The sequence below is a fragment of the Dendrobates tinctorius genome, unplaced genomic scaffold, assembly GCF_039654945.1.
Source record: "Dendrobates tinctorius isolate UK_male_01 unplaced genomic scaffold, ASM3965494v1 ptg000350l, whole genome shotgun sequence".
Classification (NCBI taxonomy): domain Eukaryota; kingdom Metazoa; phylum Chordata; class Amphibia; order Anura; family Dendrobatidae; genus Dendrobates; species Dendrobates tinctorius.
This window is the reverse complement of record NW_027362016.1, coordinates 2,291,193-2,358,530: the sequence shown is the minus strand read 5'-3', so window position 1 is coordinate 2,358,530 and position 67,338 is coordinate 2,291,193. Positions and strand designations below refer to the sequence as shown.

Sequence of the window (67,338 nt, the reverse complement as noted above, 5' to 3'; positions counted from 1 at the left end):
ACCCTAATAGGGACAGAGAACACAAAGAGGTGAAATAGTCCCTCCTCATTCACTGTCCAAAGGATTTTTCTAGTGCCAAAAGAACAACAGACATATGCACAAAAAATCTGTTTGATGTTCCTAGAGTTCTTTTTTGAGAGGACAAATTCAGATTCACTCCAAAGACTCTCAGGAAATTTTTCAAAACCACATTACTAAGTTTTGTTTGACCTCATCTAATCAATAAATGAAGAAAAAAGTTTCTTGAAATTAAAAGTTGATGTCAGAGGTGGGATTTGAACCACTTGTAAACGGTGAAGAAAAAGCATTTTGCCGAAACCCGGGATTGAACCAGGGACCTTTAGATATTCAGTCTAACGCTCTCCCAACTGAGCTATTTAGGCCATATCTATACATTTTCTGGGGGTTTGACACCCTGCAAATGTCAAGTGTCACACCTGGAGGGATATATTATAATTTTTCATTTGACTGTTTTTTGAAGCATGATTTCTATTTGAAACGCCTTCCATTTTGCTGTACATATTTAATAACATTCATTAACTATTTGTGAATGAGTAGAAAAAGACAGCAATTTTGCCATTGAAGTTTTACATTTTCAGTTTGTCTCCATGCACCAGTATAATTCTGACCCTGTGCTTCTAGAATAGGTCATGGTCGCACATAAAACACAATTTGCATGCATAATGTTACATCAAGTTTTATTTTTTATGAGATGCAAACAATTGGAGCAAAATAGAGACAAAAATTTAGAGAAAATATTTTATTGATTGTTAATGTTAAAAGTGAGACCATTTGTCCCAAAATGTGCTGAAACATGTCAGAATGACATGGGCATTTCACATTTTTTAAACTATGATTACCTACTTGTTAAGTTTTTGTTTATTAAGTATCGTTATGGTCTATTGATGAATGAGGTGAAAACTATGAAAGTAGACTTACCAGCAAATCCGTTTCTAGATATATTTCATGACAGCACTGTAGAAGGTTGATTCCCTACCCTAATAGGGACAGAGAACACAAAGAGGTGAAATAGTCCTCATTGACTGTCCAAAGGATTTTTCTAGTGCCAAAAGAACAACAGACATATGCACAAAAAATCTGTTTGATGTTCCTAGAGTTCTTTTTTGAGAGGACAAATTCAGATTCACTCCAAAGACTCTCAGGAAATTTTTCGAAACCACATTACTAAGTTTTGTTTGACCTCATCTAATCAATAAATGAAGATAAAGTTTCTTGAAATTAAATATTGATGTCAGAAGTGGGATTTGAACCCACATCTCCAGGGGAGACTGCGACCTGTACGCAGCGCCTTAGACTGCTCCGCCATCCTGACTTCGACATGCAATTGGAACTTAACTCCTTCCATGCTAGTCAGCAGAAATGTTACCATTCCTTGTGATTAAAAACTTGTCACACCACCCCAAAAAAGTCAATAAATAACATTTTTTATATGCGTACTTTTCGTCTGCATTAATTTTTAAACCTCCATTTATTTTGTTTGGATATTAGAAATGTTAGATTTCTCACAAATGCGGTGATGCACCACATTTCTTCAGAAACTACTGTTTGGCCACACAGCAGGGCTTTGAAAGGAAGAGCCCTATTTGGGTTTTGCAATGCAGATTTTGCAGGAATACCTTGCAGATGAAATTTGCAGAGTACCAAAACAGCAGAAAACCTCCCAAAGTGACCACATTTTAGAAATTATTTTGCACAATGAGTTAATCAACACCTGCAATTACTATTGTCAGCCTATAGGTGTTTTCACTCTGAACCATCCAGCATTGCAAGTATGCCAGTTTAGTGCCCAGCTTTTGCTTGCAGAGACAAGCAACCCATACATTTTTAAGTGGGCTCTACTCACTGGAGCAATGTCAAATATGTAGATGCTTTGTCTCACCATTAAAGTAGAAACCTCCTATATTTCAAATTAAAGATGACGGACCTGTGTGGAGCTTGTGTTTTTTGCCTTTTTGACTTTGTCCACAGCATATTTTTTAAGGACATTTGTATCAGTAACGCCTCAGTGTTTCAAAGTCAAACAAGCTGACTATAATCATTCAGCTAGTGTCTGATAAGTGCTGTCTGTTTCAGCTATCAGGTTACCTTTTAATCCTCTTACAGCTAAGTCAATCTGAAATAAAACAAAATAGAGGACAAATTACTAAAAAACATTCATGTGTTCAAAAGGAAAAAGTTACCGTTTCTCAAATTTTTAACATTTTGTTTTCTGTAGATAGTTAAGATTTTTAGGCCTTTTACATTAGCTGTAAATAATGAGTCCATGTGCTTTGTTTAATATCTCCTTAAAATGGAAACGGTGAAGAAAAAGCATTTTGCTGAACCCCGGGATTGGACCAGGAACCTTTAGATCTTCAGTCTAACGCTCTCCCAACTGAGCTATTTTGGCCATATCTATGCATTTTCTGGGGGGTTTGACACTCTGCAAATGTCAAGTGTCACACCTGGAGGGATATATTATAATTTTTAATTTGACTGTTTTTTGAAGCATGATTTCTATTTGAAACGCCTTCCATTTTGCTGTACATATTTATTAACATTCATTAACTATTTGTGAATGAGTAGAAAAAGACAGCAATTTTTGCCATTGAATTTTTACATTTTCAGTTTGTCTCCATGCACCAGAATAATTCTGACCCTGTGCTTCTAGGATAGGTCATGGTCGCACATAAAACACAATTTGCATGCATAATGTTACATCAAGTTTTATTTTTTATGAGATGCAAACAATTGGAGCAAAAAAGAGACAAAAATTTAGAGAAAATATTTTATTGATTGTTAATGTTAAAAGTGATAACATTTGTCCCAAAACGTGCTGAAACATGTCAGAATGACATGCGCATTTCACACTTTTTAAACTATGATTATCTACTTTTTAAGTTTTTGTTTATTAAGTATCGTTATGGTCTATTGATGTATGAGGTGAAAACTATGAAAGTAGACTTACCAGCAAATCCGTTTCTAGATATATTTCATGACAGCACTGTAGAAGGTTGATTCCCTACCCTAATAGGGACAGAGAACACAAAGAGGTGAAATAGTCTATCCTCATTGACTGTCCAAAGGATTTTTCTAGTGCCAAAAGAACAACAGACATATGCACAAAAAATCTGTTTTATGTTCCTAGAGTTCTTTTTTGAGAGGACAAATTAAGATTCACTCCAAAGACTCACAGGAATACATTTTTCAAAACCACATTACTAAGTTTTGTTTGACCTCATCTAATCAATAAATGAAGATAAAGTTTCTTGAAATGAAAAGTTGATGTCACGCCTTCAGGGGAGACTGCGACCTGAACGCAGCGCCTCAGACCGCTCGGCCATCCTGACATCGATATGCAATTGGAACTTAACTCCTTCCATGCTAGTCAGCAGAAAAGTTACCATTTCTTGTGATTAAAAACTTGTCACACCACCCCAAAAAAGTCAATAAATAACATTTTTTATATGCGTACTTTTCGTCTGCATTAATTTTTAAACCTCCATTTATTTTGTTTGGATATTAGAAATATTAGATTTCTCACAAATACGGTGATGCACCACATTTCTTCAGAAACTACTGTTTGGCCACACAGCAGGGCTTTGAAAGGAAGAGCCCTATTTGGGTTTTGCAATGCAGATTTTGCAGGAATACTTTGCAGATGAACTTTGCAGAGTACCAAAACAGCAGAAAACCTCCCAAAGTGACCACATTTTAGAAATTATTTTGCACAATGAGCTAATCAACACCTGCAATTACTATTGTCAGCCTATAGGTGTTTTTACTCTGAACCATCCAGCATTGCAAGTATGCCAGTTTAGTGCCCAGCTTTTGCTTGCAGAGACAAGCAACCCATACATTTTTATGTGGGCTCTACTCACTGGAGCAATGTCAAATATGTAGATGCTTTGTCTTACCATTAAAGTAGAAACCTCCTATATTTCAAATTAAAGATGACGGACCTGTGTGGAGCTTGTGTTTTTTGCCTTTTTGACTTTGTCCCCAGCATATTTTTTAAGGACATTTGTCTCAGTAATGCCTCAGTGTTTCAAAGTCAAACAAGCTGACTATAATCATTCAGCTAGTGTCTGATAAGTGCTGTCTGTTTCAGCTATCAGGTTACCTTTTAATCCTCTTACAGCTAAAGCCCCCGTTACACACTGCGATATCACGAGCAATATCGCTGAAAAGTCACCGATTTGGTGACGTTACAGCGATATTACTAGCGATATCGCTGCATGTGATACTTACCTCCGACCGGCTCCCCCGTTGGTAATCGCTGATCGCGCGAGAAGCTCCTGGACCATTCCTCGCCCGTCACTTCTTGCGGCGCTTCCTGTGGTGCCGACAAGCGACGCGTGGAGCCGGGCGGGAGGACGCAGGATCGCCGCGTCTGACAGGTAAGTAGTGATCCCTGTCCCCAGCGATGTCGCTGGTGAGATCTGCCTGAGTAGCAGCTCACTAGCGACCACCTAGCGATTCACCAGCGATCCTGACCGCGTCATATCGCTGGTCGGGATCGCTGGTGAGTCGCTAGGTGTAACGGTACCCTAAGTCAATCTGAAATAAAACAAAATAGAGGAAAAATAACTAAAAAACATTCATGTGTTCAAAAGGAAAAAGTTACCGTTTCTCAAATTTTTAACATTTTGTTTTCTGTAGATAGTTAAGATTTTTAGGCCTTTTGATCATGATCAGTCCATGTGCTTTGTTTAATATCTCCTTAAAATGGAAACGGTGAAGAAAAAGCATTTTGCCGAAACCCAGGATTGGACCAGGGACCTTTAGTCTAACGCTCTCCCAACTGAGCTATTTCGGCCATATCTATACATTTTCTGGGGGGTTTGACACTCTGCAAATGTCAAGTGTCACACCTGGAGGGATATATTATAATTTTTCATTTGACTGTTTTTTGAAGCATGATTTCTATTTGAAACGCCTTCCATTTTGCTGTACATATTTAATAACATTCATTAACTATTTGTGAATGAGTAGAAAAAGACAGCAATTTTGCCATTGAATTTTTACATTTTCAGTTTGTCTCCATGCACCAGTATAATTCTGACCCTGTGCTTCTAGGATAGGTCATGGTCGCACATAAAACACAATTTGCATGCATAATGTTACATCAAGTTTTATTTTTTATGAGATGCAAACAATTGGAGCAAAAAAGAGACAAAAATTTAGAGAAAATATTTTATTGATTGTTAAAAGTGAGACCATTTGTCCCAAAATGTGCTGAAACATGTCAGAAGGACATGGGCATTTCACATTTTTTAAACTATGATTACCTACTTGTTAAGTTTTTGTTAATTAAGTATCGTTATGGTCTATTGATGTATGAGGTGAAAACTATGAAAGTAGACTTACCAGCAAATCCGTTTCTAGATATATTTCATGACAGCACTGTAGAAGGTTGATTCCCTACCCTAATAGGGACAGAGAACACAAAGAGGTGAAATAGTCCCTCCTCATTGACTGTCCAAAGGATTTTTCTAGTGCCAAAAGAACAACAGACATATGCACAAAAAAACCTGTTTGATGTTCCTAGAGTTCTTTTTTGAGAGGACAAATTCAGATTCACTCCAAAGACTCTCAGGAAATTTTTCAAAACCACATTACTAAGTTTTGTTTGACCTCATCTAATCAATAAATGAAGATAAAGTTTCTTGAAATTAAATGTTGATGTCAGAAGTGGGATTTGAACCCACTCCTCCAGGGGTCCTTAGACCGCTCGGCCATCCTGACTTCGATATGCAATTGGAACTTAACTCCTTCCATGCTAGTCAGCAGAAATGTTACCATTCCTTGTGATTACAAACTTGTCACACCACCCCAAAAAAGTCAATAAATAACATTTTTTATATGCGTACTTTTCGTCTGCATTAATTTTTAAACCTCCATTTATTTTGTTTGGATATTAGAAATGTTAGATTTCTCACAAATGCGGTGATGCACCACATTTCTTCAGAAACTACTGTTTGGCCACACAGCAGGGCTTTGAAAGGAAGAGCCCTATTTGGGTTTTGCAATGCAGATTTTGCAGGAATACCTTGCAGATGAAATTTGCAGAGTACCAAAACAGCAGAAAACCTCCCAAAGTGACCACATTTTAGAAATTATTTTGCACAATGAGTTAATCAACACCTGCAATTACTATTGTCAGCCTATAGGTGTTTTCACTCTGAACCATCCAGCATTGCAAGTATGCCAGTTTAGTGCCCAGCTTTTGCTTGCAGAGACAAGCAACCCATACATTTTTAAGTGGGCTCTACTCACTGGAGCAATATCAAATATGTAGATGCTTTGTCTCACCATTAAAGTAGAAACCTCCTATATTTCAAATTAAAGATGACGGACCTGTGTGGAGCTTGTGTTTTTTGCCTTTTTGACTTTGTCCACAGCATATTTTTTAAGGACATTTGTCTCAGTAATGCCTCAGTGTTTCAAAGTCAAACAAGCTGACTATAATCATTCAGCTAGTGTCTGATAAGTGCTGTCTGTTTCAGCTATCAGGTTACCTTTTAATCCTCTTACAGCTAAGTCAATCTGAAATAAAACAAAATAGAGGAAAAATTACTAAAAAACATTCATGTGTTCAAAAGGAAAAAGTTACCGTTTCTCAAATTTTTAACATTTTGTTTTCTGTAGATAGTTAAGATTTTTAGGCCTTTTGATCATGATCAGTCCATGTGCTTTGTTTAATATCTCCTTAAAATGTAAACGGTGAAGAAAAAGCATTTTGCCGAAACCCGGGATTGGACCAGGGACCTTTAGATCTTGAGTCTAACGCTCTCCCAACTGAGGTATTTCGGCCATATCTATACATTTTCTGGGGGGTTTGACACTCTGCAAATGTCAAGTGTCACACCTGGAGGGATATATTATAATTTTTCATTTGACTGTTTTTTGAAGCATGATTTCTATTTGAAACGCCTTCCATTTTGCTGTACATATTTAATAACATTCATTAACTATTTGTGAATGAGTAGAAAAAGACAGCAATTTTGCCATTGAATTTTTACATTTTCAGTTTGTCTCCATGCACCAGTATAATTCTGACCCTGTGCTTCTAGAATAGGTCATGGTCGCACATAAAACACAATTTGCATGCATAATGTTACATCAAGTTTTATTTTTTATGAGATGCAAACAATTGGAGCAAAAAAGAGACAAAAATTTAGAGAAAATATTTTATTGATTGTTAAAAGTGAGACCATTTGTCCCAAAATGTGCTGAAACATGTCAGAAGGACATGGGCATTTCACATTTTTTAAACTATGATTACCTACTTGTTAAGTTTTTGTTAATTAAGTATCGTTATGGTCTATTGATGTATGAGGTGAAAACTATGAAAGTAGACTTACCAGCAAATCCGTTTCTAGATATATTTCATGACAGCACTGTAGAAGGTTGATTCCCTACCCTAATAGGGACAGAGAACACAAAGAGGTGAAATAGTCCCTCCTCATTGACTGTCCAAAGGATTTTTCTAGTGCCAAAAGAACAACAGACATATGCACAAAAAAACCTGTTTGATGTTCCTAGAGTTCTTTTTTGAGAGGACAAATTCAGATTCACTCCAAAGACTCTCAGGAAATTTTTCAAAACCACATTACTAAGTTTTGTTTGACCTCATCTAATCAATAAATGAAGATAAAGTTTCTTGAAATTAAATGTTGATGTCAGAAGTGGGATTTGAACCCACGCCTCCAGGGAAGACTGCGACCTGCGACTGCGACAAAATAGAGGAAAAATTACTAAAAAACATTCATGTGTTCAAAAGGAAAAAGTTACCGTTTCTCAAATTTTTAACAGAGACTGCCAACTGAACGCAGCGCCTTAGACCACTCGGCCATCCTGACTTCGATATGCAATTGGAACTTAACTCCTTCCATGCTAGTCAGCAGAAATGTTACCATCCCTTGTGATTAAAAACTTGTCACACCACCCCAAAAAAGTCAATAAATAACATTTTTTATATGCGTACTTTTCGTCTGCATTAATTTTTAAACCTCCATTTATTTTGTTTGGATATTAGAAATGTTAGATTTCTCACAAATGCGGTGATGCACCACATTTCTTCAGAAACTACTGTTTGGCCACACAGCAGGGCTTTGAAAGGAAGAGCCCTATTTGGGTTTTGCAATGCAGATTTTGCAGGAATACCTTGCAGATGAAATTTGCAGAGTACCAAAACAGCAGAAAACCTCCCAAAGTGACCACATTTTAGAAATTATTTTGCACAATGAGTTAATCAACACCTGCAATTACTATTGTCAGCCTATAGGTGTTTTCACTCTGAACCATCCAGCATTGCAAGTATGCCAGTTTAGTGCCCAGCTTTTGCTTGCAGAGACAAGCAACCCATACATTTTTAAGTGGGCTCTACTCACTGGAGCAATGTCAAATATGTAGATGCTTTGTCTCACCATTAAAGTAGAAACCTCCTATATTTCAAATTAAAGATGACGGACCTGTGTGGAGCTTGTGTTTTTTGCCTTTTTGACTTTGTCCACAGCATATTTTTTAAGGACATTTGTCTCAGTAATGCCTCAGTGTTTCAAAGTCAAACAAGCTGACTATAATCATTCAGCTAGTGTCTGATAAGTGCTGTCTGTTTCAGCTATCAGGTTACCTTTTAATCCTCTTACAGCTAAGTCAATCTGAAATAAAACAAAATAGAGGAAAAATTACTAAAAAACATTCATGTGTTCAAAAGGAAAAAGTTACCGTTTCTCAAATTTTTAACATTTTGTTTTCTGTAGATAGTTAAGATTTTTAGGCCTTTTGATCATGATCAGTCCATGTGCTTTGTTTAATATCTCCTTAAAATGTAAACGGTGAAGAAAAAGCATTTTGCCGAAACCTGGGACCTTTAGATCTTCAGTCTAACGCTCTCCCAACTGAGCTATTTCGGCCATATCTATACATTTTCTGGGGGGTTTGACACTCTGCAAATGTCAAGTGTCACACCTGGAGGGATATATTATAATTTTTAATTTGACTGTTTTTTGAAGCATGATTTCTATTTGAAACGCCTTCCATTTTGCTGTACATATTTAATAACATTCATTAACTATTTGTGAATGAGTAGAAAAAGACAGCAATTTTGCCATTGAATTTTTACATTTTCAGTTTGTCTCCATGCACCAGTATAATTCTGACCCTGTGCTTCTAGAATAGGTCATGGTCGCACATAAAACACAATTTGCATGCATAATGTTACATCAAGTTTTATTTTTTATGAGATGCAAACAATTGGAGCAAAAAAGAGACAAAAATTTAGAGAAAATATTTTATTGATTGTTAAAAGTGAGACCATTTGTCCCAAAATGTGCTGAAACATGTCAGAAGGACATGGGCATTTCACATTTTTTAAACTATGATTACCTACTTGTTAAGTTTTTGTTAATTAAGTATCGTTATGGTCTATTGATGTATGAGGTGAAAACTATGAAAGTAGACTTACCAGCAAATCCGTTTCTAGATATATTTCATGACAGCACTGTAGAAGGTTGATTCCCTACCCTAATAGGGACAGAGAACACAAAGAGGTGAAATAGTCCCTCCTCATTGACTGTCCAAAGGATTTTTCTAGTGCCAAAAGAACAACAGACATATGCACAAAAAAACCTGTTTGATGTTCCTAGAGTTCTTTTTTGAGAGGACAAATTCAGATTCACTCCAAAGACTCTCAGGAAATTTTTCAAAACCACATTACTAAGTTTTGTTTGACCTCATCTAATCAATAAATGAAGATAAAGTTTCTTGAAATTAAATGTTGATGTCAGAAGTGGGATTTGAACCCACGCCTCCAGGGAAGACTGCGACCTGCGACTGCGACAAAATAGAGGAAAAATTACTAAAAAACATTCATGTGTTCAAAAGGAAAAAGTTACCGTTTCTCAAATTTTTAACAGAGACTGCCAACTGAACGCAGCGCCTTAGACCGCTCGGCCATCCTGACTTCTATATGCAATTGGAACTTAACTCCTTCCATGCTAGTCAGCAGAAATGTTACCATCCCTTGTGATTAAAAACTTGTCACACCACCCCAAAAAAGTCAATAAATAACATTTTTTATATGCGTACTTTTCGTCTGCATTAATTTTTAAACCTCCATTTATTTTGTTTGGATATTAGAAATGTTAGATTTCTCACAAATGCGGTGATGCACCACATTTCTTCAGAAACTACTGTTTGGCCACACAGCAGGGCTTTGAAAGGAAGAGCCCTATTTGGGTTTTGCAATGCAGATTTTGCAGGAATACCTTGCAGATGAAATTTGCAGAGTACCAAAACAGCAGAAAACCTCCCAAAGTGACCACATTTTAGAAATTATTTTGCACAATGAGTTAATCAACACCTGCAATTACTATTGTCAGCCTATAGGTGTTTTCACTCTGAACCATCCAGCATTGCAAGTATGCCAGTTTAGTGCCCAGCTTTTGCTTGCAGAGACAAGCAACCCATACATTTTTAAGTGGGCTCTACTCACTGGAGCAATGTCAAATATGTAGATGCTTTGTCTCACCATTAAAGTAGAAACCTCCTATATTTCAAATTAAAGATGACGGACCTGTGTGGAGCTTGTGTTTTTTGCCTTTTTGACTTTGTAAACAGCATATTTTTTAAGGACATTTGTCTCAGTAATGCCTCAGTGTTTCAAAGTCAAACAAGCTGACTATAATCATTCAGCTAGTGTCTGATAAGTGCTGTCTGTTTCAGCTATCAGGTTACCTTTTAATCCTCTTACAGCTAAGTCAATCTGAAATAAAACAAAATAGAGGAAAAATTACTAAAAAACATTCATGTGTTCAAAAGGAAAAAGTTACCGTTTCTCAAATTTTTAACATTTTGTTTTCTGTAGATAGTTAAGATTTTTAGGCCTTTTGATCATGATCAGTCCATGTGCTTTGTTTAATATCTCCTTAAAATGTAAACGGTGAAGAAAAAGCATTTTGCCGAAACCCGGGATTGGACCAGGGACCTTTAGATCTTCAGTCTAACGCTCTCCCAACTGAGCTATTTCAGCCATATCTATACATTTTCTGTGGGGTTTGACACTCTGCAAATGTCAAGTGTCACACCTGGAGGGATATATTATAATTTTTCATTTGACTGTTTTTTGAAGCATGATTTCTATTTGAAACGCCTTCCATTTTGCTGTACATATTTAATAACATTCATTAACTATTTGTGAATGAGTAGAAAAAGACAGCAATTTTGCCATTGAATTTTTACATTTTCAGTTTGTCTCCATGCACCAGTATAATTCTGACCCTGTGCTTCTAGAATAGGTCATGGTCGCACATAAAACACAATTTGCATGCATAATGTTACATCAAGTTTTATTTTTTATGAGATGCAAACAATTGGAGCAAAAAAGAGACAAAAATTTAGAGAAAATATTTTATTGATTGTTAAAAGTGAGACCATTTGTCCCAAAATGTGCTGAAACATGTCAGAAGGACATGGGCATTTCACATTTTTTAAACTATGATTACCTACTTGTTAAGTTTTTGTTAATTAAGTATCGTTATGGTCTATTGATGTATGAGGTGAAAACTATGAAGGTAGACTTACCAGCAAATCCGTTTCTAGATATATTTCATGACAGCACTGTAGAAGGTTGATTCCCTACCCTAATAGGGACAGAGAACACAAAGAGGTGAAATAGTCCCTCCTCATTGACTGTCCAAAGGATTTTTCTAGTGCCAAATGAACAACAGACATATGCACAAAAAAACCTGTTTGATGTTCCTAGAGTTCTTTTTTGAGAGGACAAATTCAGATTCACTCCAAAGACTCTCAGGAAATTTTTCAAAACCACATTACTAAGTTTTGTTTGACCTCATCTAATCAATAAATGAAGATAAAGTTTCTTGAAATTAAATGTTGATGTCAGAAGTGGGAGTCTGCGACCTGAACGCAGCGCCTTAGACCGCTCGGCCATCCTGACTTCGATATACAATTGGAACTTAACTCCTTCCATGCTAGTCAGCAGAAATGTTACCATCCCTTGTGATTAAAAACTTGTCACACCACCCCAAAAAAGTCAATAAATAACATTTTTTATATGCGTACTTTTCGTCTGCATTAATTTTTAAACCTCCATTTATTTTGTTTGGATATTAGAAATGTTAGATTTCTCACAAATGCGGTGATGCACCACATTTCTTCAGAAACTACTGTTTGGCCACACAGCAGGGCTTTGAAAGGAAGAGCCCTATTTGGGTTTTGCAATGCAGATTTTGCAGGAATACCTTGCAGATGAAATTTGCAGAGTACCAAAACAGCAGAAAACCTCCCAAAGTGACCACATTTTAGAAATTATTTTGCACAATGAGTTAATCAACACCTGCAATTACTATTGTCAGCCTATAGGTGTTTTCACTCTGAACCATCCAGCATTGCAAGTATGCCAGTTTAGTGCCCAGCTTTTGCTTGCAGAGACAAGCAACCCATACATTTTTAAGTGGGCTCTACTCACTGGAGCAATGTCAAATATGTAGATGCTTTGTCTCACCATTAAAGTAGAAACCTCCTATATTTCAAATTTAAGATGACGGACCTGTGTGGAGCTTGTGTTTTTTGCCTTTTTGACTTTGTCCACAGCATATTTTTTAAGGACATTTGTCTCAGTAATGCCTCAGTGTTTCAAAGTCAAACAAGCTGACTATAATCATTCAGCTAGTGTCTGATAAGTGCTGTCTGTTTCAGCTATCAGGTTACCTTTTAATCCTCTTACAGCTAAGTCAATCTGAAATAAAACAAAATAGAGGAAAAATTACTAAAAAACATTCATGTGTTCAAAAGGAAAAAGTTACCGTTTCTCAAATTTTTAACATTTTGTTTTCTGTAGATAGTTAAGATTTTTAGGCCTTTTGATCATGATCAGTCCATGTGCTTTGTTTAATATCTCCTTAAAATGTAAACGGTGAAGAAAAAGCATTTTGCCGAAACCCGGGATTGGACCAGGGACCTTTAGATCTTCAGTCTAACGCTCTCCCAACTGAGCTATTTCGGCCATATCTATACATTTTCTGGGGGGTTTGACACTCTGCAAATGTCAAGTGTCACACCTGGAGGGATATATTATAATTTTTCATTTGACTGTTTTTTGAAGCATGATTTCTATTTGAAACGACTTCCATTTTGCTGTACATATTTAATAACATTCATTAACTATTTGTGAATGAGTAGAAAAAGACAGCAATTTTGCCATTGAATTTTTACATTTTCAGTTTGTCTCCATGCACCAGTATAATTCTGACCCTGTGCTTCTAGAATAGGTCATGGTCGCACATAAAACACAATTTGCATGCATAATGTTACATCAAGTTTTATTTTTTATGAGATGCAAACAATTGGAGCAAAAAAGAGACAAAAATTTAGAGAAAATATTTTATTGATTGTTAAAAGTGAGACCATTTGTCCCAAAATGTGCTGAAACATGTCAGAAGGACATGGGCATTTCACATTTTTTAAACTATGATTACCTACTTGTTAAGTTTTTGTTAATTAAGTATCTTTATGGTCTATTGATGTATGAGGTGAAAACTATGAAAGTAGACTTACCAGCAAATCCGTTTCTAGATATATTTCATGACAGCACTTTAGAAGGTTGATTCCCTACCCTAATAGGGACAGAGAACACAAAGAGGTGAAATAGTCCCTCCTCATTGACTGTCCAAAGGATTTTTCTAGTGCCAAAAGAACAACAGACATATGCACAAAAAAACCTGTTTGATGTTCCTAGAGTTCTTTTTTGAGAGGACAAATTCAGATTCACTCCAAAGACTCTCAGGAAATTTTTCAAAACCACATTACTAAGTTTTGTTTGACCTCATCTAATCAATAAATGAAGATAAAGTTTCTTGAAATTAAATGTTGATGTCAGAAGTTGGATTTGAACCCACTCCTCCAGGGAAGACTGCGACCTGAACGCAGCGCCTTAGACCACTCGGCCATCCTGACTTCGATATGCAATTGGAACTTAACTCCTTCCATGCTAGTCAGCAGAAATGTTACCATCCCTTGTGATTAAAAACTTGTCACACCACCCCAAAAAAGTCAATAAATAACATTTTTTATATGCGTACTTTTCGTCTGCATTAATTTTTAAACCTCCATTTATTTTGTTTGGATATTAGAAATGTTAGATTTCTCACAAATGCGGTGATGCACCACATTTCTTCAGAAACTACTGTTTGGCCACACAGCAGGGCTTTGAAAGGAAGAGCCCTATTTGGGTTTTGCAATGCAGATTTTGCAGGAATACCTTGCAGATGAAATTTGCAGAGTACCAAAACAGCAGAAAACCTCCCAAAGTGACCACATTTTAGAAATTATTTTGCACAATGAGTTAATCAACACCTGCAATTACTATTGTCAGCCTATAGGTGTTTTCACTCTGAACCATCCAGCATTGCAAGTATGCCAGTTTAGTGCCCAGCTTTTGCTTGCAGAGACAAGCAACCCATACATTTTTAAGTGGGCTCTACTCACTGGAGCAATGTCAAATATGTAGATGCTTTGTCTCACCATTAAAGTAGAAACCTCCTATATTTCAAATTAAAGATGACGGACCTGTGTGGAGCTTGTGTTTTTTGCCTTTTTGACTTTGTCCACAGCATATTTTTTAAGGACATTTGTCTCAGTAATGCCTCAGTGTTTCAAAGTCAAACAAGCTGACTATAATCATTCAGCTAGTGTCTGATAAGTGCTGTCTGTTTCAGCTATCAGGTTACCTTTTAATCCTCTTACAGCTAAGTCAATCTGAAATAAAACAAAATAGAGGAAAAATTACTAAAAAACATTCATGTGTTCAAAAGGAAAAAGTTACCGTTTCTCAAATTTTTAACATTTTGTTTTCTGTAGATAGTTAAGATTTTTAGGCCTTTTGATCATGATCAGTCCATGTGCTTTGTTTAATATCTCCTTAAAATGTAAACGGTGAAGAAAAAGCATTTTGCCGAAACCCGGGACCTTTAGATCTTCAGTCTAACGATCTCCCAACTGAGCTATTTCGGCCATATCTATACATTTTCTGGGGGGTTTGACACTCTGCAAATGTCAAGTGTCACACCTGGAGGGATATATTATAATTTTTCATTTGACTGTTTTTTGAAGCATGATTTCTATTTGAAACGACTTCCATTTTGCTGTACATATTTAATAACATTCATTAACTATTTGTGAATGAGTAGAAAAAGACAGCAATTTTGCCATTGAATTTTTACATTTTCAGTTTGTCTCCATGCACCAGTATAATTCTGACCCTGTGCTTCTAGAATAGGTCATGGTCGCACATAAAACACAATTTGCATGCATAATGTTACATCAAGTTTTATTTTTTATGAGATGCAAACAATTGGAGCAAAAAAGAGACAAAAATTTAGAGAAAATATTTTATTGATTGTTAAAAGTGAGACCATTTGTCCCAAAATGTGCTGAAACATGTCAGAAGGACATGGGCATTTCACATTTTTTAAACTATGATTACCTACTTGTTAAGTTTTTGTTAATTAAGTATCGTTATGGTCTATTGATGTATGAGGTGAAAACTATGAAAGTAGACTTACCAGCAAATCCGTTTCTAGATATATTTCATGACAGCACTTTAGAAGGTTGATTCCCTACCCTAATAGGGACAGAGAACACAAAGAGGTGAAATAGTCCCTCCTCATTGACTGTCCAAAGGATTTTTCTAGTGCCAAAAGAACAACAGACATATGCACAAAAAACCTGTTTGATGTTCCTAGACTTCTTTTTTGAGAGGACAAATTCAGATTCACTCCAAAGACTCTCAGGAAATTTTTCAAAACCACATTACTAAGTTTTGTTTGACCTCATCTAATCAATAAATGAAGATAAAGTTTCTTGAAATTAAATGTTGATGTCAGAAGTGGGATTTGAACCCACGCCTCCAGGGAAGACTGCGAACTGAACGCAGCGCCTTAGACCGCTCGCCCAACCTGACTTCGATATGCAATTGGAACTTAACTCCTTCCATGCTAGTCAGCAGAAATGTTACCATTCCTTGTGATTAAAAACTTGTCACACCACCCCAAAAAAGTCAATAAATAACATTTTTTATATGCGTACTTTTCGTCTGCATTAATTTTTAAACCTCCATTTATTTTGTTTGGATATTAGAAATGTTAGATTTCTCACAAATGCGGTGATGCACCACATTTCTTCAGAAACTACTGTTTGGCCACACAGCAGGGCTTTGAAAGGAAGAGCCCTATTTGGGTTTTGCAATGCAGATTTTGCAGGAATACCTTGCAGATGAAATTTGCAGAGTACCAAAACAGCAGAAAACCTCCCAAAGTGACCACATTTTAGAAATTATTTTGCACAATGAGTTAATCAACACCTGCAATTACTATTGTCAGCCTATAGGTGTTTTCACTCTGAACCATCCAGCATTGCAAGTATGCCAGTTTAGTGCCCAGCTTTTGCTTGCAGAGACAAGCAACCCATACATTTTTAAGTGGGCTCTACTCACTGGAGCAATGTCAAATATGTAGATGCTTTGTCTCACCATTAAAGTAGAAACCTCCTATATTTCAAATTAAAGATGACGGACCTGTGTGGAGCTTGTGTTTTTTGCCTTTTTGACTTTGTCCACAGCATATTTTTTAAGGACATTTGTCTCAGTAATGCCTCAGTGTTTCAAAGTCAAACAAGCTGACTATAATCATTCAGCTAGTGTCTGATAAGTGCTGTCTGTTTCAGCTATCAGGTTACCTTTTAATCCTCTTACAGCTAAGTCAATCTGAAATAAAACAAAATAGAGGAAAAATTACTAAAAAACATTCATGTGTTCAAAAGGAAAAAGTTACTGTTTCTCAAATTTTTAACATTTTGTTTTCTGCAGATAGTTAAGATTTTTAGGCCTTTTGATCATGATCAGTCCATGTGCTTTGTTTAATATCTCCTTAAAATGTAAACGGTGAAGAAAAAGCATTTTGCCGAAACCCGGGATTGGACCAGGGACCTTTAGATCTTCAGTCTAACGCTCTCCCAACTGAGATATTTCGGCCATATCTATACATTTTCTGGGGGGTTTGACACTCTGCAAATGTCAAGTGTCACACCTGGAGGGATATATTATAATTTTTCATTTGACTGTTTTTTGAAGCATGATTTCTATTTGAAACGCCTTCCATTTTGCTGTACATATTTAATAACATTCATTAACTATTTGTGAATGAGTAGAAAAAGACAGCAATTTTGCCATTGAATTTTTACATTTTCAGTTTGTCTCCATGCACCAGTATAATTCTGACCCTGTGCTTCTAGAATAGGTCATGGTCGCACATAAAACACAATTTGCATGCATAATGTTACATCAAGTTTTATTTTTTATGAGATGCAAACAATTGGAGCAAAAAAGAGACAAAAATTTAGAGAAAATATTTTATTGATTGTTAAAAGTGAGACCATTTGTCCCAAAATGTGCTGAAACATGTCAGAAGGACATGGGCATTTCACATTTTTTAAACTATGATTACCTACTTGTTAAGTTTTTGTTAATTAAGTATCGTTATGGTCTATTGATGTATGAGGTGAAAACTATGAAAGTAGACTTACCAGCAAATCCGTTTCTAGATATATTTCATGACAGCACTTTAGAAGGTTGATTCCCTACCCTAATAGGGACAGAGAACACAAAGAGGTGAAATAGTCCCTCCTCATTGACTGTCCAAAGGCTTTTTCTAGTGCCAAAAGAACAACAGACATATGCACAAAAAAACCTGTTTGATGTTCCTAGAGTTCTTTTTTGAGAGGACAAATTCAGATTCACTCCAAAGACTCTCAGGAAATTTTTCAAAACCACATTACTAAGTTTTGTTTGACCTCATCTAATCAATAAATGAAGATAAAGTTTCTTGAAATTAAATGTTGATGTCAGAAGTGGGATTTGAACCCACGCCTCCAGGGAAGACTGCGAACTGAACGCAGCGCCTTAGACCGCTCGGCCATCCTGACTTCGATATGCAATTGGAACTTAACTCCTTCCATGCTAGTCAGCAGAAATGTTACCATCCCTTGTGATTAAAAACTTGTCACACCACCCCAAAAAAGTCAATAAATAACATTTTTTATATGCGTACTTTTCGTCTGCATTAATTTTTAAACCTCCATTTATTTTGTTTGGATATTAGAAATGTTAGATTTCTCACAAATGCGGTGATGCACCACATTTCTTCAGAAACTACTGTTTGGCCACACAGCAGGGCTTTGAAAGGAAGAGCCCTATTTGGGTTTTGCAATGCAGATTTTGCAGGAATACCTTGCAGATGAAATTTGCAGAGTACCAAAACAGCAGAAAACCTCCCAAAGTGACCACATTTTAGAAATTATTTTGCACAATGAGTTAATCAACACCTGCAGTTACTATTGTCAGCCTATAGGTGTTTTCACTCTGAACCATCCAGCATTGCAAGTATGCCAGTTTAGTGCCCAGCTTTTGCTTGCAGAGACAAGCAACCCATACATTTTTAAGTGGGCTCTACTCACTGGAGCAATGTCAAATATGTAGATGCTTTGTCTCACCATTAAAGTAGAAACCTCCTATATTTCAAATTAAAGATGATGGACCTGTGTGGAGCTTGTGTTTTTTGCCTTTTTGACTTTGTCCACAGCATATTTTTTAAGGACATTTGTCTCAGTAATGCCTCAGTGTTTCAAAGTCAAACAAGCTGACTATAATCATTCAGCTAGTGTCTGATAAGTGCTGTCTTTTTCAGCTATCAGGTTACCTTTTAATCCTCTTACAGCTAAGTCAATCTGAAATAAAACAAAATAGAGGAAAAATTACTAAAAAACATTCATGTGTTCAAAAGGAAAAAGTTACCGTTTCTCAAATTTTTAACATTTTGTTTTCTGTAGATAGTTAAGATTTTTAGGCCTTTTGATCATGATCAGTCCATGTGCTTTGTTTAATATCTCCTTAAAATGTAAACGGTGAAGAAAAAGCATTTTGCCGAAACCCGGGATTGGACCAGGGACCTTTAGATCTTCAGTCTAACGCTCTCCCAACTGAGCTATTTCTGCCATATCTATACATTTTCTGGGGGGTTTGACACTCTGCAAATGTCAAGTGTCACACCTGGAGGGATATATTATAATTTTTCATTTGACTGTTTTTTGAAGCATGATTTCTATTTGAAACGCCTTCCATTTTGCTGTACATATTTAATAACATTCATTAACTATTTGTGAATGAGTAGAAAAAGACAGCAATTTTGCCATTGAATTTTTACATTTTCAGTTTGTCTCCATGCACCAGTATAATTCTGACCCTGTGCTTCTAGAATAGGTCATGGTCGCACATAAAACACAATTTGCATGCATAATGTTACATCAAGTTTTATTTTTTATGAGATGCAAACAATTGGAGCAAAAAAGAGACAAAAATTTAGAGAAAATATTTTATTGATTGTTAAAAGTGAGACCATTTGTCCCAAAATGTGCTGAAACATGTCAGAAGGACATGGGCATTTCACATTTTTTAAACTATGATTACCTACTTGTTAAGTTTTTGTTAATTAAGTATCGTTATGGTCTATTGATGTATGAGGTGAAAACTATGAAAGTAGACTTACCAGCAAATCCGTTTCTAGATATATTTCATGACAGCACTTTAGAAGGTTGATTCCCTACCCTAATAGGGACAGAGAACACAAAGAGGTGAAATAGTCCCTCCTCATAGACTGTCCAAAGGCTTTTTCTAGTGCCAAAAGAACAACAGACATATGCACAAAAAAACCTGTTTGATGTTCCTAGAGTTCTTTTTTGAGAGGACAAATTCAGATTCACTCCAAAGACTCTCAGGAAATTTTTCAAAACCACATTACTAAGTTTTGTTTGACCTCATCTAATCAATAAATGAAGATAAAGTTTCTTGAAATTAAATGTTGATGTCAGAAGTTGGATTTGAACCCACTCCTCCAGGGAAGACTGCGACCTGAACGCAGCGCCTTAGACCACTCGGCCATCCTGACTTCGATATGCAATTGGAACTTAACTCCTTCCATGCTAGTCAGCAGAAATGTTACCATCCCTTGTGATTAAAAACTTGTCACACCACCCCAAAAAAGTCAATAAATAACATTTTTTATATGCGTACTTTTCGTCTGCATTAATTTTTAAACCTCCATTTATTTTGTTTGGATATTAGAAATGTTAGATTTCTCACAAATGCGGTGATGCACCACATTTCTTCAGAAACTACTGTTTGGCCACACAGCAGGGCTTTGAAAGGAAGAGCCCTATTTGGGTTTTGCAATGCAGATTTTGCAGGAATACCTTGCAGATGAAATTTGCAGAGTACCAAAACAGCAGAAAACCTCCCAAAGTGACCACATTTTAGAAATTATTTTGCACAATGAGTTAATCAACACCTGCAATTACTATTGTCAGCCTATAGGTGTTTTCACTCTGAACCATCCAGCATTGCAAGTATGCCAGTTTAGTGCCCAGCTTTTGCTTGCAGAGACAAGCAACCCATACATTTTTAAGTGGGCTCTACTCACTGGAGCAATGTCAAATATGTAGATGCTTTGTCTCACCATTAAAGTAGAAACCTCCTATATTTCAAATTAAAGATGACGGACCTGTGTGGAGCTTGTGTTTTTTGCCTTTTTGACTTTGTCCACAGCATATTTTTTAAGGACATTTGTCTCAGTAATGCCTCAGTGTTTCAAAGTCAAACAAGCTGACTATAATCATTCAGCTAGTGTCTGATAAGTGCTGTCTGTTTCAGCTATCAGGTTACCTTTTAATCCTCTTACAGCTAAGTCAATCTGAAATAAAACAAAATAGAGGAAAAATTACTAAAAAACATTCATGTGTTCAAAAGGAAAAAGTTACCGTTTCTCAAATTTTTAACATTTTGTTTTCTGTAGATAGTTAAGATTTTTAGGCCTTTTGATCATGATCAGTCCATGTGCTTTGTTTAATATCTCCTTAAAATGTAAACGGTGAAGAAAAAGCATTTTGCCGAAACCCGGGACCTTTAGATCTTCAGTCTAACGATCTCCCAACTGAGCTATTTCGGCCATATCTATACATTTTCTGGGGGGTTTGACACTCTGCAAATGTCAAGTGTCACACCTGGAGGGATATATTATAATTTTTCATTTGACTGTTTTTTGAAGCATGATTTCTATTTGAAACGACTTCCATTTTGCTGTACATATTTAATAACATTCATTAACTATTTGTGAATGAGTAGAAAAAGACAGCAATTTTGCCATTGAATTTTTACATTTTCAGTTTGTCTCCATGCACCAGTATAATTCTGACCCTGTGCTTCTAGAATAGGTCATGGTCGCACATAAAACACAATTTGCATGCATAATGTTACATCAAGTTTTATTTTTTATGAGATGCAAACAATTGGAGCAAAAAAGAGACAAAAATTTAGAGAAAATATTTTATTGATTGTTAAAAGTGAGACCATTTGTCCCAAAATGTGCTGAAACATGTCAGAAGGACATGGGCATTTCACATTTTTTAAACTATGATTACCTACTTGTTAAGTTTTTGTTAATTAAGTATCGTTATGGTCTATTGATGTATGAGGTGAAAACTATGAAAGTAGACTTACCAGCAAATCCGTTTCTAGATATATTTCATGACAGCACTTTAGAAGGTTGATTCCCTACCCTAATAGGGACAGAGAACACAAAGAGGTGAAATAGTCCCTCCTCATTGACTGTCCAAAGGATTTTTCTAGTGCCAAAAGAACAACAGACATATGCACAAAAAACCTGTTTGATGTTCCTAGACTTCTTTTTTGAGAGGACAAATTCAGATTCACTCCAAAGACTCTCAGGAAATTTTTCAAAACCACATTACTAAGTTTTGTTTGACCTCATCTAATCAATAAATGAAGATAAAGTTTCTTGAAATTAAATGTTGATGTCAGAAGTGGGATTTGAACCCACGCCTCCAGGGAAGACTGCGAACTGAACGCAGCGCCTTAGACCGCTCGCCCAACCTGACTTCGATATGCAATTGGAACTTAACTCCTTCCATGCTAGTCAGCAGAAATGTTACCATTCCTTGTGATTAAAAACTTGTCACACCACCCCAAAAAAGTCAATAAATAACATTTTTTATATGCGTACTTTTCGTCTGCATTAATTTTTAAACCTCCATTTATTTTGTTTGGATATTAGAAATGTTAGATTTCTCACAAATGCGGTGATGCACCACATTTCTTCAGAAACTACTGTTTGGCCACACAGCAGGGCTTTGAAAGGAAGAGCCCTATTTGGGTTTTGCAATGCAGATTTTGCAGGAATACCTTGCAGATGAAATTTGCAGAGTACCAAAACAGCAGAAAACCTCCCAAAGTGACCACATTTAAGAAATTATTTTGCACAATGAGTTAATCAACACCTGCAATTACTATTGTCAGCCTATAGGTGTTTTCACTCTGAACCATCCAGCATTGCAAGTATGCCAGTTTAGTGCCCAGCTTTTGCTTGCAGAGACAAGCAACCCATACATTTTTAAGTGGGCTCTACTCACTGGAGCAATGTCAAATATGTAGATGCTTTGTCTCACCATTAAAGTAGAAACCTCCTATATTTCAAATTAAAGATGACGGACCTGTGTGGAGCTTGTGTTTTTTGCCTTTTTGACTTTGTCCACAGCATATTTTTTAAGGACATTTGTCTCAGTAATGCCTCAGTGTTTCAAAGTCAAACAAGCTGACTATAATCATTCAGCTAGTGTCTGATAAGTGCTGTCTGTTTCAGCTATCAGGTTACCTTTTAATCCTCTTACAGCTAAGTCAATCTGAAATAAAACAAAATAGAGGAAAAATTACTAAAAAACATTCATGTGTTCAAAAGGAAAAAGTTACTGTTTCTCAAATTTTTAACATTTTGTTTTCTGCAGATAGTTAAGATTTTTAGGCCTTTTGATCATGATCAGTCCATGTGCTTTGTTTAATATCTCCTTAAAATGTAAACGGTGAAGAAAAAGCATTTTGCCGAAACCCGGGATTGGACCAGGGACCTTTAGATCTTCAGTCTAACGCTCTCCCAACTGAGATATTTCGGCCATATCTATACATTTTCTGGGGGGTTTGACACTCTGCAAATGTCAAGTGTCACACCTGGAGGGATATATTATAATTTTTCATTTGACTGTTTTTTGAAGCATGATTTCTATTTGAAACGCCTTCCATTTTGCTGTACATATTTAATAACATTCATTAACTATTTGTGAATGAGTAGAAAAAGACAGCAATTTTGCCATTGAATTTTTACATTTTCAGTTTGTCTCCATGCACCAGTATAATTCTGACCCTGTGCTTCTAGAATAGGTCATGGTCGCACATAAAACACAATTTGCATGCATAATGTTACATCAAGTTTTATTTTTTATGAGATGCAAACAATTGGAGCAAAAAAGAGACAAAAATTTAGAGAAAATATTTTATTGATTGTTAAAAGTGAGACCATTTGTCCCAAAATGTGCTGAAACATGTCAGAAGGACATGGGCATTTCACATTTTTTAAACTATGATTACCTACTTGTTAAGTTTTTGTTAATTAAGTATCGTTATGGTCTATTGATGTATGAGGTGAAAACTATGAAAGTAGACTTACCAGCAAATCCGTTTCTAGATATATTTCATGACAGCACTTTAGAAGGTTGATTCCCTACCCTAATAGGGACAGAGAACACAAAGAGGTGAAATAGTCCCTCCTCATTGACTGTCCAAAGGCTTTTTCTAGTGCCAAAAGAACAACAGACATATGCACAAAAAAACCTGTTTGATGTTCCTAGAGTTCTTTTTTGAGAGGACAAATTCAGATTCACTCCAAAGACTCTCAGGAAATTTTTCAAAACCACATTACTAAGTTTTGTTTGACCTCATCTAATCAATAAATGAAGATAAAGTTTCTTGAAATTAAATGTTGATGTCAGAAGTGGGATTTGAACCCACGCCTCCAGGGAAGACTGCGAACTGAACGCAGCGCCTTAGACCGCTCGGCCATCCTGACTTCGATATGCAATTGGAACTTAACTCCTTCCATGCTAGTCAGCAGAAATGTTACCATCCCTTGTGATTAAAAACTTGTCACACCACCCCAAAAAAGTCAATAAATAACATTTTTTATATGCGTACTTTTCGTCTGCATTAATTTTTAAACCTCCATTTATTTTGTTTGGATATTAGAAATGTTAGATTTCTCACAAATGCGGTGATGCACCACATTTCTTCAGAAACTACTGTTTGGCCACACAGCAGGGCTTTGAAAGGAAGAGCCCTATTTGGGTTTTGCAATGCAGATTTTGCAGGAATACCTTGCAGATGAAATTTGCAGAGTACCAAAACAGCAGAAAACCTCCCAAAGTGACCACATTTTAGAAATTATTTTGCACAATGAGTTAATCAACACCTGCAGTTACTATTGTCAGCCTATAGGTGTTTTCACTCTGAACCATCCAGCATTGCAAGTATGCCAGTTTAGTGCCCAGCTTTTGCTTGCAGAGACAAGCAACCCATACATTTTTAAGTGGGCTCTACTCACTGGAGCAATGTCAAATATGTAGATGCTTTGTCTCACCATTAAAGTAGAAACCTCCTATATTTCAAATTAAAGATGATGGACCTGTGTGGAGCTTGTGTTTTTTGCCTTTTTGACTTTGTCCACAGCATATTTTTTAAGGACATTTGTCTCAGTAATGCCTCAGTGTTTCAAAGTCAAACAAGCTGACTATAATCATTCAGCTAGTGTCTGATAAGTGCTGTCTTTTTCAGCTATCAGGTTACCTTTTAATCCTCTTACAGCTAAGTCAATCTGAAATAAAACAAAATAGAGGAAAAATTACTAAAAAACATTCATGTGTTCAAAAGGAAAAAGTTACCGTTTCTCAAATTTTTAACATTTTGTTTTCTGTAGATAGTTAAGATTTTTAGGCCTTTTGATCATGATCAGTCCATGTGCTTTGTTTAATATCTCCTTAAAATGTAAACGGTGAAGAAAAAGCATTTTGCCGAAACCCGGGATTGGACCAGGGACCTTTAGATCTTCAGTCTAACGCTCTCCCAACTGAGCTATTTCTGCCATATCTATACATTTTCTGGGGGGTTTGACACTCTGCAAATGTCAAGTGTCACACCTGGAGGGATATATTATAATTTTTCATTTGACTGTTTTTTGAAGCATGATTTCTATTTGAAACGCCTTCCATTTTGCTGTACATATTTAATAACATTCATTAACTATTTGTGAATGAGTAGAAAAAGACAGCAATTTTGCCATTGAATTTTTACATTTTCAGTTTGTCTCCATGCACCAGTATAATTCTGACCCTGTGCTTCTAGAATAGGTCATGGTCGCACATAAAACACAATTTGCATGCATAATGTTACATCAAGTTTTATTTTTTATGAGATGCAAACAATTGGAGCAAAAAAGAGACAAAAATTTAGAGAAAATATTTTATTGATTGTTAAAAGTGAGACCATTTGTCCCAAAATGTGCTGAAACATGTCAGAAGGACATGGGCATTTCACATTTTTTAAACTATGATTACCTACTTGTTAAGTTTTTGTTAATGAAGTATCGTTATGGTCTATTGATGTATGAGGTGAAAACTATGAAAGTAGACTTACCAGCAAATCCGTTTCTAGATATATTTCATGACAGCACTTTAGAAGGTTGATTCCCTACCCTAATAGGGACAGAGAACACAAAGAGGTGAAATAGTCCCTCCTCATAGACTGTCCAAAGGCTTTTTCTAGTGCCAAAAGAACAACAGACATATGCACAAAAAAACCTGTTTGATGTTCCTAGAGTTCTTTTTTGAGAGGACAAATTCAGATTCACTCCAAAGACTCTCAGGAACTTTTTCAAAACCACATTACTAAGTTTTGTTTGACCTCATCTAATCAATAAATGAAGATAAAGTTTCTTGAAATTAAATGTTGATGTCAGAAGTGGGATTTGAACCCACGCCTCCAGGGAAGACTGCGAACTGAACGCAGCGCCTTAGACCGCTCGGCCAACCTGACTTCGATATGCAATTGGAACTTAACTCCTTCCATGCTAGTCAGCAGAAATGTTACCATCCCTTGTGATTAAAAACTTGTCACACCACCCCAAAAAAGTCAATAAATAACATTTTTTATATGCGTACTTTTCGTCTGCATTAATTTTTAAACCTCCATTTATTTTGTTTGGATATTAGAAATGTTAGATTTCTCACAAATGCGGTGATGCACCACATTTCTTCAGAAACTACTGTTTGGCCACACAGCAGGGCTTTGAAAGGAAGAGCCCTATTTGGGTTTTGCAATGCAGATTTTGCAGGAATACCTTGCAGATGAAATTTGCAGAGTACCAAAACAGCAGAAAACCTCCCAAAGTGACCACATTTTAGAAATTATTTTGCACAATGAGTTAATCAACACCTGCAATTACTATTGTCAGCCTATAGGTGTTTTCACTCTGAACCATCCAGCATTGCAAGTATGCCAGTTTAGTGCCCAGCTTTTGCTTGCAGAGACAAGCAACCCATACATTTTTAAGTGGGCTCTACTCACTGGAGCAATGTCAAATATGTAGATGCTTTGTCTCACCATTAAAGTAGAAACCTCCTATATTTCAAATTAAAGATGATGGACCTGTGTGGAGCTTGTGTTTTTTGCCTTTTTGACTTTGTCCACAGCATATTTTTTAAGGACATTTGTCTCAGTAATGCCTCAGTGTTTCAAAGTCAAACAAGCTGACTATAATCATTCAGCTAGTGTCTGATAAGTGCTGTCTGTTTCAGCTATCAGGTTACCTTTTAATCCTCTTACAGCTAAGTCAATCTGAAATAAAACAAAATAGAGGAAAAATTACTAAAAAACATTCATGTGTTCAAAAGGAAAAAGTTACCGTTTCTCAAATTTTTAACATTTTGTTTTCTGTAGTTAGTTAAGATTTTTAGGCCTTTTGATCATGATCAGTCCATGTGCTTTGTTTAATAACTCCTTAAAATGTAAACGGTGAAGAAAAAGCATTTTGCCGAAACCCGGGATTGGACCAGGGACCTTTAGATCTTCAGTCTAACGCTCTCCCAACTGAGCTATTTCGGCCATATCTATATATTTTCTGGGGGGTTTGACACTCTGCAAATGTCAAGTGTCACACCTGGAGGGATATATTATAATTTTTCATTTGACTGTTTTTTGAAGCATGATTTCTATTTGAAACGCCTTCCATTTTGCTGTACATATTTAATAACATTCATTAACTATTTGTGAATGAGTAGAAAAAGACAGCAATTTTGCCATTGAATTTTTACATTTTCAGTTTGTCTCCATGCACCAGTATAATTCTGACCCTGTGCTTCTAGAATAGGTCATGGTCGCACATAAAACACAATTTGCATGCATAATGTTACATCAAGTTTTATTTTTTATGAGATGCAAACAATTGGAGCAAAAAAGAGACAAAAATTTAGAGAAAATATTTTATTGATTGTTAAAAGTGAGACCATTTGTCCCAAAATGTGCTGAAACATGTCAGAAGGACATGGGCATTTCACATTTTTTAAACTATGATTACCTACTTGTTAAGTTTTTGTTAATTAAGTATCGTTATGGTCTATTGATGTATGAGGTGAAAACTATGAAAGTAGACTTACCAGCAAATCCGTTTCTAGATATATTTCATGACAGCACTTTAGAAGGTTGATTCCCTACCCTAATAGGGACAGAGAACACAAAGAGGTGAAATAGTCCCTCCTCATTGACTGTCCAAAGGCTTTTTCTAGTGCCAAAAGAACAACAGAAATATGCACAAAAAAACCTGTTTGATGTTCCTAGAGTTCTTTTTTGAGAGGACAAATTCAGATTCACTCCAAAGACTCTCAGGAAATTTTTCAAAACCACATTACTAAGTTTTGTTTGACCTCATCTAATCAATAAATGAAGATAAAGTTTCTTGAAATTAAATGTTGATGTCAGAAGTGGGATTTGAACCCACGCCTCCAGGGAAGACTGCGAACTGAACGCAGCGCCTTAGACCGCTCGGCCAACCTGACTTCGATATGCAATTGGAACTTAACTCCTTCCATGCTAGTCAGCAGAAATGTTACCATCCCTTGTGATTAAAAACTTGTCACACCACCCCAAAAAAGTCAATAAATAACATTTTTTATATGCGTACTTTTCGTCTGCATTAATTTTTAAACCTCCATTTATTTTGTTTGGATATTAGAAATGTTAGATTTCTCACAAATGCGGTGATGCACCACATTTCTTCAGAAACTACTGTTTGGCCACACAGCAGGGCTTTGAAAGGAAGAGCCCTATTTGGGTTTTGCAATGCAGATTTTGCAGGAATACCTTGCAGATGAAATTTGCAGAGTACCAAAACAGCAGAAAACCTCCCAAAGTGACCACATTTTAGAAATTATTTTGCACAATGAGTTAATCAACACCTGCAATTACTATTGTCAGCCTATAGGTGTTTTCACTCTGAACCATCCAGCATTGCAAGTACGCCAGTTTAGTGCCCAGCTTTTGCTTGCAGAGACAAGCAACCCATACATTTTTAAGTGGGCTCTACTCACTGGAGCAATGTCAAATATGTAGATGCTTTGTCTCACCATTAAAGTAGAAACCTCCTATATTTCAAATTAAAGATGACGGACCTGTGTGGAGCTTGTGTTTTTTGCCTTTTTGACTTTGTCCACAGCATATTTTTTAAGGACATTTGTCTCAGTAATGCCTCAGTGTTTCAAAGTCAAACAAGCTGACTATAATCATTCAGCTAGTGTCTGATAAGTGCTGTCTGTTTCAGCTATCAGGTTACCTTTTAATCCTCTTACAGCTAAGTCAATCTGAAATAAAACAAAATAGAGGAAAAATTACTAAAAAACATTCATGTGTTCAAAAGGAAAAAGTTACCGTTTCTCAAATTTTTAACATTTTGTTTTCTGTAGATAGTTAAGATTTTTAGGCCTTTTGATCATGATCAGTCCATGTGCTTTGTTTAATATCTCCTTAAAATGTAAACGGTGAAGAAAAAGCATTTTGCCGAAACCCGGGATTGGACCAGGGACCTTTAGATCTTCAGTCTAACGCTCTCCCAACTGAGCTATTTCGGCCATATCTATACATTTTCTGGGGGGTTTGACACTCTGCAAATGTCAAGTGTCACACCTGGAGGGATATATTATAATTTTTCATTTGACTGTTTTTGAAGCATGATTTCTATTTGAAACGCCTTCCATTTTGCTGTACATATTTAATAACATTCATTAACTATTTGTGAATGAGTAGAAAAAGACAGCAATTTTGCCATTGAATTTTTACATTTTCAGTTTGTCTCCATGCACCAGTATAATTCTGACCCTGTGCTTCTAGAATAGGTCATGGTCGCACATAAAACACAATTTGCATGCATAATGTTACATCAAGTTTTATTTTTTATGAGATGCAAACAATTGGAGCAAAAAAGAGACAAAAATTTAGAGAAAATATTTTATTGATTGTTAAAAGTGAGACCATTTGTCCCAAAATGTGCTGAAACATGTCAGAATGACATGGGCATTTCACATTTTTTAAACTATGATTACCTACTTGTTAAGTTTTTGTTTATTAAGTATCGTTATGGTCTATTGATGTATGAGGTGAAAACTATGAAAGTAGACTTACCAGCAAATCCGTTTCTAGATATATTTCATGACAGCACTGTAGAAGGTTGATTCCCTACCCTAATAGGGACAGAGAACACAAAGAGGTGAAATAGTCCCTCCTCATTGACTGTCCAAAGGATTTTTCTAGTGCCAAAAGAACAACAGACATATGCACAAAAAATCTGTTTGATGTTCCTAGAGTTCTTTTTTGAGAGGACAAATTCAGATTCACTCCAAAGACTCTCAGGAAATTTTTCAAAACCACATTACTAAGTTTTGTTTGACCTCATCTAATCAATAAATGAAGATAAAGTTTCTTGAAATTAAATGTCAGAAGTGGGATTTGAACCCACGCCTCGAGGGGAGACTGCGACCTGAACGCAGCACCTTAGACCGCTCGGTATTAGACCGCTCGCCTTAGACCGCTTGCCTTAGACCGCTTCGATATGCAATTGGAACTTAACTCCTTCCATGCTAGTCAGCAGAAATGTTACCATTCCTTGTGATTAAAAACTTGTCACACCACCCCAAAAAAGTCAATAAATAACATTTTTTATATGCGTACTTTTCGTCTGCATTAATTTTTAAACCTCCATTTATTTTGTTTGGATATTAGAAATGTTAGATTTCTCACAAATGCGGTGATGCACCACATTTCTTCAGAAACTACTGTTTGGCCACACAGCAGGGCTTTGAAAGGAAGAGCCCTATTTGGGTTTTGCAATGCAGATTTTGCAGGAATACCTTGCAGATGAAATTTGCAGAGTACCAAAACAGCAGAAAACCTCCCAAAGTGACCACATTTTAGAAATTATTTTGCACAATGAGTTAATCAACACCTGCAATTACTATTGTCAGCCTATAGGTGTTTTCACTCTGAACCATCCAGCATTGCAAGTGATGATTCTGTCACACTAAGGTGCGACCCGTCTTAATTGTCTGTGGCCGAATTGTAGCTTTGGCACAAGGTATACGTATACTCGAGGAAAGAATACACAAGACAAGAGGGTATCGTGTCAGTATGATTCTTCTCTGTCTTTAATCAAACGTGTACAGCTTTTATAACAGAATTTGAGCTACATCATCAGTTACATCATGGACATATTTCCAGTTACTATTTGCTTTTCTCAGGTCGCTACACAATCATTATGTACACTTCTGGGTTACCGTTTACTGCTCCCACATTGCTAAACAATACTTATATACACAAGTATTGTTTTCTAGCTTGGCTTACCCTGGTCCACCCAGTTTATTCAATATTTGGTGAAGCTTAGGTGAATGATACCATACAGAAACAACTCTAAGAAAATATAAGAAAATATAAGAAAATCAGAAGTATCTTAAAGCAACATGATCCCAATATCCAGCAAAGCGTCCATATAGTGATACAGTTTTGATTCTTGTATATATTCATGTGCCATATATTCTTCCCTTAACAGTCCCTCCTTTGGAGATATGCAAAATCAAAATCCTAATCTCGTCGAACCTATCGATCTGTCCTCCCAGCCTACCTATCTCAACATTGCTGGAACCTAACTAACTAATCTTCACCGTATATACGAGACGACCCATCTCTAGTAGATGGACCCCCTCCTAACGGACTTTGCACAGGAGGAAGTCAGATCCTGGACTTTCCCTCATTGGCTTGCTTCAAGCAGGCATATTCCGGAGGTGGTGCTTGCATGTTTTCATTGGGACATCTTTCATACAGGGGATCTTCAAAATCGGCATGCATGGTCATCACTGTGGTTTCCATAGTTTTCATCATCATTTTCTTAAGGCATGGCACTATGCAGCATAGAATTAAAGAAAATATGATCAAAGGACATAAAATAACTTTTGCAAACTTAATGGGTCAATAATTGCCTTCATGGCATCCCCAGTGTATTTTATAAACCGTTGTTGATTATTGTATAAATAGTTTATCCGCTTTGCATTCTTATTTGCGGGGATGGTGGGTTTAAACACAACTATTGTCTCGTTCTCGACTTTGAATTTGTCAGGTGCTCCCTGTGTGCCCCCACTGGTATCTATGCTTCTTAGCCAAAATTTACCTTTTGTGTCACCATTTTCCCTCCCAAGTTTAGTACTTGAGCCTAGTACATATAACCCTTGCTCATACTCTGAAGGGTTGTCAATAGTAAGGTACAGAACTATGCATCCCTCCTTGGGGCAGTGAGTGGCAGTGACAGGGAGTATTGAATCTGGAAGGCCACTCTGACCCTTAAAATGGGCTTTGGACAGGGTCATGCGACTTAATAGGCTTATTCCCCATTTGTCCCTTCGCTGTAGGGCCTGGGCTGGTTGATGTCTCCAGTCACTTTCACCAGTGTGCCACCCAACAAGAGACTAATCCTCCCAGTTTGAACCTTCCCCTATTTCAGCAGTAGTGACACAGATGAATTGTGTATTAAACCTGATATGAAACTGTGCCATGGGGCCTGGACATTCTTATTGTGAGACAGTAGTCAAATTGATATGTTACTCTTGGGGTGGAGACATTATACCAGAAAGTCAGTATGCCCTTCTCATGAGTGACTACCCCTTGGTGATTGACTACCCCTTGAGCTAGGAGAAGGATAAGTGCCAGATGGATGAAGAGTGGCAGCCGCTACTGGACTCTGGATCCGGCATCTCCTTGCAGTGGGAAGCGAGGACCCATGGACTGCTGCGATAGTTGACAGGACTTGGAACAGGCTGTCATCTCTAGGTTCAAGGGTACGTCTGTTGAACCTCTTGGTGATGAGGACTCAGTCACCGGGCAGGATCTGGTGGGCTCCTATGTCCTCAGGATCTGGGATGGATGAAAAGACTCGAAAATGCATTTTAGTCACATGTTTTTAAACTTAGTCTACATATAGGCAATTATACTTGTGCGTGTATGTGACCCAAGGGAAAGACTAAACTCTTATGCTATGACCCCTGTTTCCTGTATAGCATCAAGTATGTAAAGTTTTGTTCGAGGCCTTAAATTTTCCTTGTTCATCCTTAGGTGTATTTCATCCTGTATAACTTCATCTTAGGTCCATTTCTTCTTTTCTTCCTTGGATACTTGTTTCTGGAGTGTTATTCCTTTTCCTCTGTTTCCGTGTCAACCGGTATTACTGCTGCTTCTTTTGCTGTTACTTCAGCTAGCCTGTTGCCCACTGCTTCCCTTGAAGTGTCTCCAGTGTGTGTGCTTTTACTTTTACCACCGCAACTCTTCCTGGCATCAACAAGGACTCCATTAATTCTTGCATGGCTTTGTGGTGTCTGACCGGCGTTCCGTTAGCCGTGATGAAGTCTCTTTCTCTCCAGATTGATCTTGATAGCTTCATGTTGAGTGGACCTCTCGTATGCTTCTGTCAAGGCCTGCAGTCCTTTTGGATATAGGCAGTGGTTTTGCTGGCAGCAAGTTACTTCTGTGGCTACTGCTATACCAGTGTGCGAACGGCCTTCTTGGTCTGCATACCTTGGTCTATCCACAATGAGCATCAGGTCAGGATCTTCCAGGTGTTCTCTTGCCTCATGACAGCAAGACAATCGCGTTCAGCCATTTCAGAGTCGACTACCTCTTCCACTAATGTGTCAGAGATGTGGTTTTCATCCTCCATCTTCCTCCCCCCTTTGGCAGAGGTAGAAGAGTAGCTGAATTATGGACAGCACATCTGGAGATGGTGACGTCCGGGAGCAGAGTAGGGCATTGCAGACAGGTGCTTTGGGCCAGGATCTTCAACTGGTGACCCATAAAAATATCAGAAGCTTTGTCCAGCACAGGTGGGTTGCAAACACGGTTCTCATGCAAGTTGGGACTCCACGAGCCACTTGGTCAAGTCTTGGAGAGTAGAAGCCAGGAGGGCATTGTCTTCCTCCGTGAAGCTGTGTTAGGACTCCATTTACATGGTCAGGCTTCTTCATGACAAACAGACAAAACAGTTCGGTATAGCCTGGCAGTCCTAGAGCTGTGAAAATGTGATTGCAATTTAGTATATAAAACACACTGATTACCTTCTTGGAAAGTCTTGAAATAATTATAAAAAGGTTGCATGTGTAGAAGAGCAGTATTGGCTTGGCTGTCTTCAGTCAGGGGAAGAGGTCATCCATATATATTGTAAAACGAAGTGGCTGTGGGATGTATCCTCTTCCAGGGCTCCAGGACCGTGGTCATGGCTCGGGTGAACATAGAGAGGCTATACTGTGCCCCTTGAGGCATCATAATCCAAATATATTGCTGGCCCTCATGTGAAAACAAACAGGTACTGGCTTGCAGCATGTAGAAATAAACTGAAGAAAGCATTGGCCAGGTCAATCACCGTAAACCATAGAAAAATAAATAGAATTGATAAAAAAAAACATAGTGTGTGGATTTGGTACCATAGATGTGTTCAGTACTATAACTTCATTGACAGCACATAAGTCATGTATTATCCATAACTTCATAGAAATAATTGCAAATTATGAAATGGAGGGTGAAATAGGATGAATATTGCAATTTCCTTGGCAGCAGGGCTACTGGCTTCGGCCCCACCTTTACAAACTGGATTTTCAGCCTGCCAATATTGAGTCTGGGATCAGTGCCATTAGTTCAACGCCCACATGATCTACAGATGTGTCCTGTAAAAAAAAAAAAAAAAAAAAAGACTACATACTTCTTCAGCAAGTAGATCAATGTCCCTGATCAATCTTCTGATTGCATCGGGACCCACCAGGAATTTGAGAGGAGTATCCTCAACCTCTGTCTGGGTGAGAGATGTTGTTTCTCTACTGTATTTTTGTGGGGGGGGGCGAGCTGTTTACTAGGGTATCTGTCTCCTGGCATTTCCAGGAGTCCTTGCATGTAGTAGATTGTGTATAAAAGTATGAGCTTTGAGGCTTAAAAGATGATGATGATAATTATGTCCCCTCACCATATAACGATAAATACTGTAGATTATCAGTCTGAGCTATTTATTTCCTGTCTCCTCCGGTTCTGTTTACTTATATACCTCCATGTCATATTCATCTTTTTCTTCATTATTCTTTTCATAAATTACATTAATTAATAAAACTATAATGGATGCTGGACAGGATGTAGCACAAGACGTGCCGTCTATATAAATAGTTGGAAAGAAGGTACGGCTCTTTGGGTTGGTCATCTGACAGTCAGAACAAGTCTCACGATATTCTGCATTCTGCGTTTGACAGCTGGCACACGTCCAGTCATCGGGAATGTATATAGATGTATAAATGAATGTAATGCAGATATTGCAACTGACATCTTCCTGTGTAAATATTTGTTTTGCACAAAATTCAGCAATCTTGTTATATTCCTCTCCTCATGCCTTTTTTCCTAACTTCCTCTGCCATCTTATAAAATGCTTCAGGGTCCTGTAACACCTCATAATACCTGAGGCTGGGACGCTGCTCTCCACTCATTAACACATTCTTCTATCCCTTCTTATCTAATGCTCCTCCCCTCGTGATCAGAGGGTTTCTTAACGTACATTTTCTTTCTCACTCCACTATGGGTCATATCTGTCTTATAGATATTGACTGACTGCTCCCACCCATTCTATCATCTGAATTCTGAGTATATCTGAAAAACATATGTATGTGGGCGTCTTGAAACAAATTCTCACGGGGTTATGAACAGTTGGATATGTGACTGTAAAAGCTGTATGTACTCCTTATGTCCGAGTAAAGGGGTCTTCAGTGAACATAGTGATGTCTAGCTATCTTGAACACAGTAATATAGGGAATTAACCAACAACTAACACCAGAGTATTTCACAAATCTTGTGTATCCAGAAACTGCGTAGTATAAAAATACCTTATAAATTGTTAAAATTTCTGTTTCCTCAAAACTTTCGCTCTAAAACCTTTCAAAGAAAACCATCTCATAGAGAAATGTAGTGACATTAGTAAAACAATAACTAAAAAGTAACAATAGACCTCGGATCTCACAGAGATATCTGTACAAATCAAGCAATTACCATTCAAGTAATTCTCTTTCTACCTGAACCAACTAACCTTATAATTATAGTATGCAGAACAAAACCAGTTTATCCAATTCTCTAATTTCACAACATATATATGTATACACACATAGAATGCATTCAAAAATTTTAACCACATGCTAGTACGCCTCCTGCAAATTATACACACTACAAAAGACAAAAGACAATGAATTTAAAACTGGTACTGACATCAAATACTGCGAATCCTTGACACCAAAACAATTCGCAATTTACCTATCCATATGCCAGCCTGATTTGTAGAGGTGAAAAATCTACACCTGGGCAAACCATACTTTTCAGGGAGAGAGCAATCACTCAGTCACATCAACACGGTAATTGAAATTACCCTTCCACCCATATAACTTATGAACCTATGCTGCAGCTAAAACACCATCATCTTAGCCAGATGATGTCCGGTGGGAAACCCGCAAGAAGTTACCAACCACTTAGAGGTTGGAAAATCACTGAGAGTAATCAAGCCCCTACTCCCACTTGCCCACTGGGAGAGACACAGTTCAGACTTCTGCGATCATCGGTCAAGCCGAGAGCAGGACCGGAACCAGAGTCACAGAGAATTTGCTCAGTACGTCTCCCTATCTATATTTTTTTCCTTTTCAGGCTGGCTGAGGTAACAATCACGTATGCAAACAACCAAAACAGCAAAGCAGAGAGGCAAAGCAGATAAGGCAGACAATTAAACTTTTAGATTACCGTAATTATAAATATGCTTGAAGGGTTACTGTGTGTATACTATAAAACAACTTATTACATTTTATATTTTATATCCTCCGGACTGAATACAGATAATGTAGCGTGATTATTAAACACTTTGCATTCAGGAAATGCAGCTGAAATAGCAGTCTAACCAGTATGGCAGTATATTCAATATGAGAGCTGCGGACAGGCGTGTCACAACAATGCATCAATACTTCAAACATAAAAAAAAACTATTATGAATGTATTCCTTATCCCTTTCACTGTTCTTTTGTTACCAAGGCAACTAGGGCTGGGCTTTTTGTCACTTTAGGTATAGTAAATAGTGGTAATCACTTCTAGATAGGTGGTTGATATTTCAGCAGAGGGGGAAAAATTAGTAATCACCTCTTTCCTTAAAAATGTATATACCGTGTCATTCACGTCACCGGGCCCAGTTTATACCGTGGGCGTATGGCCGGACGTGAGCACCTATATGTATATATCTGATATATATATATAACTTCTTCGACCGTCTAAGGTCGGAACCAGGGTGATAACTCAGTGGAAACAGCCCCTTTGCACTCTGCTCTGTATGCTTCTAGTAGCCCTAGTGCAGTATGAAATAGTTTTTATCAGATACTAGATGGATTCTAGATACACCCTCCGAATTGGTTAGACCGGATAATACACACAGACAATTAAGGAATTATATACCTGACCGGGTCCGTAGGCTCAGGACTTTCAAACGTGGTCAGTTTAAGGGTTCAGAGAAGACAGCCAACTATCTCCTCCCAGCCGGACGTGAATACAGAAGGTTAGGTAAGATGATATATTTTCTCACCAGGTCTCGAGCTGCAGTCTCGTCCCGCTGGAAAGACGTCCGTCCTGGGGGGAGATTTTGTTGCGGCTGTGATCATCTGGTATCGTCCTTCGATATGCAATTGGAACTTAACTCCTTCCATGCTAGTCAGCAGAAATGTTACCATTCCTTGTGATTAAAAACTTTTCACACCACCCCAAAAAAGTCAATAAATAACATTTTTTATATGCGTACTTTTCGTCTGCATTAATTTTTAAACCTCCATTTATTTTGTTTGGATATTAGAAATGTTAGATTTCTCACAAATGCGGTGATGCACCACATTTCTTCAGAAACTACTGTTTGGCCACACAGCAGGGCTTTGAAAGGAAGAGCCCTATTTGGGTTTTGCAATGCAGATTTTGCAGGAATACCTTGCAGATGAAATTTGCAGAGTACCAAAACAGCAGAAAACCTCCCAAAGTGACCACATTTTAGAAATTATTTTGCACAATGAGTTAATCAACACCTGCAATTACTATTGTCAGCCTATAGGTGTTTTCACTCTGAACCATCCAGCATTGCAAGTATGCCAGTTTAGTGCCCAGCTTTTGCTTGCAGAGACAAGCAACCCATACATTTTTAAGTGGGCTCTACTCACTGGAGCAATGTCAAATATGTAGATGCTTTGTCTCACCATTAAAGTAGAAACCTCCTATATTTCAAATTAAAGATGACGGACCTGTGTGGAGCTTGTGTTTTTTGCCTTTTTGACTTTGTCCACAGCATATTTTTTAAGGACATTTGTCTCAGTAATGCCTCAGTGTTTCAAAGTCAAACAAGCTGACTATAATCATTCAGCTAGTGTCTGATAAGTGCTGTCTGTTTCAGCTATCAGGTTACCTTTTAATCCTCTTACAGCTAAGTCAATCTGAAATAAAACAAAATAGAGGAAAAATTACTAAAAAACATTCATGTGTTCAAAAGGAAAAAGTTACCGTTTCTCAAATTTTTCACATTTTGTTTTCTGTAGATAGTTAAGATTTTTAGGCCTTTTGATCATGATCAGTCCATGTGCTTTGTTTAATATCTCCTTAAAATGTAAACGGTGAAGAAAAAGCATTTTGCCGAAACCCGGGATTGGACCAGGGACCTTTAGATCTTCAGTCTAACGCTCTCCCAACTGAGCTATTTCGGCCATATCTATACATTTTCTGGGGGGTTTGACACTCTGCAAATGTCAAGTGTCACACCTGGAGGGATATATTATAATTTTTAATTTGACTGTTTTTTGAAGCATGATTTCTATTTGAAACGCCTTCCATTTTGCTGTACATATTTAATAACATTCATTAACTATTTGTGAATGAGTAGAAAAAGACAGCAATTTTGCCATTGAATTTTTACATTTTCAGTTTGTCTCCATGCACCAGTATAATTCTGACCCTGTGCTTCTAGAATAGGTCATGGTCGCACATAAAACACAATTTGCATGCATAATGTTACATCAAGTTTTATTTTTTATGAGATGCAAACAATTGGAGCAAAAAAGAGACAAAAATTTAGAGAAAATATTTTATTGATTGTTAAAAGTGAGACCATTTGTCCCAAAATGTGCTGAAACATGTCAGAAGGACATGGGCATTTCACATTTTTTAAACTATGATTACCTACTTGTTAAGTTTTTGTTAATTAAGTATCGTTATGGTCTATTGATGTATGAGGTGAAAACTATGAAAGTAGACTTACCAGCAAATCCGTTTCTAGATATATTTCATGACAGCACTGTAGAAGGTTGACTCCTTACCCTAATAGGGACAGAGAACACAAAGAGGTGAAATAGTCCCTCCTCATTGACTGTCCAAAGGATTTTTCTAGTGCCAAAAGAACAACAGACATATGCACAAAAAAACCTGTTTGATGTTCCTAGAGTTCTTTTTTGAGAGGACAAATTCAGATTCACTCCAAAGACTCTCAGGAAATTTTTCAAAACCACATTACTAAGTTTTGTTTGACCTCATCTAATCAATAAATGAAGATAAATGTTGATGTCAGAAGTGGGATTTGAACCCACGCCTCCAGGGGAGACTGCGACCTGAACGCAGCGCCTTAGACCTCTCAGCCATACTGACTCCGATATGCAATTGGAACTTAACTCCTTCCATGCTAGTCAGCAGAAATGTTACCATCCCTTGTGATTAAAAACTTGTCACACCACCCCAAAAAAGTCAATAAATAACATTTTTTATATGCATACTTTTCGTCTGCATTAATTTTTAAACCTCCATTTATTTTGTTTGGATATTAGAAATGTTAGATTTCTCACAAATGCGGTGATGCACCACATTTCTGCAGAAACTACTGTTTGGCCACACAGCAGGGCTTTGAAAGGAAGAGCCCTATTTGGGTTTTGCAATGCAGATTTTGCAGGAATACCTTGCAGATGAAATTTGCAGAGTACCAAAACAGCAGAAAACCTCCCAAAGTGACCACATTTTAGAAATTATTTTGCACAATGAGTTAATCAACACCTGCAATTACTATTGTCAGCCTATAGGTGTTTTCACTCTGAACCATCCAGCATTGCAAGTATGCCAGTTTAGTGCCCAGCTTTTGCTTGCAGAGACAAGCAACCCATACATTTTTAAGTGGGCTCTACTCACTGGAGCAATGTCAAATATGTAGATGCTTTGTCTCACCATTAAAGTAGAAACCTCCTATATTTCAAATTAAAGATGACGGACCTGTGTGGAGCTTGTGTTTTTTGCCTTTTTGACTTTGTCCACAGCATATTTTTTAAGGACATTTGTCTCAGTAATGCCTCAGTGTTTCAAAGTCAAACAAGCTGACTATAATCATTCAGCTAGTGTCTGATAAGTGCTGTCTGTTTCAGCTATCAGGTTACCTTTTAATCCTCTTACAGCTAAGTCAATCTGAAATAAAACAAAATAGAGGAAAAATTACTAAAAAACATTCATGTGTTCAAAAGGAAAAAGTTACCGTTTCTCAAATTTTTAACATTTTGTTTTCTGTAGATAGTTAAGATTTTTAGGCCTTTTGATCATGATCAGTCCATGTGCTTTGTTTAATATCTCCTTAAAATGTAAACGGTGAAGAAAAAGCATTTTGCCGAAACCCGGGATTGGACCAGGGACCTTTAGATCTTCAGTCTAACGCTCTCCCAACTGAGCTATTTCGGCCATATCTATACATTTTCTGGGGGGTTTGACACTCTGCAAATGTCAAGTGTCACACCTGGAGGGATATATTATAATTTTTAATTTGACTGTTTTTTGAAGCATGATTTCTATTTGAAACGCCTTCCATTTTGCTGTACATATTTAATAACATTCATTAACTATTTGTGAATGAGTAGAAAAAGACAGCAATTTTGCCATTGAATTTTTACATTTTCAGTTTGTCTCCATGCACCAGTATAATTCTGACCCTGTGCTTCTAGAATAGGTCATGGTCGCACATAAAACACAATTTGCATGCATAATGTTACATCAAGTTTTATTTTTTATGAGATGCAAACAATTGGAGCAAAAAAGAGACAAAAATTTAGAGAAAATATTTTATTGATTGTTAAAAGTGAGACCATTTGTCCCAAAATGTGCTGAAACATGTCAGAAGGACATGGGCATTTCACATTTTTTAAACTATGATTACCTACTTGTTAAGTTTTTGTTAATTAAGTATCGTTATGGTCTATTGATGTATGAGGTGAAAACTATGAAAGTAGACTTACCAGCAAATCCGTTTCTAGATATATTTCATGACAGCACTGTAGAAGGTTGATTCCCTACCCTAATAGGGACAGAGAACACAAAGAGGTGAAATAGTCCCTCCTCATTGACTGTCCAAAGGATTTTTCGAGTGCCAAAAGAACAACAGACATATGCACAAAAAAACCTGTTTGATGTTCCTAGAGTTCTTTTTTGAGAGGACAAATTCAGATTCACTCCAAAGACTCTCAGGAAATTTTTCAAAACCACATTACTAAGTTTTGTTTGACCTCATCTAATCAATAAATGAAGATAAAGTTTCTTGAAATTAAATGTTGATGTCAGAAGTGGGATTTGAACCCACGCCTCCAGGGAAGACTGCGACCTGAACGCAGCGCCTTAGACCGCTCGGCCATCCTGACTTCAATATGCAATTGGAACTTAACTCCTTCCATGCTAGTCAGCAGAAATGTTACCATCCCTTGTGATTAAAAACTTGTCACACCACCCCAAAAAAGTCAATAAATAACATTTTTTATATGCGTACTTTTCGTCTGCATTAATTTTTAAACCTCCATTTATTTTGTTTGGATATTAGAAATGTTAGATTTCTCACAAATGCGGTGATGCACCACATTTCTTCAGAAACTACTGTTTGGCCACACAGCAGGGCTTTAAAAGGAAGAGCCCTATTTGGGTTTTGCAATGCAGATTTTGCAGGAATACCTTGCAGATGAAATTTGCAGAGTACCAAAACAGCAGAAAACCTCCCAAAGTGACCACATTTTAGAAATTATTTTGCACAATGAGTTAATCAACACCTGCAATTACTATTGTCAGCCTATAGGTGTTTTCACTCTGAACCATCCAGCATTGCAAGTATGCCAGTTTAGTGCCCAGCTTTTGCTTGCAGAGACAAGCAACCCATACATTTTTAAGTGGGCTCTACTCACTGGAGCAATGTCAAATATGTAGATGCTTTGTCTCACCATTAAAGTAGAAACCTCCTATATTTCAAATTAAAGATGACGGACCTGTGTGGAGCTTGTGTTTTTTGCCTTTTTGATTTTGTCCACAGCATATTTTTTAAGGACATTTGTCTCAGTAATGCCTCAGTGTTTCAAAGTCAAACAAGCTGACTATAATCATTCAGCTAGTGTCTGATAAGTGCTGTCTGTTTCAGCTATCAGGTTACCTTTTAATCCTCTTACAGCTAAGTCAATCTGAAATAAAACAAAATAGAGGAAAAATTACTAAAAAACATTCATGTGTTCAAAAGGAAAAAGTTACCGTTTCTCAAATTTTTAACATTTTGTTTTCTGTAGATAGTTAAGATTTTTAGGCCTTTTGATCATGATCAGTCCATGTGCTTTGTTTAATATCTCCTTAAAATGTAAACGGTGAAGAAAAAGCATTTTGCCGAAACCCGGGACCTTTAGATCTTGAGTCTAACGCTCTCCCAACTGAGCTATTTCGGCCATATCTATACATTTTCTGGGGGGTTTGACACTCTGCAAATGTCAAGTGTCACACCTGGAGGGATATATTATAATTTTTAATTTGACTGTTTTTTGAAGCATGATTTCTATTTGAAACGCCTTCCATTTTGCTGTACATATTTAATAACATTCATTAACTATTTGTGAATGAGTAGAAAAAGACAGCAATTTTGCCATTGAATTTTTACATTTTCAGTTTGTCTCCATGCACCAGTATAATTCTGACTCTGTGCTTCTAGAATAGGTCATGGTCGCACATAAAACACAATTTGCATGCATAATGTTACATCAAGTTTTATTTTTTATGAGATGCAAACAATTGGAGCAAAAAAGAGACAAAAATTTAGAGAAAATATTTTATTGATTGTTAAAAGTGAGACCATTTGTCCCAAAATGTGCTGAAACATGTCAGAAGGACATGGGCATTTCACATTTTTTAAACTATGATTACCTACTTGTTAAGTTTTTGTTAATTAAGTATCGTTATGGTCTATTGATGTATGAGGTGAAAACTATGAAAGTAGACTTACCAGCAAATCCGTTTCTAGATATATTTCATGACAGCACTGTAGAAGGTTGATTCCCTACCCTAATAGGGACAGAGAACACAAAGAGGTGAAATAGTCCCTCCTCATTGACTGTCCAAAGGATTTTTCTAGTGCCAAAAGAACAACAGACATATGCACAAAAAAACCTGTTTGATGTTCCTAGAGTTCTTTTTTGAGAGGACAAATTCAGATTCACTCCAAAGACTCTCAGGAAATTTTTCAAAACCACATTACTAAGTTTTGTTTGACCTCATCTAATCAATAAATGAAGATAAAGTTTCTTGAAATTAAATGTTGATGTCAGAAGTGGGATTTGAACCCACGCCTCCAGGGAAGCCTGCGACCTGAACGCAGCACCTTAGACCGCTCAGCCATCCTGACTTTGATATGCAATTGGAACTTAACTCCTTCCATGCTAGTCAGCAGAAATGTTACCATCCCTTGTGATTAAAAACTTGTCACACCACCCCAAAAAAGTCAATAATTAACATTTTTTATATGCGTACTTTTCGTCTGCATTAATTTTTAAACCTCCATTTATTTTGTTTGGATATTAGAAATGTTAGATTTCTCACAAATGCGGTGATGCACCACATTACTTCAGAAACTACTGTTTGGCCACACAGCAGGGCTTTGAAAGGAAGAGCCCTATTTGGGTTTTGCAATGCAGATTTTGCAGGAATACCTTGCAGATGAAATTTGCAGAGTACCAAAACAGCAGAAAACCTCCCAAAGTGACCACATTTTAGAAATTATTTTGCACAATGAGTTAATCAACACCTGCAATTACTGTTGTCAGCCTATAGGTGTTTTCACTCTGAACCATCCAGCATTGCAAGTATGCCAGTTTAGTGCCCAGCTTTTGCTTGCAGAGACAAGCAACCCATACATTTTTAAGTGGGCTCTACTCACTGGAGCAATGTCAAATATGTAGATGCTTTGTCTCACCATTAAAGTAGAAACCTCCTATATTTCAAATTAAAGATGACGGACCTGTGTGGAGCTTGTGTTTTTTGCCTTTTTGACTTTGTCCACAGCATATTTTTTAAGGACATTTGTCTCAGTAATGCCTCAGTGTTTCAAAGTCAAACAAGCTGACAATAATCATTCAGCTAGTGTCTGATAAGTGCTGTCTGTTTCAGCTAAATAGAGGAAAAATTACTAAAAAACATTCATGTGTTCAAAAGGAAAAAGTTACCGTTTCTCAAATTTTTAACATTTTGTTTTCTGTAGATAGTTAAGATTTTTAGGCCTTTTGATCATGATCAGTCCATGTGCTTTGTTTAATATCTCCTTAAAATGTAAACGGTGAAGAAAAAGCATTTTGCCGAAACCCGGGACCTTTAGATGTTCAGTCTAACGCTCTCCCAACTGAGCTATTTCAGCCATATCTATAAATTTTCTGGGGGGTTTGACACTCTGCAAATGTCAAGTGTCACACCTGGAGGGATATATTATAATTTTTCATTTGACTGTTTTTTGAAGCATGATTTCTATTTGAAACGCCTTCCATTTTGCTGTACATATTTAATAACATTCATTAACTATTTGTGAATGAGTAGAAAAAGACAGCAATTTTGCCATTGAATTTTTACATTTTCAGTTTGTCTCCATGCACCAGTATAATTCTGACCCTGTGCTTCTAGAATAGGTCATGGTCGCACATAAAACACAATTTGCATGCATAATGTTACATCAAGTTTTATTTTTTATGAGATGCAAACAATTGGAGCAAAAAAGAGACAAAAATTTAGAGAAAATATTTTATTGATTGTTAAAAGTGAGACCATTTGTCCCAAAATGTGCTGAAACATGTCAGAAGGACATGGGCATTTCACATTTTTTAAACTATGATTACCTACTTGTTAAGTTTTTGTTTATCAAGTATCGTTATGGTCTATTGATGTATGAGGTGAAAACTATGAAAGTAGACTTACCAGCAAATCCGTTTCTAGATATATTTCATGACAGCACTGTAGAAGGTTGATTCCCTACCCTAATAGGGACAGAGAACACAAAGAGGTGAAATAGTCCCACCTCATTGACTGTCCAAAGGATTTTTCTAGTGCCAAAAGAACAACAGACATATGCACAAAAAATCTGTTTGATGTTCCTAGAGTTCTTTTTTGAGAGGACAAATTCAGATTCACTCCAAAGACTCTCAGGAAATTTTTCAAAACCACATTACTAAGTTTTGTTTGACCTCATCTAATCAATAAATGAAGAAAAAAGTTTCTTGAGATTAAAAGTTGATGTCAGAGGTGGGATTTGAACCACTTGTAAACGGTGAAGAATAAGCATTTTGCCGAAACCCGGGATTGGACTAGGGACCTTTAGATATTCAGTCTAACGCTCTCCCAACTGAGCTATTTCGGCCATATCTATACATTTTCTGGGGGGTTTGACACTCTGCAAATGTCAAGTGTCACACCTGGAGGGATATATTATAATTTTTCATTTGACTGTTTTTTGAAGCATGATTTCTATTTGAAACGCCTTCCATTTTGCTGTACATATTTAATAACATTCATTAACTATTTGTGAATGAGTAGAAAAAGACAGCAATTTTGCCATTGAAGTTTTACATTTTCAGTTTGTCTCCATGCACCAGTATAATTCTGACCCTGTGCTTCTAGAATAGGTCATGGTCGCACATAAAACACAATTTGCATGCATAATGTTACATCAAGTTTTATTTTTTATGAGATGCAAACAATTGGAGCAAAATAGAGACAAAAATTTAGAGAAAATATTTTATTGATTGTTAATGTTAAAAGTGAGACCATTTGTCCCAAAATGTGCTGAAACATGTCAGAATGACATGGGCATTTCACATTTTTTAAACTATGATTACCTACTTGTTAAGTTTTTGTTTATTAAGTATCGTTATGGTCTATTGATGTCTGAGGTGAAAACTATGAAAGTATACTTACCAGCAAATCCGTTTCTAGATATATTTCATGACAGCACTGTAGAAGGTTGATTCCCTACCCTAATAGGGACAGAGAACACAAAGAGGTGAAATAGTCCTCATTGACTGTCCAAAGGATTTTTCTAGTGCCAAAAGAACAACAGACATATGCACAAAAAATCTGTTTGATGTTCCTAGAGTTCTTTTTTGAGAGGACAAATTCAGATTCACTCCAAAGACTCTCAGGAAATTTTTCAAAACCACATTACTAAGTTTTGTTTGACCTCATCTAATCAATAAATGAAGATAAAGTTTCTTGAAATTAAATATTGATGTCAGAAGTGGGATTTGAACCCACGTCTCCAGGGGAGACTGCGACCTGTACGCAGCGCCTTAGACTGCTCCGCCATCCTGACTTCGACATGCAATTGGAACTTAACTCCTTCCATGCTAGTCAGCAGAAATGTTACCATTCCTTGTGATTAAAAACTTGTCACACCACCCCAAAAAAGTCAATAAATAACATTTTTTATATGCGTACTTTTCGTCTGCATTAATTTTTAAACCTCCATTTATTTTGTTTGGATATTAGAAATGTTAGATTTCTCACAAATGCGGTGATGCACCACATTTCTTCAGAAACTACTGTTTGGCCACACAGCAGGGCTTTGAAAGGAAGAGCCCTATTTGGGTTTTGCAATGCAGATTTTGCAGGAATACCTTGCAGATGAAATTTGCAGAGTACCAAAACAGCAGAAAACCTCCCAAAGTGACCACATTTTAGAAATTATTTTGCACAATGAGTTAATCAACACCTGCAATTACTATTGTCAGCCTATAGGTGTTTTCACTCTGAACCATCCAGCATTGCAAGTATGCCAGTTTAGTGCCCAGCTTTTGCTTGCAGAGACAAGCAACCCATACATTTTTAAGTGGGCTCTACTCACTGGAGCAATGTCAAATATGTAGATGCTTTGTCTCACCATTAAAGTAGAAACCTCCTATATTTCAAATTAAAGATGACGGACCTGTGTGGAGCTTGTGTTTTTTGCCTTTTTGACTTTGTCCACAGCATATTTTTTAAGGACATTTGTCTCAGTAATGCCTCAGTGTTTCAAAGTCAAACAAGCTGACAATAATCATTCAGCTAGTGTCTGATAAGTGCTGTCTGTTTCAGCTAAATAGAGGAAAAATTACTAAAAAACATTCATGTGTTCAAAAGGAAAAAGTTACCGTTTCTCAAATTTTTAACATTTTGTTTTCTGTAGATAGTTAAGATTTTTAGGCCTTTTGATCATGATCAGTCCATGTGCTTTGTTTAATATCTCCTTAAAATGTAAACGGTGAAGAAAAAGCATTTTGCCGAAACCCGGGACCTTTAGATGTTCAGTCTAACGCTCTCCCAACTGAGCTATTTCAGCCATATCTACAAATTTTCTGGGGGGTTTGACACTCTGCAAATGTCAAGTGTCACACCTGGAGGGATATATTATAATTTTTCATTTGACTGTTTTTTGAAGCATGATTTCTATTTGAAACGCCTTCCATTTTGCTGTACATATTTAATAACATTCATTAACTATTTGTGAATGAGTAGAAAAAGACAGCAATTTTGCCATTGAATTTTTACATTTTCAGTTTGTCTCCATGCACCAGTATAATTCTGACCCTGTGCTTCTAGAATAGGTCATGGTCGCACATAAAACACAATTTGCATGCATAATGTTACATCAAGTTTTATTTTTTATGAGATGCAAACAATTGGAGCAAAAAAGAGACAAAAATTTAGAGAAAATATTTTATTGATTGTTAAAAGTGAGACCATTTGTCCCAAAATGTGCTGAAACATGTCAGAAGGACATGGGCATTTCACATTTTTTAAACTATGATTACCTACTTGTTAAGTTTTTGTTTATCAAGTATCGTTATGGTCTATTGATGTATGAGGTGAAAACTATGAAAGTAGACTTACCAGCAAATCCGTTTCTAGATATATTTCATGACAGCACTGTAGAAGGTTGATTCCCTACCCTAATAGGGACAGAGAACACAAAGAGGTGAAATAGTCCCACCTCATTGACTGTCCAAAGGATTTTTCTAGTGCCAAAAGAACAACAGACATATGCACAAAAAATCTGTTTGATGTTCCTAGAGTTCTTTTTTGAGAGGACAAATTCAGATTCACTCCAAAGACTCTCAGGAAATTTTTCAAAACCACATTACTAAGTTTTGTTTGACCTCATCTAATCAATAAATGAAGAAAAAAGTTTCTTGAGATTAAAAGTTGATGTCAGAGGTGGGATTTGAACCACTTGTAAACGGTGAAGAATAAGCATTTTGCCGAAACCCGGGATTGGACTAGGGACCTTTAGATATTCAGTCTAACGCTCTCCCAACTGAGCTATTTCGGCCATATCTATACATTTTCTGGGGGGTTTGACACTCTGCAAATGTCAAGTGTCACACCTGGAGGGATATATTATAATTTTTCATTTGACTGTTTTTTGAAGCATGATTTCTATTTGAAACGCCTTCCATTTTGCTGTACATATTTAATAACATTCATTAACTATTTGTGAATGAGTAGAAAAAGACAGCAATTTTGCCATTGAAGTTTTACATTTTCAGTTTGTCTCCATGCACCAGTATAATTCTGACCCTGTGCTTCTAGAATAGGTCATGGTCGCACATAAAACACAATTTGCATGCATAATGTTACATCAAGTTTTATTTTTTATGAGATGCAAACAATTGGAGCAAAATAGAGACAAAAATTTAGAGAAAATATTTTATTGATTGTTAATGTTAAAAGTGAGACCATTTGTCCCAAAATGTGCTGAAACATGTCAGAATGACATGGGCATTTCACATTTTTTAAACTATGATTACCTACTTGTTAAGTTTTTGTTTATTAAGTATCGTTATGGTCTATTGATGTATGAGGTGAAAACTATGAAAGTATACTTACCAGCAAATCCGTTTCTAGATATATTTCATGACAGCACTGTAGAAGGTTGATTCCCTACCCTAATAGGGACAGAGAACACAAAGAGGTGAAATAGTCCTCATTGACTGTCCAAAGGATTTTTCTAGTGCCAAAAGAACAACAGACATATGCACAAAAAATCTGTTTGATGTTCCTAGAGTTCTTTTTTGAGAGGACAAATTCAGATTCACTCCAAAGACTCTCAGGAAATTTTTCAAAACCACATTACTAAGTTTTGTTTGACCTCATCTAATCAATAAATGAAGATAAAGTTTCTTGAAATTAAATATTGATGTCAGAAGTGGGATTTGAACCCACATCTCCAGGGGAGACTGCGACCTGTACGCAGCGCCTTAGACTGCTCCGCCATCCTGACTTCGACATGCAATTGGAACTTAACTCCTTCCATGCTAGTCAGCAGAAATGTTACCATTCCTTGTGATTAAAAACTTGTCACACCACCCCAAAAAAGTCAATAAATAACATTTTTTATATGCGTACTTTTCGTCTGCATTAATTTTTAAACCTCCATTTATTTTGTTTGGATATTAGAAATGTTAGATTTCTCACAAATGCGGTGATGCACCACATTTCTTCAGAAACTACTGTTTGGCCACACAGCAGGGCTTTGAAAGGAAGAGCCCTATTTGGGTTTTGCAATGCAGATTTTGCAGGAATACCTTGCAGATGAAATTTGCAGAGTACCAAAACAGCAGAAAACCTCCCAAAGTGACCACATTTTAGAAATTATTTTGCACAATGAGTTAATCAACACCTGCAATTACTATTGTCAGCCTATAGGTGTTTTCACTCTGAACCATCCAGCATTGCAAGTATGCCAGTTTAGTGCCCAGCTTTTGCTTGCAGAGACAAGCAACCCATACATTTTTAAGTGGGCTCTACTCACTGGAGCAATGTCAAATATGTAGATGCTTTGTCTCACCATTAAAGTAGAAACCTCCTATATTTCAAATTAAAGATGACGGACCTGTGTGGAGCTTGTGTTTTTTGCCTTTTTGACTTTGTCCACAGCATATTTTTTAAGGACATTTGTCTCAGTAACGCCTCAGTGTTTCAAAGTCAAACAAGCTGACTATAATCATTCAGCTAGTGTCTGATAAGTGCTGTCTGTTTCAGCTATCAGGTTACCTTTTAATTCTCTTACAGCTAAGTCAATCTGAAATAAAACAAAATAGAGGAAAAATTACTAAAAAACATTCATGTGTTCAAAAGGAAAAAGTTACCGTTTCTCAAATTTTTAACATTTTGTTTTCTGTAGATAGTTAAGATTTTTAGGCCTTTTACATTAGCTGTAAATAATGAGTCCATGTGCTTTGTTTAATATCTCCTTAAAATGGAAACGGTGAAGAAAAAGCATTTTGCTGAAACCTGGGATTGGACCAGGAACCTTTAGATCTTCAGTCTAACGCTTTCCCAACTGAGCTATTTTGGCCATATCTATGCATTTTCTGGGGGGTTTGACACTCTGCAAATGTCAAGTGTCACACCTGGAGGGATATATTATAATTTTTAATTTGACTGTTTTTTGAAGCATGATTTCTATTTGAAACGCCTTCCATTTTGCTGTACATATTTAATAACATTCATTAACTATTTGTGAATGAGTAGAAAAAGACAGCAATTTTGCCATTGAAGTTTTACATTTTCAGTTTGTCTCCATGCACCAGTATAATTCTGACCCTGTGCTTCTAGAATAGGTCATGGTCGCACATAAAACACAATTTGCATGCATAATGTTACATCAAGATTTATTTTTTATGAGATGCAAACAATTGGAGCAAAATAGAGACAAAAATTTAGAGAAAATATTTTATTGATTGTTAATGTTAAAAGTGAGACCATTTGTCCCAAAATGTGCTGAAACATGTCAGAATGACATGGGCATTTCACATTTTTTAAACTATGATTAACTACTTGTTAAGTTTTTGTTTATTAAGTATCGTTATGGTCTATTGATGTATGAGGTGAAAACTATGAAAGTAGACTTACCAGCAAATCCGTTTCTAGATATATTTCATGACAGCACTGTAGAAGGTTGATTCCCTACCCTAATAGGGACAGAGAACACAAAGGGGTGAAATAGTCCCTCCTCATTGACTGTCCAAAGGATTTTTCTAGTGCCAAAAGAACAACAGACATATGCACAAAAAATCTGTTTGATGTTCCTAGAGTTCTTTTTTGAGAGGACAAATTCAGATTCACTCCAAAGACTCTCAGGAAATTTTTCAAAACCACATTACTAAGTTTTGTTTGACCTCATCTAATCAATAAATGAAGATAAAGTTTCTTGAAATTAAATGTTGATGTCAGAAGTGGGAGAAGTGGGAGTCTGCGACCTGAACGCAGCGCCTTAGACCGCTCGGCCATCCTGACTTCGATATGCAATTGGAACTTAACTCCTTCCATGCTAGTCAGCAGAAATGTTACCATTTCTTGTGATTAAAAACTTGTCACACCACCCCAAAAAAGTCAATAAATAACATTTTTTATATGCGTACTTTTCGTCTGCATTAATTTTTAAACCTCCATTTATTTTGTTTGGATATTAGAAATGTTAGATTTCTCACAAATGCGGTGATGCGCCACATTTCTTCAGAAACTACTGTTTGGCCACACAGCAGGGCTTTGAAAGGAAGAGCCCTATTTGGGTTTTGCAATGCAGATTTTGCAGGAATACCTTGCAGATGAAATTTGCAGAGTACCAAAACAGCAGAAAACCTCCCAAAGTGACCACATTTTAGAAATTATTTTGCACAATGAGTTAATCAACACCTGCAATTACTATTGTCAGCCTATAGGTGTTTTCACTCTGAACCATCCAGCATTGCAAGTATGCCAGTTTAGTGCCCAGCTTTTGCTTGCAGAGACAAGCAACCCATACATTTTTAAGTGGGCTCTACTCACTGGAGCAATGTCAAATATGTAGATGCTTTGTCTCACCATTAAAGTAGAAACCTCCTATATTTCAAATTAAAGATGATGGACCTTTGTGGAGCTTGTGTTTTTTGCCTTTTTGACTTTGTCCACAGCATATTTTTTAAGGACATTTGTCTCAGTAATGCCTCAGTGTTTCAAAGTCAAACAAGCTGACTATAATCATTCAGCTAGTGTCTGATAAGTGCTGTCTGTTTCAGCTATCAGGTTACCTTTTAATCCTCTTACAGCTAAGTCAATCTGAAATAAAACAAAATAGAGGAAAAATTACTAAAAAACATTCATGTGTTCAAAAGGAAAAAGTTACCGTTTCTCAAATTTTTAACATTTTGTTTTCTGTAGATAGTTAAGATTTTTAGGCCTTTTGATCATGATCAGTCCATGTGCTTTGTTTAATATCTCCTTAAAATGTAAACGGTGAAGAAAAAGCATTTTGCCGAAACCCGGGACCTTTAGATCTTCAGTCTAACTCTCTCCCAACTGAGCTATTTCGGCCATATCTATACATTTTCTGGGGGGTTTGACACTCTGCAAATGTCAAGTGTCACACCTGGAGGGATATATTATAATTTTTCATTTGACTGTTTTTTGAAGCATGATTTCTATTTGAAACGCCTTCCATTTTGCTGTACATATTTAATAACATTCATTAACTATTTGTGAATGAGTAGAAAAAGACAGCAATTTTGCCATTGAATTTTTACATTTTCAGTTTGTCTCCATGCACCAGTATAATTCTGACCCTGTGCTTCTAGAATAGGTCATGGTCGCACATAAAACACAATTTGCATGCATAATGTTACATCAAGTTTTATTTTTTATGAGATGCAAACAATTGGAGCAAAAAAGAGACAAAAATTTAGAGAAAATATTTTATTGATTGTTAAAAGTGAGACCATTTGTCCCAAAATGTGCTGAAACATGTCAGAAGGACATGGGGATTTCACATTTTTTAAACTATGATTACCTACTTGTTAAGTTTTTGTTTATTAAGTATCGTTATGGTCTATTGATGTATGAGGTGAAAACTATGAAAGTAGACTTACCAGCAAATCCGTTTCTAGATATATTTCATGACAGCACTTTAGAAGGTTGATTCCCTACCCTAATAGGGACAGAGAACACAAAGAGGTGAAATAGTCCCTCCTCATTGACTGTCCAAAGGATTTTTCTAGTGCCAAAAGAACAACAGACATATGCACAAAAAATCTGTTTGATGTTCCTAGAGTTCTTTTTTGAGAGGACAAATTCAGATTCACTCCAAAGACTCTCAGGAAATTTTTCAAAACCACATTACTAAGTTTTGTTTGACCTCATCTAATCAATAAATGAAGAAAAAAGTTTCTTGAAATTAAAAGTTGATGTCAGAGGTGGGATTTGAACCACTTGTAAACGGTGAAGAATAAGCATTTTGCCGAAACCCGGGACCTTTAGATCTTCAGTCTAACACTCTCCCAACTGAGCTATTTCGGCCATATCTATACATTTTCTGGGGGGTTTGACACTCTGCAAATGTCAAGTGTCACACCTGGAGGGATATATTATAATTTTTAATTTGACTGTTTTTTGAAGCATGATTTCTATTTATTCTAAGTTTTGTTTGACCTCATCTAATCAATAAATGAAGATAAAGTTTCTTGAAATTAAATATTGATGTCAGAAGTGGGATTTGAACCCACGTCTCCAGGGGAGACTGCGACCTGTACGCAGCGCCTTAGACTGCTCCGCCATCCTGACTTCGACATGCAATTGGAACTTAACTCCTTCCATGCTAGTCAGCAGAAATGTTACCATTCCTTGTGATTAAAAACTTGTCACACCACCCCAAAAAAGTCAATAAATAACATTTTTTATATGCGTACTTTTCGTCTGCATTAATTTTTAAACCTCCATTTATTTTGTTTGGATATTAGAAATGTTAGATTTCTCACAAATGCGGTGATGCACCACATTTCTTCAGAAACTACTGTTTGGCCACACAGCAGGGCTTTGAAAGGAAGAGCCCTATTTGGGTTTTGCAATGCAGATTTTGCAGGAATACCTTGCAGATGAAATTTGCAGAGTACCAAAACAGCAGAAAACCTCCCAAAGTGACCACATTTTAGAAATTATTTTGCACAATGAGTTAATCAACACCTGCAATTACTATTGTCAGCCTATAGGTGTTTTCACTCTGAACCATCCAGCATTGCAAGTATGCCAGTTTAGTGCCCAGCTTTTGCTTGCAGAGACAAGCAACCCATACATTTTTAAGTGGGCTCTACTCACTGGAGCAATGTCAAATATGTAGATGCTTTGTCTCACCATTAAAGTAGAAACCTCCTATATTTCAAATTAAAGATGACGGACCTGTGTGGAGCTTGTGTTTTTTGCCTTTTTGACTTTGTCCACAGCATATTTTTTAAGGACATTTGTCTCAGTAATGCCTCAGTGTTTCAAAGTCAAACAAGCTGACTATAATCATTCAGCTAGTGTCTGATAAGTGCTGTCTGTTTCAGCTATCAGGTTACCTTTTAATCCTCTTACAGCTAAGTCAATCTGAAATAAAACAAAATAGAGGAAAAATTACTAAAAAACATTCATGTGTTCAAAAGGAAAAAGTTACCGTTTCTCAAATTTTTAACATTTTGTTTTCTGTAGATAGTTAAGATTTTTAGGCCTTTTACATTAGCTGTAAATAATGAGTCCATGTGCTTTGTTTAATATCTCCTTAAAATGGAAACGGTGAAGAAAAAGCATTTTGCTGAAACCTGGGATTGGACCAGGAACCTTTAGATCTTCAGTCTAACGCTCTCCCAACTGAGCTATTTTGGCCATATCTATGCATTTTCTGGGGGGGTTTGACACTCTGCAAATGTCAAGTGTCACACCTGGAGGGATATATTATAATTTTTAATTTGACTGTTTTTTGAAGCATGATTTCTATTTGAAACGCCTTCCATTTTGCTGTACATATTTAATAACATTCATTAACTATTTGTGAATGAGTAGAAAAAGACAGCAATTTTGCCATTGAAGTTTTACATTTTCAGTTTGTCTCCATGCACCAGTATAATTCTGACCCTGTGCTTCTAGAATAGGTCATGGTCGCACATAAAACACAATTTGCATGCATAATGTTACATCAAGATTTATTTTTTATGAGATGCAAACAATTGGAGCAAAATAGAGACAAAAATTTAGAGAAAATATTTTATTGATTGTTAATGTTAAAAGTGAGACCATTTGTCCCAAAATGTGCTGAAACATGTCAGAATGACATGGGCATTTCACATTTTTTAAACTATGATTAACTACTTGTTAAGTTTTTGTTTATTAAGTATCGTTATGGTCTATTGATGTATGAGGTGAAAACTATGAAAGTAGACTTACCAGCAAATCCGTTTCTAGATATATTTCATGACAGCACTGTAGAAGGTTGATTCCCTACCCTAATAGGGACAGAGAACACAAAGAGGTGAAATAGTCCCTCCTCATTGACTGTCCAAAGGATTTTTCTAGTGCCAAAAGAACAACAGACATATGCACAAAAAATCTGTTTGATGTTCCTAGAGTTCTTTTTTGAGAGGACAAATTCAGATTCACTCCAAAGACTCTCAGGAAATTTTTCAAAACCACATTACTAAGTTTTGTTTGACCTCATCTAATCAATAAATGAAGATAAAGTTTCTTGAAATTAAATGTTGATGTCAGAAGTGGGAGTCTGCGACCTGAACGCAGCGCCTTAGACCGCTCGGCCATCCTGACTTCGATATGCAATTGGAACTTAACTCCTTCCATGCTAGTCAGCAGAAATGTTACCATTTCTTGTGATTAAAAACTTGTCACACCACCCCAAAAAAGTCAATAAATAACATTTTTTATATGCGTACTTTTCGTCTGCATTAATTTTTAAACCTCCATTTATTTTGTTTGGATATTAGAAATGTTAGATTTCTCACAAATGCGGTGATGCGCCACATTTCTTCAGAAACTACTGTTTGGCCACACAGCAGGGCTTTGAAAGGAAGAGCCCTATTTGGGTTTTGCAATGCAGATTTTGCAGGAATACCTTGCAGATGAAATTTGCAGAGTACCAAAACAGCAGAAAACCTCCCAAAGTGACCACATTTTAGAAATTATTTTGCACAATGAGTTAATCAACACCTGCAATTACTATTGTCAGCCTATAGGTGTTTTCACTCTGAACCATCCAGCATTGCAAGTATGCCAGTTTAGTGCCCAGCTTTTGCTTGCAGAGACAAGCAACCCATACATTTTTAAGTGGGCTCTACTCACTGGAGCAATGTCAAATATGTAGATGCTTTGTCTCACCATTAAAGTAGAAACCTCCTATATTTCAAATTAAAGATGACGGACCTTTGTGGAGCTTGTGTTTTTTGCCTTTTTGACTTTGTCCACAGCATATTTTTTAAGGACATTTGTCTCAGTAATGCCTCAGTGTTTCAAAGTCAAACAAGCTGACTATAATCATTCAGCTAGTGTCTGATAAGTGCTGACTGTTTCAGCTATCAGGTTACCTTTTAATCCTCTTACAGCTAAGTCAATCTGAAATAAAACAAAATAGAGGAAAAATTACTAAAAAACACTCATGTGTTCAAAAGGAAAAAGTTACCGTTTCTCAAATTTTTAACATTTTGTTTTCTGTAGATAGTTAAGATTTTTAGGCCTTTTGATCATGATCAGTCCATGTGCTTTGTTTAATATCTCCTTAAAATGTAAACGGTGAAGAAAAAGCATTTTGCCGAAACCCGGGATTGGACCAGGGACCTTTAGATGTTCAGTCTAACGCTCTCCCAACTGAGCTATTTCGGCCATATCTATACATTTTCTGGGGGGTTTGACACTCTGCAAATGTCAAGTGTCACACCTGGAGGGATATATTATAATTTTTCATTTGACTGTTTTTTGAAGCATGATTTCTATTTGAAACGCCTTCCATTTTGCTGTACATATTTAATAACATTCATTAACTATTTGTGAATGAGTAGAAAAAGACAGCAATTTTGCCATTGAATTTTTACATTTTCAGTTTGTCTCCATGCACCAGTATAATTCTGACCCTGTGCTTCTAGAATAGGTCATGGTCGCACATAAAACACAATTTGCATGCATAATGTTACATCAAGTTTTATTTTTTATGAGATGCAAACAATTGGAGCAAAAAAGAGACAAAAATTTAGAGAAAATATTTTATTGATTGTTAAAAGTGAGACCATTTGTCCCAAAATGTGCTGAAACATGTCAGAAGGACATGGGCATTTCACATTTTTTAAACTATGATTACCTACTTGTTAAGTTTTTGTTAATTAAGTATCGTTATGGTCTATTGATGTATGAGGTGAAAACTATGAAAGTAGACTTACCAGCAAATCCGTTTCTAGATATATTTCATGACAGCACTGTAGAAGGTTGATTCCCTACCCTAATAGGGACAGAGAACACAAAGAGGTGAAATAGTCCCTCCTCATTGACTGTCCAAAGGATTTTTCTAGTGCCAAAAGAACAACAGACATATGCACAAAAAAACCTGTTTGATGTTCCTAGAGTTCTTTTTTGAGAGGACAAATTCAGATTCACTCCAAAGACTCTCAGGAAATTTTTCAAAACCACATTACTAAGTTTTGTTTGACCTCATCTAATCAATAAATGAAGATAAAGTTTCTTGAAATTAAATGTTGATGTCAGAAGTGGGATTTGAACCCACGCCTCCAGGGAAGCCTGCGACCTGAACGCAGCACCTTAGACCGCTCAGCCATCCTGACTTTGATATGCAATTGGAACTTAACTCCTTCCATGCTAGTCAGCAGAAATGTTACCATCCCTTGTGATTAAAAACTTGTCACACCACCCCAAAAAAGTCAATAATTAACATTTTTTATATGCGTACTTTTCGTCTGCATTAATTTTTAAACCTCCATTTATTTTGTTTGGATATTAGAAATGTTAGATTTCTCACAAATGCGGTGATGCACCACATTTCTTCAGAAACTACTGTTTGGCCACACAGCAGGGCTTTGAAAGGAAGAGCCCTATTTGGGTTTTGCAATGCAGATTTTGCAGGAATACCTTGCAGATGAAATTTGCAGAGTACCAAAACAGCAGAAAACCTCCCAAAGTGACCACATTTTAGAAATTATTTTGCACAATGAGTTAATCAACACCTGCAATTACTATTGTCAGCCTATAGGTGTTTTCACTCTGAACCATCCAGCATTGCAAGTATGCCAGTTTAGTGCCCAGCTTTTGCTTGCAGAGACAAGCAACCCATACATTTTTAAGTGGGCTCTACTCACTGGAGCAATGTCAAATATGTAGATGCTTTGTCTCACCATTAAAGTAGAAACCTCCTATATTTCAAATTAAAGATGACGGACCTGTGTGGAGCTTGTGTTTTTTGCCTTTTTGACTTTGTCCACAGCATATTTTTTAAGGACATTTGTCTCAGTAATGCCTCAGTGTTTCAAAGTCAAACAAGCTGACAATAATCATTCAGCTAGTGTCTGATAAGTGCTGTCTGTTTCAGCTAAATAGAGGAAAAATTACTAAAAAACATTCATGTGTTCAAAAGGAAAAAGTTACCGTTTCTCAAATTGTTAACATTTTGTTTTCTGTAGATAGTTAAGATTTTTAGGCCTTTTGATCATGATCAGTCCATGTGCTTTGTTTAATATCTCCTTAAAATGTAAACGGTGAAGAAAAAACATTTTGCCGAAACCCGGGACCTTTAGATGTTCAGTCTAACGCTCTCCCAACTGAGCTATTTCGGCCATATCTATACATTTTCTGGGGGGTTTGACACTCTGCAAATGTCAAGTGTCACACCTGGAGGGATATATTATAATTTTTCATTTGACTGTTTTTTGAAGCATGATTTCTATTTGAAACGCCTTCCATTTTGCTGTACATATTTAATAACATTCATTAACTATTTGTGAATGAGTAGAAAAAGACAGCAATTTTGCCATTGAAGTTTTACATTTTCAGTTTGTCTCCATGCACCAGTATAATTCTGACCCTGTGCTTCTAGAATAGGTCATGGTCGCACATAAAACACAATTTGCATGCATAATGTTACATCAAGTTTTATTTTTTATGAGATGCAAACAATTGGAGCAAAATAGAGACAAAAATTTAGAGAAAATATTTTATTGATTGTTAATGTTAAAAGTGAGACCATTTGTCCCAAAATGTGCTGAAACATGTCAGAATGACATGGGCATTTCACATTTTTTAAACTATGATTACCTACTTGTTAAGTTTTTGTTTATTAAGTATCGTTATGGTCTATTGATGTATGAGGTGAAAACTATGAAAGTATACTTACCAGCAAATCCGTTTCTAGATATATTTCATGACAGCACTGTAGAAGGTTGATTCCCTACCCTAATAGGGACAGAGAACACAAAGAGGTGAAATAGTCCTCATTGACTGTCCAAAGGATTTTTCTAGTGCCAAAAGAACAACAGACATATGCACAAAAAATCGGTTTGATGTTCCTAGAGTTCTTTTTTGAGAGGACAAATTCAGATTCACTCCAAAGACTCTCAGGAAATTTTTCAAAACCACATTACTAAGTTTTGTTTGACCTCATCTAATCAATAAATGAAGATAAAGTTTCTTGAAATTAAATATTGATGTCAGAAGTGGGATTTGAACCCACGTCTGCGACCTGTACGCTGCGAGACTGCGACCTGTACGCAGCGCCTTAGACTGCTCCGCCATCCTGACTTCGACATGCAATTGGAACTTAACTCCTTCCATGCTAGTCAGCAGAAATGTTACCATTCCTTGTGATTAAAAACTTGTCACACCACCCCAAAAAAGTCAATAAATAACATTTTTTATATGCGTACTTTTCGTCTGCATTAATTTTTAAACCTCCATTTATTTTGTTTGGATATTAGAAATGTTAGATTTCTCACAAATGCGGTGATGCACCACATTTCTTCAGAAACTACTGTTTGGCCACACAGCAGGGCTTTGAAAGGAAGAGCCCTATTTGGGTTTTGCAATGCAGATTTTGCAGGAATACCTTGCAGATGAAATTTGCAGAGTACCAAAACAGCAGAAAACCTCCCAAAGTGACCACATTTTAGAAATTATTTTGCACAATGAGTTAATCAACACCTGCAATTACTATTGTCAGCCTATAGGTGTTTTCACTCTGAACCATCCAGCATTGCAAGTATGCCAGTTTAGTGCCCAGCTTTTGCTTGCAGAGACAAGCAACCCATACATTTTTAAGTGGGCTCTACTCACTGGAGCAATGTCAAATATGTAGATGCTTTGTCTCACCATTAAAGTAGAAACCTCCTATATTTCAAATTAAAGATGACGGACCTGTGTGGAGCTTGTGTTTTTTGCCTTTTTGACTTTGTCCACAGCATATTTTTTAAGGACATTTGTCTCAGTAATGCCTCAGTGTTTCAAAGTCAAACAAGCTGACAATAATCATTCAGCTAGTGTCTGATAAGTGCTGTCTGTTTCAGCTAAATAGAGGAAAAATTACTAAAAAACATTCATGTGTTCAAAAGGAAAAAGTTACCGTTTCTCAAATTTTTAACATTTTGTTTTCTGTAGATAGTTAAGATTTTTAGGCCTTTTGATCATGATCAGTCCATGTGCTTTGTTTAATATCTCCTTAAAATGTAAACGGTGAAGAAAAAGCATTTTGCCGAAACCCGGGACCTTTAGATGTTCAGTCTAACGCTCTCCCAACTGAGCTATTTCGGCCATATCTATAAATTTTCTGGGGGGTTTGACACTCTGCAAATGTCAAGTGTCACACCTGGAGGGATATATTATAATTTTTCATTTGACTGTTTTTTGAAGCATGATTTCTATTTGAAACGCCTTCCATTTTGCTGTACATATTTAATAACATTCATTAACTATTTGTGAATGAGTAGAAAAAGACAGCAATTTTGCCATTGAATTTTTACATTTTCAGTTTGTCTCCATGCACCAGTATAATTCTGACCCTGTGCTTCTAGAATAGGTCATGGTCGCACATAAAACACAATTTGCATGCATAATGTTACATCAAGTTTTATTTTTTATGAGATGCAAACAATTGGAGCAAAAAAGAGACAAAAATTTAGAGAAAATATTTTATTGATTGTTAAAAGTGAGACCATTTGTCCCAAAATGTGCTGAAACATGTCAGAAGGACATGGGCATTTCACATTTTTTAAACTATGATTACCTACTTGTTAAGTTTTTGTTTATCAAGTATCGTTATGGTCTATTGATGTATGAGGTGAAAACTATGAAAGTAGACTTACCAGCAAATCCGTTTCTAGATATATTTCATGACAGCACTGTAGAAGGTTGATTCCCTACCCTAATAGGGACAGAGAACACAAAGAGGTGAAATAGTCCCACCTCATTGACTGTCCAAAGGATTTTTCTAGTGCCAAAAGAACAACAGACATATGCACAAAAAATCTGTTTGATGTTCCTAGAGTTCTTTTTTGAGAGGACAAATTCAGATTCACTCCAAAGACTCTCAGGAAATTTTTCAAAACCACATTACTAAGTTTTGTTTGACCTCATCTAATCAATAAATGAAGAAAAAAGTTTCTTGAGATTAAAAGTTGATGTCAGAGGTGGGATTTGAACCACTTGTAAACGGTGAAGAATAAGCATTTTGCCGAAACCCGGGATTGGACTAGGGACCTTTAGATCTTCAGTCTAACGCTCTCCCAACTGAGCTATTTCGGCCATATCTATACATTTTCTGGGGGGTTTGACACTCTGCAAATGTCAAGTGTCACACCTGGAGGGATATATTATAATTTTTCATTTGACTGTTTTTTGAAGCATGATTTCTATTTGAAACGCCTTCCATTTTGCTGTACATATTTAATAACATTCATTAACTATTTGTGAATGAGTAGAAAAAGACAGCAATTTTGCCATTGAAGTTTTACATTTTCAGTTTGTCTCCATGCACCAGTATAATTCTGACCCTGTGCTTCTAGAATAGGTCATGGTCGCACATAAAACACAATTTGCATGCATAATGTTACATCAAGTTTTATTTTTTATGAGATGCAAACAATTGGAGCAAAATAGAGACAAAAATTTAGAGAAAATATTTTATTGATTGTTAATGTTAAAAGTGAGACCATTTGTCCCAAAATGTGCTGAAACATGTCAGAATGACATGGGCATTTCACATTTTTTAAACTATGATTAACTACTTGTTAAGTTTTTGTTTATTAAGTATCGTTATGGTCTATTGATGTATGAGGTGAAAACTATGAAAGTAGACTTACCAGCAAATCCGTTTCTAGATATATTTCATGACAGCACTGTAGAAGGTTGATTCCCTACCCTAATAGGGACAGAGAACACAAAGAGGTGAAATAGTCCCTCCTCATTGACTGTCCAAAGGATTTTTCTAGTGCCAAAAGAACAACAGACATATGCACAAAAAATCTGTTTGATGTTCCTAGAGTTCTTTTTTGAGAGGACAAATTCAGATTCACTCCAAAGACTCTCAGGAAATTTTTCAAAACCACATTACTAAGTTTTGTTTGACCTCATCTAATCAATAAATGAAGATAAAGTTTCTTGAAATTAAATGTTGATGTCAGAAGTGGGAGAAGTGGGAGTCTGCGACCTGAACGCAGCGCCTTAGACCGCTCGGCCATCCTGACTTCGATATGCAATTGGAACTTAACTCCTTCCATGCTAGTCAGCAGAAATGTTACCATTTCTTGTGATTAAAAACTTGTCACACCACCCCAAAAAAGTCAATAAATAACATTTTTTATATGCGTACTTTTCGTCTGCATTAATTTTTAAACCTCCATTTATTTTGTTTGGATATTAGAAATGTTAGATTTCTCACAAATGCGGTGATGCGCCACATTTCTTCAGAAACTACTGTTTGGCCACACAGCAGGGCTTTGAAAGGAAGAGCCCTATTTGGGTTTTGCAATGCAGATTTTGCAGGAATACCTTGCAGATGAAATTTGCAGAGTACCAAAACAGCAGAAAACCTCCCAAAGTGACCACATTTTAGAAATTATTTTGCACAATGAGTTAATCAACACCTGCAATTACTATTGTCAGCCTATAGGTGTTTTCACTCTGAACCATCCAGCATTGCAAGTATGCCAGTTTAGTGCCCAGCTTTTGCTTGCAGAGACAAGCAACCCATACATTTTTAAGTGGGCTCTACTCACTGGAGCAATGTCAAATATGTAGATGCTTTGTCTCACCATTAAAGTAGAAACCTCCTATATTTCAAATTAAAGATGATGGACCTTTGTGGAGCTTGTGTTTTTTGCCTTTTTGACTTTGTCCACAGCATATTTTTTAAGGACATTTGTCTCAGTAATGCCTCAGTGTTTCAAAGTCAAACAAGCTGACTATAATCATTCAGCTAGTGTCTGATAAGTGCTGTCTGTTTCAGCTATCAGGTTACCTTTTAATCCTCTTACAGCTAAGTCAATCTGAAATAAAACAAAATAGAGGAAAAATTACTAAAAAACATTCATGTGTTCAAAAGGAAAAAGTTACCGTTTCTCAAATTTTTAACATTTTGTTTTCTGTAGATAGTTAAGATTTTTAGGCCTTTTGATCATGATCAGTCCATGTGCTTTGTTTAATATCTCCTTAAAATGTAAACGGTGAAGAAAAAGCATTTTGCCGAAACCCGGGACCTTTAGATCTTCAGTCTAACTCTCTCCCAACTGAGCTATTTCGGCCATATCTATACATTTTCTGGGGGGTTTGACACTCTGCAAATGTCAAGTGTCACACCTGGAGGGATATATTATAATTTTTCATTTGACTGTTTTTTGAAGCATGATTTCTATTTGAAACGCCTTCCATTTTGCTGTACATATTTAATAACATTCATTAACTATTTGTGAATGAGTAGAAAAAGACAGCAATTTTGCCATTGAATTTTTACATTTTCAGTTTGTCTCCATGCACCAGTATAATTCTGACCCTGTGCTTCTAGAATAGGTCATGGTCGCACATAAAACACAATTTGCATGCATAATGTTACATCAAGTTTTATTTTTTATGAGATGCAAACAATTGGAGCAAAAAAGAGACAAAAATTTAGAGAAAATATTTTATTGATTGTTAAAAGTGAGACCATTTGTCCCAAAATGTGCTGAAACATGTCAGAAGGACATGGGCATTTCACATTTTTTAAACTATGATTACCTACTTGTTAAGTTTTTGTTTATTAAGTATCGTTATGGTCTATTGATGTATGAGGTGAAAACTATGAAAGTAGACTTACCAGCAAATCCGTTTCTAGATATATTTCATGACAGCACTTTAGAAGGTTGATTCCCTACCCTAATAGGGACAGAGAACACAAAGAGGTGAAATAGTCCCTCCTCATTGACTGTCCAAAGGATTTTTCTAGTGCCAAAAGAACAACAGACATATGCACAAAAAATCTGTTTGATGTTCCTAGAGTTCTTTTTTGAGAGGACAAATTCAGATTCACTCCAAAGACTCTCAGGAAATTTTTCAAAACCACATTACTAAGTTTTGTTTGACCTCATCTAATCAATAAATGAAGAAAAAAGTTTCTTGAAATTAAAAGTTGATGTCAGAGGTGGGATTTGAACCACTTGTAAACGGTGAAGAATAAGCATTTTGCCGAAACCCGGGACCTTTAGATCTTCAGTCTAACACTCTCCCAACTGAGCTATTTCGGCCATATCTATACATTTTCTGGGGGGTTTGACACTCTGCAAATGTCAAGTGTCACACCTGGAGGGATATATTATAATTTTTAATTTGACTGTTTTTTGAAGCATGATTTCTATTTATTCTAAGTTTTGTTTGACCTCATCTAATCAATAAATGAAGATAAAGTTTCTTGAAATTAAATATTGATGTCAGAAGTGGGATTTGAACCCACGTCTCCAGGGGAGACTGCGACCTGTACGCAGCGCCTTAGACTGCTCCGCCATCCTGACTTCGACATGCAATTGGAACTTAACTCCTTCCATGCTAGTCAGCAGAAATGTTACCATTCCTTGTGATTAAAAACTTGTCACACCACCCCAAAAAAGTCAATAAATAACATTTTTTATATGCGTACTTTTCGTCTGCATTAATTTTTAAACCTCCATTTATTTTGTTTGGATATTAGAAATGTTAGATTTCTCACAAATGCGGTGATGCACCACATTTCTTCAGAAACTACTGTTTGGCCACACAGCAGGGCTTTGAAAGGAAGAGCCCTATTTGGGTTTTGCAATGCAGATTTTGCAGGAATACCTTGCAGATGAAATTTGCAGAGTACCAAAACAGCAGAAAACCTCCCAAAGTGACCACATTTTAGAAATTATTTTGCACAATGAGTTAATCAACACCTGCAATTACTATTGTCAGCCTATAGGTGTTTTCACTCTGAACCATCCAGCATTGCAAGTATGCCAGTTTAGTGCCCAGCTTTTGCTTGCAGAGACAAGCAACCCATACATTTTTAAGTGGGCTCTACTCACTGGAGCAATGTCAAATATGTAGATGCTTTGTCTCACCATTAAAGTAGAAACCTCCTATATTTCAAATTAAAGATGACGGACCTGTGTGGAGCTTGTGTTTTTTGCCTTTTTGACTTTGTCCACAGCATATTTTTTAAGGACATTTGTCTCAGTAACGCCTCAGTGTTTCAAAGTCAAACAAGCTGACTATAATCATTCAGCTAGTGTCTGATAAGTGCTGTCTGTTTCAGCTATCAGGTTACCTTTTAATCCTCTTACAGCTAAGTCAATCTGAAATAAAACAAAATAGAGGAAAAATTACTAAAAAACATTCATGTGTTCAAAAGGAAAAAGTTACCGTTTCTCAAATTTTTAACATTTTGTTTTCTGTAGATAGTTAAGATTTTTAGGCCTTTTACATTAGCTGTAAATAATGAGTCCATGTGCTTTGTTTAATATCTCCTTAAAATGGAAACGGTGAAGAAAAAGCATTTTGCTGAAACCTGGGATTGGACCAGGAACCTTTAGATCTTCAGTCTAACGCTCTCCCAACTGAGCTATTTTGGCCATATCTATGCATTTTCTGGGGGGGTTTGACACTCTGCAAATGTCAAGTGTCACACCTGGAGGGATATATTATAATTTTTAATTTGACTGTTTTTTGAAGCATGATTTCTATTTGAAACGCCTTCCATTTTGCTGTACATATTTAATAACATTCATTAACTATTTGTGAATGAGTAGAAAAAGACAGCAATTTTGCCATTGAAGTTTTACATTTTCAGTTTGTCTCCATGCACCAGTATAATTCTGACCCTGTGCTTCTAGAATAGGTCATGGTCGCACATAAAACACAATTTGCATGCATAATGTTACATCAAGATTTATTTTTTATGAGATGCAAACAATTGGAGCAAAATAGAGACAAAAATTTAGAGAAAATATTTTATTGATTGTTAATGTTAAAAGTGAGACCATTTGTCCCAAAATGTGCTGAAACATGTCAGAATGACATGGGCATTTCACATTTTTTAAACTATGATTAACTACTTGTTAAGTTTTTGTTTATTAAGTATCGTTATGGTCTATTGATGTATGAGGTGAAAACTATGAAAGTAGACTTACCAGCAAATCCGTTTCTAGATATATTTCATGACAGCACTGTAGAAGGTTGATTCCCTACCCTAATAGGGACAGAGAACACAAAGAGGTGAAATAGTCCCTCCTCATTGACTGTCCAAAGGATTTTTCTAGTGCCAAAAGAACAACAGACATATGCACAAAAAATCTGTTTGATGTTCCTAGAGTTCTTTTTTGAGAGGACAAATTCAGATTCACTCCAAAGACTCTCAGGAAATTTTTCAAAACCACATTACTAAGTTTTGTTTGACCTCATCTAATCAATAAATGAAGATAAAGTTTCTTGAAATTAAATGTTGATGTCAGAAGTGGGAGTCTGCGACCTGAACGCAGCGCCTTAGACCGCTCGGCCATCCTGACTTCGATATGCAATTGGAACTTAACTCCTTCCATGCTAGTCAGCAGAAATGTTACCATTTCTTGTGATTAAAAACTTGTCACACCACCCCAAAAAAGTCAATAAATAACATTTTTTATATGCGTACTTTTCGTCTGCATTAATTTTTAAACCTCCATTTATTTTGTTTGGATATTAGAAATGTTAGATTTCTCACAAATGCGGTGATGCGCCACATTTCTTCAGAAACTACTGTTTGGCCACACAGCAGGGCTTTGAAAGGAAGAGCCCTATTTGGGTTTTGCAATGCAGATTTTGCAGGAATACCTTGCAGATGAAATTTGCAGAGTACCAAAACAGCAGAAAACCTCCCAAAGTGACCACATTTTAGAAATTATTTTGCACAATGAGTTAATCAACACCTGCAATTACTATTGTCAGCCTATAGGTGTTTTCACTCTGAACCATCCAGCATTGCAAGTATGCCAGTTTAGTGCCCAGCTTTTGCTTGCAGAGACAAGCAACCCATACATTTTTAAGTGGGCTCTACTCACTGGAGCAATGTCAAATATGTAGATGCTTTGTCTCACCATTAAAGTAGAAACCTC

The 67,338-nt window shown here is 36.5% G+C and overlaps 9 non-coding genes across 9 annotated transcripts; all 9 read right to left on the bottom strand.

The window, feature by feature from the left end:
• Positions 1-6,743: 6,743 nt before the first annotated feature.
• TRNAL-CAA (transfer RNA leucine (anticodon CAA)) lies at positions 6,744-6,816 on the bottom strand. Its single transcript has one exon. It is a non-coding gene; the product is annotated as a tRNA-Leu (tRNA).
• Positions 6,817-12,960: 6,144 nt separating this feature from the next.
• TRNAF-GAA (transfer RNA phenylalanine (anticodon GAA)) lies at positions 12,961-13,033 on the bottom strand. Its single transcript has one exon. It is a non-coding gene; the product is annotated as a tRNA-Phe (tRNA).
• A 4,890-nt stretch (positions 13,034-17,923) lies between these two features.
• On the bottom strand, positions 17,924-18,006 carry TRNAL-CAG (transfer RNA leucine (anticodon CAG)). The gene has a single exon. It is a non-coding gene; the product is annotated as a tRNA-Leu (tRNA).
• A 5,958-nt stretch (positions 18,007-23,964) lies between these two features.
• On the bottom strand, positions 23,965-24,047 carry TRNAL-CAG (transfer RNA leucine (anticodon CAG)). The gene has a single exon. It is a non-coding gene; the product is annotated as a tRNA-Leu (tRNA).
• Positions 24,048-27,060: 3,013 nt separating this feature from the next.
• On the bottom strand, positions 27,061-27,133 carry TRNAF-GAA (transfer RNA phenylalanine (anticodon GAA)). The gene has a single exon. It is a non-coding gene; the product is annotated as a tRNA-Phe (tRNA).
• A 1,945-nt stretch (positions 27,134-29,078) lies between these two features.
• Positions 29,079-29,151, bottom strand: TRNAF-GAA (transfer RNA phenylalanine (anticodon GAA)). The gene has a single exon. It is a non-coding gene; the product is annotated as a tRNA-Phe (tRNA).
• A 9,125-nt stretch (positions 29,152-38,276) lies between these two features.
• TRNAF-GAA (transfer RNA phenylalanine (anticodon GAA)) lies at positions 38,277-38,349 on the bottom strand. The gene has a single exon. It is a non-coding gene; the product is annotated as a tRNA-Phe (tRNA).
• Positions 38,350-40,278: 1,929 nt separating this feature from the next.
• On the bottom strand, positions 40,279-40,351 carry TRNAF-GAA (transfer RNA phenylalanine (anticodon GAA)). The gene has a single exon. It is a non-coding gene; the product is annotated as a tRNA-Phe (tRNA).
• Positions 40,352-41,218: 867 nt separating this feature from the next.
• Positions 41,219-41,301, bottom strand: TRNAL-CAG (transfer RNA leucine (anticodon CAG)). The gene has a single exon. It is a non-coding gene; the product is annotated as a tRNA-Leu (tRNA).
• Between the last annotated feature and the right edge of the window lie 26,037 nt (positions 41,302-67,338).